The following is a 71,072-nucleotide window of genomic DNA, read 5'->3' on the forward strand; positions in this document are numbered from 1 at the left end:
ATGCAATTAGTTTTGGATGGATGAGCTGAAGTTAATGAAATGTAACTGAAAATAATACAACTATAAATCAGTAATTATGAACAATATGCACTGGAATAATCTGTGTGGTTCATTTAATCATTTTGGCTGAGTTCCGTCACTCTCGCCTCCTGAGCACCATTGGGCTTTCCTCTGTAGACTTTGCATGTTCTCCCTGTGTTCTCTCATTTGTTTCACCTGTCAATCCAAATCATGCAGAAGGTGAATCCTCCAGATAGGTCTCCCTAACTAAGATCCTGGCTCAGATCTGGAGATTGGTCAGGATTTGACATGCCTTGTAGTTCACAACAAATTCATTGCTGGCAAAATGAATAACTTAAATAACTTTATTTGCTGAAACTCAAGGTATTATGCTGGAGAATTAGGACACACAAGTCAATGGGATGATGGGAAGTGATTGAGTAGTACTATGTTTGGGCTAATATTGAAGTGCAATGTATCGTTGAAGTAAATATAGACCAGGGGCGTCAAACTCAAATTCACAGATGGCCAAAATTAAAAACTGACTAAGTCACGGACAAAACTAAATATTTATTGAAAAATTTTAACAACATCTGCATGTTTTTAGAAGGGGTGGATTAAATTTGAATGAGGCGACAGTGAGCACAAAAGGGGCGGGGGTCGGCGCCAACACATTTGCAAAGTATTCTGGAATTTGTAGTATTGAAACCAAATCATAAAGCAGAATATTCTCTCATATACAGTATTGTTAAAAAAATATGAATCTATAATGAATCATAGAAGTTCATAGTTCAACCTTCTGCAGCTCAAATCTCATTGTGCTGTTCCATCTGTCATGTACTGAACAATGAGTCATTATAGTAGTTATTGTGACAGTTCACAATGTTCTGCTGAGCATACCTCTCACATGCCCCAATGAATGTTTGCTTTTTTTTTTTTTTTTTTTTTTTTGACGTCATAAACAGTTCAGCCTGAAGGGTGTCTTGTGTTCAGCCGCTAAGCCTGAATTCTCCACAGGCTCGTGCTGATGTTTTTTTCCATGAGCTGAAGGGAACATCTACACAGGTTTACCTGAGCTTACAGACCCCTACCTGGCTCCTTCTCTCCCAGAGCAGAGAACAAAGGAGCGGTAATCCTCATTACATGGCACGCTGAAGATTGAGCACAGATGTGAGGCCGTTCAGCCGCAGCCCAAACCCCTTTTACTGTCTTATAAATTCATCCACGGCCACTTGTTTGATGTTAGCGCTGCGCACGTCATAGCATTAAAGTATAAGTACAGTTGTTTGAAGTAGCATTGTGATAATCCCAATATTAATGCCTCTGGTCAACACTAGTTCAGTATGCAGAAGGCTAAACAATATTTAATAAAACTCTTTTTTCCCTTTTTGTCTTTAATAAAATTGCGACGGGGCCTTCAGGATCAGCCCCAGGACGTACTTATACATTAAAGCTGCTTGATCGTGTGTTAAACGGCTCATTTTACGATTTTATTTTATTTTTTAATCTATGTTGTTTCCTTATAACAAACATACCTGGAGTTGTTTTTTGTTTTATTCACACATATTTAACCTACAGACCCTGCATGTTCAGGCTAAAAACACTCCACGTTCCACGTTGTGATGTCGTCATGTGGTAATACAGGAAGTGCTCCACTGTGTTTTTATACTCTATACACCTTCACTAGAATCATTTGGATGATTTCAGCCACAGAATTGCCAATCTCTACCGAGCTAAAGGTAAAAGGTTAACTTGAAAACTGCTTTTTCATGACATCACAAGGTGGAACAGAGCATCTTGAGCTTTGGAGATGTAGACACACTAATAATCCAGGATAACATGTGTGAATGAAACAAAACACAACTCAAGGTGTGTTTTTGAGGAAGTAACAGCAGTATAACATGACTTAAAGCTCATAAGAGTCGATTTTGTGTAATATTAGACCTTTAAAATAGTTTATGTTTTGCTAAGATGGGAGTTGGATCTCAAAACATTCCTCCCCCAGCTGGTATGACCTATATGTCTTTCTTTTACGAAGCAGCTCCTCGGTAATTTTAAAGTCCATACACTTTCAGCGGACTGATCATTTCAATGCTCAGGTTGCAACAGCTAATCAACTTCAGTGCCATCTTATTTTTAGCTCAGTTGCAATTTATTTTTCGATTCTAGTAAGTTTTTCCTTTCTCTAATACATACGTATTGTAAAAGCAGCTCAGATGAATTAAAATGAGTGTGCTGTCTGCATCTAATTATAGACCTTTTATCCAGCTGAAATCTTAGTTTTTCCATGATGGCCTCTGAAAGTTGTGAAAAGTGCTTATAAACTCATCACAGTGAATAATTATAATGCTACAGAAATGTGTTATATGCAAGTGAGGAATAGCCAACGCCTGGGCAGCTTGAACTGTTTAAATAAATTGATTCTGTTTTTCATATTTAAGACAGTAAAAATCAAATAGACTTCAACACCTTTAAAAGCTCTGCCTTTTAAAATAAAATCTAGAGGGAAAATATCAAGACCACATAATCACTATTTCCAATGTATTTAAAATTATGTTGAATGTATTTACAATTATCCATAAAAAAACAGATGATGTGTTCAATGTGAGAGGAAGTCTGGACAGAAGCGGATATGTTGTTGTTGTTGATTATAGGGTTCCCTGTGCAACGCTCCGGCACAATACACCTTTGTGCACTTTTACATATGGAAAATGACTTAATGGCACAGCAGCTCTTTCTGGGGTGGTCCTCCCTCATTAGAGCCCCACGAAGATTCTACACGCTCCCACAAACCTCACGGACAGAAGCTATAGGCCACAGCATTGCATTACACCAGGACAACAACAGCACTGGGAGCTGTTGTAAATGACTTGGTTGTTTACTCAGCTGTGGAGACTGACAGCGTCATGGGTGCATTGTATAAACAGACAATATAGCTAAAAGCGCTATTACGGTCCTATATTATGCAAAATTGAGTCTTGTGAACGCATGTTATATTGTTGTTACCTCCTCAAAAACACACCTGGACATGTGTTTTGTTTCATTCACACATCTCCAAAGCTCCAAATGCTCCGTTCTTGTGATGTCATGAAGAGGTAGTTTTCACAGCTACTTTTTACCTTTAGTTCAGTAGAGATCGGCAATTCTAGGTCTGAAATCATCTGAATGTTTCTAGTGAAGCACTTCCAGGATTACCACGTGACAGTGTTTTTTGTTTGAGAGAAGAACTCAGCCTTAACATGCAGGGTTTGTGTGTTAAACATGTGTGAATGAAACAAAACACAACTCCAGGTCTGTTTGTCATGAGGAAACAACATCATAACATAGATAGTGTAATATGGGCCTTTTAATAACGTTACATAAATCACATATTTCTCCTTGGGTTATGCTCCCTTGTTTCTCCTTGATTTCAGATTTATATAACTTTTTATGTACAAATTTATAGGTGCTATTCCTTCAAGGTAAAGATTGTCAATGATGATAGGCCTGTAGGCTATTTACGAGAATGAACAAAACACGTAGTGCAGGTGTAATTATTTCCTGAGCAGGAAAGTGACATCCAAACTATGTGGTGCAGTTTTACCTGTATATATAGACTCCATGGAGAGAGGTTTGGCCTTGGATGGGTGTCAGAGATAAATCATGTTTTTGTGCAAATGCTTTCTTTCTTTCTTTCTTTCTTTATCTTTCTTTATACAGGGGAACCAAATGAAAGCACTTGGGCGCTTTTTTCCATGGGTGCCCGGTTTATAATGCATTACAAGCAGAAAAATAAATAAAACAACAATTATATAAGTCCATATAAAACATTCAAAAACAGATGCAGATGTGTGTATAAAAGTTTGTTACCAGATTATTTAATCGCGATTGTGTCACCAGTGTATTCAGTTTTGATTTTCCTTGGGGCATATTCCATTTGTGTGGAGTAAAACAGCTAAAAGCCTCTTTCGCATTTCAGTTCTGGTGCGGCTGGTCCTTAGCCTTATGCAGTCAAGTGATCTGGTGTTAAATATTCCAGTATCAATGACTAACAAACAGGTGAGGTATTCTGGCAGTTTTTGAAGTCGTCCCTTATAGATACATTTCTAACAGACAGTGATGGTCAAGCCACTTTTTCATAGAGAAACAATGGTGGGTTTAAAACCATCACCAATAAAATGATTGTTTTGATGTTACATAATTACGATATGTCTTTTAACGGATACATTTTCTATACGTTTTATCAAGCTCTCAATCTGCCCTGCGTTTTTGCTTGTTTTTGGTTCCTCCTGCACACACCTGCCACTCATCATCAATCAAGCTACACCTGTGAGAACAAAAGGATGGAGGATCTGACACTCCAGATCGTCCTTGTATCCACCATGGTACTATTCTGCTTGGCTCTATCTAGGGTTTTATTTATGATCTCAGTGTTTGGCTTGTTCTTTCTCATTCTTCGCCAGATCCCGCTCCCTGGAATCACTCTGCACCTCTGCCTCTGACCCAGCTCTCCACAACCGGTACAAACACCTCAGCCTCAGATTCAGCTCACCTCAACTGGTACAAACACCCCAGCCTCTGACCCTGCGACCCACGAACTGTTCCAAGACGACTGCATATGGCACTGCTCTCAACTGTCAGCTGTCTACCTTCATTCACATTTCCGTGTCTGTAAATAGATTTTGTTCTAACTTTTACCCGAGTCTGAATCTCTGGTCCCCCATCAGTCATTACGACACATTTTTATATTTATAAATGTTAATGTGTTAACGTTAATTCAGAACAATTTGCCTACTTAGCCCATTTTCTGCTCATTGTTAGTTTCAAACAACTCATTCTTGCAATAATTAAAGAAGCAGCCATTAACATTGTGTTCATGCAGATGCCATTCATAGTTTTCTGTTTCAACGGCCTGAATAAAAATTATAATTTAGCCACCACACCTAGCCAGAGACAAGAAAGCTAGGTTTGTAAGTATGGCTACGGTTTAGGCTAACTCTGGGTATATAAAACAGCTATATTCTTCTGGTTAGGTGAGGCCTATGGTTAGGTTAGGCAATGAAAACACTTTTTACCATGGCTTTGGGAGAGGCTAAGGTTGACGGCAACAGAAGGAGTCCTAGCTTGAAATTAAAATCGAACTTTAGCAGGGTATTTTGGTAAGGGAGCTGAATTAAAGGGCTAGTATGTACACCGACCTAGCCACAGTTCTTACAGTTGGCATTGTAATGATAGAAAAGTCACTAGACTTCCTGTGTTTGCCCTGGTTTTAGTTTGCAAAGGAAGACGTATTTTTCTTATTTGTAAAGCTATATTTTGTTTGTCACAAGATTCGTATTGTAAATGAGCTGTTTCCTCCGATCATCGCTTGACGTTTTCTTGGGTATGTCAGCAGCGTGTGTGTCCCTGAATTGGCACAGTTTGGGAATATGCATGGTTTTACTTGAGTGCTGCTGTATTTTGAACTTGGATGAAAACTGGATTAGAGAGCCCTTTGATTATAATTTCCCACTGGAATATTTTTGCTCAAACAACACGGCTCATTGACAGAATTGCAGTCCTTTTCCTGTATTTGTAGCCTCTTATTTTCTGGGTCCTGGTGAGGCAGTTGACATAGTCAGCACAGCCAAGGCCAGTAGTCGTTACTCTTGACATAAATTGCTTTTAAATGTGATTTATTGTACATTTTGTACATATTTAAAGGGCCTATACTCGGTCATGACATTTGACAGGCATTTGTTTTGCTACTTACACATATATTGGATAAGCAGCTCTTGAAGTTGCTATTGGTCCGCTGTGTTCTGTCTGCCTCTTATATAAAGTATTTTCTTGTCCGAGAATCAGGAAGTGTGTAGTTAGCATTCTAGTTCACATCAAAATCAAACAAAGTAATTAAAAAACAGTCTCACATGCCCTTCCACCTCACCACCAACAACTACCCAACCCCACACAATCATACAACACAGACACATGCACAGTCTCACCTACATGCTCACACAGACACACTCACACACTAAAATATATAAGGCTAGGTACAGATAAATGAGTACAGGCGAACCAACTGAGGAAGAATTGTCAGAAGAGCAATCTCTGTGTATGTTGAGTATTTGGTGTGATAATTGTACCTTCATACTGGTTCCAGGGTAAGTTGTGAGTCCTCGTTGTTGTTAACATTACCGTGATGGCAAATTCCGCCTCTGAAAGTTGTGAAACATCCTTAAAAACACATTACGGTAAAAAATTTAAATGGACAGAATTCATAAGGTAAGTAAAAAATTACTTTGGACCACTACAAACTATTTAAAATTAACTAGTTCAATAGTAAAACCCAAATGTGAAATTTGTCAACTGGACAAAAGGTTGTAGCAGTGAAGACATTTGGCTGCTCATCCAAGCCGCTTCTTCAGTTCTGCTCAGATTACTAGTGGACACTATATCTGTCTGAAAAGGAGGGGCTAACTACACTGAAACGGAAAACAGTTATTGTTTACAGGTTCTGTTCGTAGGCTAGGTCTATTGAGCTACACTAAGTGTGCACTGTGCCTGACTCATTCTTAGCATATTCATTCAGCTCCTTTCACAACTATTAGCATCCTGGACAGCCCTATTGTTTTCTTTTGTTTCCTTTGTTTGCTTTGGGACTGAGGATGGAGTTATAGATGGAGGAAAGATTATGTCTTAGGCCCACATTCCTGTTCAAGGAAGGATTATCTTTCCTAACAAAAATTGGTTCTTTATCTCCCCTCTCAGACCATTTCTTTTCTCTGGCTAAGATCTGTACCTCACTGTCTTCAAAAGAGTGGTTAGTACAGGGGTCAGCTACCACTAACACGCAAAGAGCCATTTGAAAAAGAAAACACTTGGAGTAGCAAATACTTTTGGACATCTAAAATGAAGATAACACTGTTTTTTTTTTACCTTTACACTTTGTATAAACAACTATAGTGTGTTGCTTGTGAAATCCATGAAGTGATACAGAGAAAATTACATTTTATTTATGTAGTGAACTCATTTTGAACATTTTGAACTCTTAAAAAAAAACAAAAAAAAAAGTTGAAAGGAAATATTTGCAAAATATCTGCATATATATTTATTTTACCTGCTCAATGACACTTCTGCTCCTGAACCTCTGCACAGCATCTGCAAATCAGGACTATGAAGTCACTTTCATCTTTATGCTGGACTGTAGCTGTCGTCTGTGAGGCGTGAGCAGTGTTTGTTTTTAACATATTTCACGGTGGAGAATAGCTGCTCACAAAAGCATGTGGATTTGAAGATTGACAGGACTGCAAATGCATTTGTTCATGTTTATGTCGGGGATGGCATCCCATGTTTCAAACACGAGTTTGTCTGATTTTGGAAGGTTCTCAATATCACTCCATCTGGCATTCTGAACAAGAGTGGCTGGGCAACATTTTCAAGATCTTCTGTGAAGCGTTTGAATTTGGACACGCATCTTTGTCAGTTATACCAGCCAGCTCCAGATCAGATTGACTTACATCTGCAATGCTTTTTGGGCGGTGTTTTAGCGGGTATATACCGGCTTCCGCAAGTGTGACACTTATTTTGAGTGACAAAAAAATAATAAAATATCATTTTATTTTAACATTTTAAGATCACAATAAAATTCCAATTTAGAGCTACAATTTAAAAAAAAATAACTAAAATACACTTTAATTAACTTATTCTTTATTTCCTCAAGCACACAGAGCTGCAGTATAAGGATGAAAGAGCAGCATGCGGAGCCGGAGCCACGGGTTGCCGACCTCTGGGTTAGTAACATTGAGGTGGAGATGTGCAGCAGACTGGGGTCCAGAGGAGCTCTCACGATGGTGTTGGTACATTCTCTTATGGAGTGGCTGTTCTCCAGTGAAACGCTCACTGCACTCTTCACTACACTGAATGGAGTAGACCACATTACTTTGTTTATGTCTCAGGGTTTTGTCCTTTGGGTGAACCCGTTTCTGTATTTCTAGGTTTGAAATAGATTGTAATTTCATACTGTCTGAAATTTTTTTTGAAGTTTTTCAGACACACCAGCTGTGTAAGGAATAGTTACAGCTTTCTGGATTCAGATTCCCTGTTGTCCTGTTTTTTAGCTCTCTTAGATCTATTGAAGGCCCATTTTGGATATCCACAAACAGAAAGGGCTTTCTCCACGTGTTGTTCCTCCTTCACTTTTTCCCTGTGTGTTTGTAGGCACCACTTGAGCTCTGTGTTGTAGAGAGTACGGATAACTCCAAGTTTGTGCTGCAGTGGACTCCTAAAATCTTTTATCCAGTTGACAGATTTTACATTTGGCTTTTACTATGGATCAGACCTGGACGATTGAGGGATTACACAGACATTGACTACTTCTGTTTTTCACAGTTTGAGATTCACAAAAAATCAACTACAGCAACTTTGAGCTTTGATGTGTGAATTCGATATATTCAAAAAATATTAGGTTTCTATATTTCACAATTCAGTGAATCTTGTTTGTGCTTTCCTGGGCATGCATTTTATTACCCTAGCTGTAACGTAAAACTCATAAAGGTGCAAGTTAACCAACCACAATGCACATTTACACTCCATATGCAGACTCCTTACATTACACTGGGTTCACACTGGTAGACCCCACACAGTCTAAGCGTCGTAGCAAAATGTGGTGACTATGTGCCAGCCCACATTGTAAAACTGGCCTCAGTTTAAACTAATTGTACGATGTAAAATTCTGACGCTGTGATTTGGTCACAGTCTATGCAAAAACAAGGCACAGGTTAAGAAAATGGGCCTCCGTTCCTTGGAGTTTTGATTTGTTAAAGGCACTAACTGATTTCTTCTGTCTTAAAAATGTGAAACCCAAAAATAGTTGAATGGTTTATAGTGGTCCAAAGATATCCACTTAGCTTATGCATATTTATTCACAGCGATGAGTTTATAAATTTATATTGCACTACTTTCAATGGAGTTTTGCTATCACGGCAAAGCTAAAAACAACTAGCATGCTAACGATAAACTGTCACATTTTTATGCAGCGCTTTTCCACCTTTAAGGCACTCGAAGCGGTTTACATCAAGGAACCACTCACCCATTCACACACACATTCATACACCAGTGTGCACAGACTCTGGGGGGTGAGGAGGGGGGTTAAGTGTCTTGCCCAAGGACACAACAACAGCATTTATCTGTGGGAGCTGGAATAATACTACCAACCTTTGAGTCAGTGGATCTGACCACTCATACAATGATCCCCCAACCTGCGGATCAGTGGAAAAACCCTCTACCAATCGAGCTTCTGTCACCCAAAACAAATCTCTTGAATCTAATCACTTCCTGATTCTTGGACAATCCACAGCTGACATATTTTGAACTCAAGAACTACTTATACAACATATCTGTACTGAGGTAAGTTGTTCCAGTTGCTCCATAACTTAAATTTCGTATTCAAATGTGTATATTTATGAAATACATTAAACATTTCTATTAGTGTATGAACTTCGAACACATGAAGAAAGAATACACCATTTTCAGTGTTGTCAAAAGGATAAAAAACTCGACACCTGTCTCAATCTCCTTTTTCCTTTCGTTTTTAGGGTTATACATGGTGATTATATAGCATGATTATATTATGTAAACTTTGCTGGGGTGCGCTCCTGCCAATGATTCCAATGCAAAATCTAGAAAAGACAGCGAGGGAAAATACACGTATGTGGTTGTGATTATCTCCTTACACAGAAACTCAGTTGTTAAAGCCATTTTGTCTATGAAGAGAGTATCTGCAGAGACTGAGCAAGCCACAACAAATATAATCTGGATGCACCCTCGTTTTTAATCTTTCCCAGATTTACAGAGGTGGTTACATCCCTTTTCATTAGGATTTCCACTTATCTAAAGCCTGCCACACACTACATGAAAATTTGCCAGATTTAGGCCCCGATTTGCTTCTCCCTGACTTCGGGGAGGTGTGGCCCGACTTTAGATCCTCATTTGCCCTCCTCATGTGTCAGTGCGACTCTGAGCTGCTCTGTCATATCATAACCATGAAACATCAGCACCACTGCACCAGCTAATCCAACAGAGGGTCAGGGGCAGAGGGAGTGATGGACACAGAAGCACAGCATACAAACTCAGGAAATAGCAAAAATAATTTAATAACAACTTTATTGCTCACCTCTTGTAAAGTTGTTCAACTGCAGCATTCTTGTTCATAGTATCCATTAGATAATTATTTGGCAAATAATGACACCCAGTACACAAAACAGAGTTATTAATCCAGTCTGAAGCATTCTTTAAAAGCAAAAAGGCGAGGGGGGCTTCTCACGTCCATTTGTTTACATCCAGATTAGCAATACACTTTCTGTGGAATTTATCGCCAGCCTTCTGTGCATTAAAAGCATTTATCTGAACTATTGCACCATATTTCATAAATAACACTCTTTTGACTTGCATCTAAACTAAAAGTGCAGTGCTCTCATCTTTTGAACCCTTTAGACCATTTTCATATTTATCAAAGAGACCAGTGGAAATATAAAATATAGGTTAAAATGTCCAAATCAAATACTATTCTCCACATATGTCATAAATTAAAACTCATTAGCAGAAAAAACATAATGTCTCTTTTAGTTCACCAATGTGTTTATTTCATATTCCTAGATCCACGCCTATAATCTAGAGACCAATTCTTGGGAGGAGATTGTAACTAAACCTCATGACAAATAGGTATTTAAATTTATTTGTACTTATTATGTTTTTATTTACTTTTATTAATTATGATTAATTACCACTTTATTTAATTACATGTATTTATTTTTATGTTTATTTCTTTTATATTTATTTTTCTTTACTTTTTTACTCTATTTGAAAACGTGTACATTTTGACAGGATACCCAGCTCCAAGGAGATGTCATAGCTGTGTGCAAATACAAAATAGTGAGTAGTTTTATTATTTTTATGTAATTATTTGTTTTCTGTTGTTTAAATGTCCCATATTATGCAAAATTGACTCTTGTGAGCTTTAAGTCGTGTTAGAATGTTGTTATCTTCTCAAAAACAGACCTGGAGTTGTGTTTTGTTTCATCCTGCCTATTCTCTGCTTGGGCCTTAAATTGGATGCAATGAGATTATTTACAGGCTGATTTTGACCTAGAGTGTCTCATAACGCTGCTCTGAAAAGATAAATAACACATAACACAACTGGATCTCTTGTGTAATAAGTTAGTTCTCCAAGTAACAAAATTCAGTACTTCTTCCACCACTGGACATAGTTTATTTGGCAACCACGGCAAGTTTATTTGTACAGCTCATACACAAAGTAATTCAAAGTGCTTTACAGATTAAGAAATAAAATCATAATACAACAAATCAAAACATAAGTAATTATAATAACATGAACATTAAAAGAGAAGATTGTAGAATAAAAACCTTTCAGTCATATGCACAGCTAAATAGAGCTGTTTTAAACCATTGTCAAAGTAGAGGCCCGTTTCTCATCTTCAGGAAGATTGTTCCAGGTTTTAGCTGCAGAAAACTGAAACACTGATTCACCATGTTTAGTCCTGACTCTGAGGACTTCAGCCAATCATGGTGCTGGTGAACCTCATGCCATGAACCAACACGTAGCCAACCACGGTGCCGGCGACTATTGGGGAGTGTAGAGCGGAATGCACCAACCCAGCCACAGACAGGACAATTCATTCAAACAAACAAATATATATATATAACACAATATTTTAGGAATAATCTTTACATTGTGTTATCTTGACATGCTTGTGCCTTTAGATTAGCTCACAAGAGTCAGTTTTGTGTAATGTAGGACCTTTAAAGGGGACTGTGCGAGTACTTACCTTGAAAATAGTCACACTTTCCATCCATAAATATATAGTTGCACAGAATGACACTAAAAATGCTTGCCCATAGAAGGATGTCGCTGAACAAAAGCACAAATCCTACCTCCTAGATTAAAACAAAAAAATATTTATAACCAAGCAATCAATAGTGATCGAGCCAGTAAATGTTAAAAATCAAAATATATAAGTGTGTGATGAACTTACATAAAAAGCATTGAAGAGGATGAGCAGTGGAATCTGAATCATACAAACCTACACCACGATACAGCTGCCCACTTCAACACTGGAAAAGACACAGTTAAATGTGATGGATCAGAGGAGGTTTAAAATACATCAACCATCTCTGTCTCTTTTGCTCTGTCTCTTTCTCTCTCCCTTTATTTACACAGTTGAACCCAGTCAGATCACTTGGTCTCTCTTTTTCATGGGGCCCCGTTCAAAATACATTACAAGTAGAAAAACAAACAAGTTCATATAAAACTTTAAAAACAGGAGCAGGTGTGTGTATAAAAGTTTGTTAACAGATTATTAAACTGTGACTGTTTTTTCTTGGAGTGTGTCGTATGTCCTCACTCACATCACTCACCATTTACAATCTCAGGCAGCTCAGGGACTATGGCCAACAGTGTGACGCCAATAAAAGTCTGTGGAAAAGAGAATTTAAAAATCAAACACAGGAAATAATGCGTCAAAGTCACTGTACATACAAGTGAAAGGGCTACAGATTTTTTTGAAGTACTGTAATTCAGTTTCAGTGTAAACTGAATTTTCAGTTACAGGTTTAAAATGTCTGAGAGACATGTTTGAACTCTATATGTTTTGAGTGAGTGTTGGTGGTGGGTCAGAGGGGCCAACGACAGATTGGGAGTCTTGCTTCAGTCAGTTCACCCCAGGGCATCAGTGACCATCTACTCAGGTTCTGTCGTAACGGGTGAGTGTAGCGGACCAAAGGATGCAGACTCGGGGAATATTTACAGGATTTATTGTAGGAATAGGACAAGTACAAACAGAGGGTGATCCGCAGGTGAGCAGGAACACAGGGACACAGGGACACAGGCACGATAGGAAAACAGGAACAGGCAGACCAGACGGGCATAGGGCAGAGCGGGCAGGAGACATCCAGGGCCGGAGCATGACAAGAACAAGTGAGGACGACACAGGCAGGATGAGCACAAACAGACGATCTCGCACTGTGTCTTCCCCCATCTCCTCTTATCCATGGCAGGTGTGGTGATTAGCCACCTGGAGAGCAGGTGCGCGCGGGAGGAGCCGAGAGCTCCGCCCAGCTCCAGGTACAAGCAGGTGAGGGAGGGGGAAGAGCACACAGGGAGGAAAACCAGGAGCGGACAGTGCGGATCATGACAGGTTCCTAAAGTACATTTTCCATTCATTTTTCCTACAGACTTTTGGAAAAACTGAAATATTAATTGTTCAAAGACATCGCTGAGGCTAACCAGCTACACGACTATACGAGTGAAAGGTTTTTATTCTGCGCTTTTCTCTTTTAATGCCAATTTTATGATTATTATTTGTGATTATTTAGGTGTTGATTTGTTGTATTGTGATTTTGAGGTGACAGTAGCTGATAGAGGATTTGTTCACTGATCTGAGAGTTGGCAGTTTAAATCCCGCTCTCGACATAAACATCATTGAGCGGACAGATCCACTGACCCACAGGTTGACGGTGCAAGTCTTGCCCAAGGAGCTATAAAGTCTCACAGTGAGTTGTTTTACTGTAGATTGGAAACAGCCGGGGTGCTCTCACAACTTTTAGCTTGTGGTGTGCAGTCTCTTCACTGTCATATTCAACTAGAGCCTTTGCACTCAGAGATTTAAAATCTCATCCAACACAAAAATCATTTAAACCATAGACACAGACACAAAAATCATTTAAAAATCATTTAAAACGGGAAAATCCTGTAGTGTTTGGTGGGCTTTAGACATCATTTTACTGGAACATACTATACACTGTGAATAAAAGGTGTTATCTGTTGCCTAGACGCTGGTGAAGAGGAGGAGATGTCATGGTTTTGCTGCTGCAGCAGAGAGGGCTATGGCTGGGAGACATTTCCAAAATATAGTCCACTTTGTACCTTTTAGAATTTTCTATTTAGTGCCATAATAATGAATTAAGTATAGACTGTATAAAGAAGTGGACTAAGTGAGTGTGATGTCACCCATAGAGTTCAGCTCCAGTCAAATGAAGCTCATCAAGGCTAAAGCAGTTATAGGGGCCAATTTGGAGCCAAGTTGCATATTAGGAAGAAGGCACCTGATTAACAACATATGACATTAATGTTCATATGTTGCGTTTCGGACACAATAGCAAAATAAAAACACCAGGATCGTATAGAGCGGGTCAATATGAACATTTTAAGACCAAAATGTCTGATAGCAGCATTTACGGTGTTAGGGGCAACAATTTTCCAATGTAAAGTGAACTGAAGCCAGAGCGAATGGAGCCGAAAGTGTGCCCAGGCTCACTTCTAATTGGAACGTAGGGGCTCGCAGGTTAGCTATGTCCATTTATATATAGAGCCTATGGAATTCCTTCCAGTTAACACACTAACACATATTTTTCCACTTTAACTACCTAACCGATACAAAATATGCACATTTGGCAGTATAGTAAAATAGTTGGTCATATTTTAATGAACTAGCTAAGGATAACACCTTATTTATCCTTAGTAAAGTATGAACAAAGACGTAATTCATGACAAGTTTATGAGTTAGTAGCTACTTAATGAATAGCCTAACACTAATTCTTAAAAAATATATATTTGTTAATTATGAAGAAGGTCTTTTTCAGGTTTGGTTAAGACTATTAAAGCTACCATTTGTAATTAGATTGGCTGTTGGATTCTCAGATAACACCACTTGACGTTATCTGTCTGCTAGCTTTGACAGAGGAAGACCAGAGAGCACAGGTGAAGGAGGGTAAAAATGACACAGCTGCCATTTACCGGTCACAAAAAATCAAATAAACTTACAGATGGTAGCTTTAAATATGTAGTTATTATACTGTGTTTGTAGTTATCTCCCCATGACACTTCCTCAAAAGTAACAAGGTGTACCAAAACAGCTTCTGATTTAGAACTTTTTACCATTTTCCCTGAATACTTCTCACCCTGAAAGTTCTAATTTAATATAAAATTGCTAGTGCCGTGCCCTTGATCATGACTTTGCTACAAGACACCTAACCTCACTTGTGTCATGAGGTGCTTAGGGCTCTAGAGCTGTACCTCCAGGATAGTAAACGGTGTTGAAAACCTGAAGCCCCCTCACAGCACGGGAGGGGGGAATCTCCACGGCAACCATGCTACATAACATTTTTTTTTGTTTCTTTTTACGACGCAGGCAGCCGACCAGGAAGAGGAGATCTGCTAACTGCCACTGCTCCCCCAAACATGTATTTACTCTAGTGAGGAACTCATTAAACGTGGCAGGCTCCTTTTGGCCCGGAGGTATACGTAATTTGTCTTGACATTCCAAAGAGCATACGCAGGCGGAGGGGAGCCCCATGTGCACAACAGGCGGGCAGACAGGTCAAGTCCCAGCTGCCCAAACTGAAAATATCCAGCTGACCAACGGCGTTCCCTAACATTCCATGAAAACCATCTAGAAAACCAAAGCTAATCTTCGACACTTTCGTCATGTCAACAAATGGCGTAATGTTTGACGTCACATGGCTCGGGTTTCTAACTAAAATCTATAGGATGTGTGTTTACGACAATGGCATCATCCTAAACGGGGATTAGTGAGAAGTTTATGCACAGACTGTACGTGTCTTTAAGGAGTAAAAGCGATTACTCAAATGCAGAGCTCAGCAGCCGCCATGTGTAGGCTGTAATTAAGAGTTTTAAAGGGAAACCGCTCGATGACACATTTATTCACGATGACAGACGCTTCGTGTCTTTGAGGCCGACGTATTAATCATTTAATCTGCAGAACTGAAAATTGCCTCATTATCTTGAAAAGTGGGCAATTTGGCCACCAATGAAACCATAGTGCTTGTAAAACGATAAGGGTGTTCAAACATATTCAGATGTGGTTGTTTTGTTGTTTTGTTTATGGACAGCTAGGCCTGTCACCGGAATTACTATATCGACTTATTGTTCAATACCTGACCGAATATTTGCAGGGGTCAGTATTTATTGAGGGTACTTTTTCTTTGCACTAGAGGGAACATTTTGGTTATTTTTCTGTATTACAATGAGATTCAAGCTGTAAAAGTTTGAATTATGAACTGATTGTAGATTCAAACTGACTACTGAAGTGTTGCAGCTGACATTTTTAACACTAATGTACATTTCTAATACTTTTGGGGGATATTTCTGCTTTCTGATTTGGTTTCAATATTATCATTTATCGTTTCTATTAACTTCAACAATACCTCGCACTTCAAAATGTGTTATTGTGAATCGCAAATCATTATTGCAGTGGTAAGCTCAGTTGTTAGAGCAGGATCTACTCTAGACTAAATTTGTCCACAAACTAGTGAGGCTGATGCACTGTTAGCATGTTAGTTGCTGTTAACATTACCGTGACAGCAAAAATCCACTATAAATTTTTAAAAGTGCGACAGTGAGTGGTATGTTTGGACCACTACAAACAGTTAAGATGATGTTCTATTAAGTTTTTATTTTTCACAGTTTAAGACTAAATCAGGCTACAGCGCTTTAATAATCCAGTGGTTCAGACCCTGCTCAGGTCTGACACCATCGCTTGGTACATCCATGCCGAACACATTATGGTCTTAGTCCTATTGTATACTTCGCTAGTCTTTAGATTTTAGGGTTCAGTCACAGTAGGATATAGAAAAAAAATATTGTAAATTTAAAAAAGTTTGAAACCAAATTCTTACCAACAATATTAAGTAACAATGTATTAATCTATATTAAGCTCTAGCTCAAAGACCAGAGCATTTATTTGAACTTGAAGATGCACGCTCCAGCATATTTCAAAACTAACTACATCACTACTAACAACATCAACAATTTATTAAAGTTTAAGAAGACTTATAATTGTATTCCTTAAAATCACCTTGGGCTACGGAAGATTAGATTATGTTAGGACACATCAAAATAAGAGTAATATGCCACTTTTCTGCATGTCTCCATTGGAATGCTTCACAGTGTGGCGTAAAATTGTTGTTTGGGGGCGATAGTAGTTTGCTGGAGTGCTTCTCCACTGACCCGAAGGTTGGCAGTTCGACTCTTTCCACATAAAGAGGTAGAGCGGATCCACTGACCCACAGGTTGACTCTGTGATTTGAGCTCCACAGATGAATGCTGTTGCTGTTGGTAAGACACTTAACCCTCCTTGTCCCAGTGTCTGCGTACACTGGTGTATGAATATGAATGTGGATGTGTGAGTAGTTCCTTGATGTAAAGCACGTTGAGAGCCTGAAAGGTAGAAACGCACAATTTAAAAATGTCCATAGAGACCGAGAGGTTACACTTCCAGTCCACCCTGCTCAAAGTAACAATGCAGAATAAGAGATTTTGGGCTATACAAAAACAGCCATAATGAAGTAAAAGCTGGAGATAACTGTAATGCTATATTGTGGAACATTTCAGGCACAGCAATATCAAAACATGCTACCCCACCAAAAAAGTTCCATAGTGCATCTTTAAGGTACTTTGAGTTTCTGTACATTTCTGCTGGTGTGATTTGAATGAGTAGTGGTAGTGGCTCATCACTGTCACCTAGTGGCCACTGTACACACATGATCAGAGGTGGAAGAAGATGCTCAGTATGTATTTTACACAAACATAACAACCACTACTTCATTCAGATACTTTTCACAAATGCACTGCTTGATTTTGCACTTAACACATGGATAAAAAATGGTTGAGTTCAGCCAATAAAGTCAGGACAACTTTCAATAGTTTCAAGGTATTTCTTTAGCCTTTCCCCTTGTTTCATGTAGGTGTGAGTGCTTTGCCTTATGCAGTATGGCATTAAACTTATCTATCATGCAAGTATTAAATTAGAGGTGTTTTTATTGCTAAAAATTATGTTTTTTTTTATAGAGCTAAAGGTTCTATATTATGCACTATACTGCCAATACAATGAATTTAAAGGTGATGTCTTAGATTGGTATAAAACCAGTAATTAACAACTTTATCTCACTCTTAGAGCATAATATTACAAATTCCATGCATTATGTCAATGTGACTTTTGTTACTCTTCTACAATGTTTTATACATTTTCATTAATTTTCTTTCTGATTAGATGAAAAGTTTATTAGATGAACATATATAATGTTGTGCTGCTGTGTGGCTTTACTGCAGTTGTAATCATGGAGGTGCAGACTTAACTGAAGTAAGAGCTGCTCTCTATATCCTACTGTCATTAAGTTTGAAGTTTAGTGAAACAGCTAACTCAGATAAGATCACTCAAACTTTAAAATAATAAACAAACTAGTTAAACACTTGAGGTCAGTGCTGGAGCAGCACTTTGTTTGGACAAACTTCCTATAAACATGACATTTACAATTATATAAAAGTCATTTTGTTCAAATATTTGGGTTTATTGGTCAGTGTTAACTTATTGGTCAAACCCCAAAAAACTGAGCCTGAACACAGAAAGTAGAAAAGCTGTAGTGTAAAAAAAAAGGACCAGAGGCATCCCTCTGCTGCTGATATGATAAAAATGACACAACAGACAACATACATGAGGTAATGTTTATTGCAACAGTGGCATGAGTGCATTAAAGTGCATGTATACAGGGAAATGTCCATAATAATACCACAGTAATTTAGTTATCTTATACATTTCAGTGTCCTGTTACAGCATCCATCCAGAATATTTCACTGTCAAAGAGCAACAAAAGCAGGAAACAGGCATCATTTGGTTGGAAGAAACATGCCATATTCATAATAAAAGGAAAGAACACTGGTAAAGGTAAAGATTAGCTGTAAGTTTACAAATGCACAGTAGCCGACATCGTAGGCCGGGCGAACTGTAAACACCATGTATGTGTATTTAAATAAAGCTGTCAATAAGCCATCTAATCGTCAAATCAAATGCACTTTTTAAAAATAAAAATAAACTCCATGCAATAGCTGTTAGATTTCAATCTCAGCCTATTCTTAAACTAATGCTGATTAGGTTTAATTTTAAAACAAGCTAAATGAGACCAACATAACATCAGTAAAGGCCAAGGAACAGGTTACAAATGATTGTCGTAATGATATTTCCAATCCTAAAATATATGATCAAATGCCTCCGTAGGCTGTTTTACAATGTTTTGATCTAACTGCAGCAATCTGTCAAGATGCTAGTCACCTGTTCACTTTGGCATATAATTTTGACACGCTAAGTGCAGCTAATTTGAAAACCAAAGTCAAATCAAGGGAAAACATTTTTCCTTTAAAAAGTTGACAAGTTGCAGGTATGAATTTTCAAGTCTCACTAAATATTGGTTCCTCTCTTCTGTGGTGTTTAAGTAAAGCTCTGTAGCAGAACTAGCTCATTTTTCAGACATAACATCAGTGTCTGGTAAGAGTGACAGTTGTGCACCAGGCTGATACTGGTTAAGCTGTAAAATGTCCCTATAGTGTATTAAATCTGCTTCCCAAATCCCCAAATCCTACTGCACATGTCGGTAGATGACCTCATCCCCACAAACTGTCCCTCTGCGCTTCAGCTTTGGATAACCTTCATTGCTTTATAATGGAGATGCCACTGATGCAAATTCCACATTGGAATTGACTTTTCTTTTAGTCACAATGCACTGACGACCGCAATGACAACCATCTCCAACTGTGTGACCTCACTGATGCTGACAGGCTGATAAATTCACATCAACATAGAGGCATATGCAGCCCTAAAGAGAACATTTCCATTCTACAGCTAATGCCAACCCAAACACAAGTATTGTTTTTGCTTTGGTGTTTTTTAAAACCACATTTAAGTGATTACCATTCCCAGAGAAAGAACATGGAAGAAAAGGACACAGTCTCTGCTGTTGTACTGTTATGTTTCCAGCTCAGGACATAATAATAGCAGAGGATTATTCTAGACCATCTTAATGTTTTGAGCAGGTTATTGTGGGGGAAAATCCACCAAAATCCACCAAGCCTTTGAAAATGTTTTAGTGTTTTAGTCCAGTTGATAAAAGGAAAAAAGGCTTGGTTGTTGTTTTTTTCTTTTTGGCATCAACAAAACATATGACACAGTTGTGCTCTTTGTTCTGTGAATGTTGAAAAAGAAAAAAGTAACAAAATATTTATTAATTATTGCACCTATTCTTACCTTAAATTTCAACCCCATCCTTGACATGTTCTAATTATATTATTACTAATTAGGCCTATGTATCACTTTTCTTTTACATGTTATTTCCTTGTGTAGAATGTTCCTTAATATGGCAATCAATTTATCTATCTCCATGGAGACAAACAGATGACACCACCAGGCCAAGTTACAGGTTATATCTGTGGAGAGGTCACCCTGCTCACAGACAGAATGCATGTATGTTTGAGAAATAAAAATGCTCTAAGTGAAAAAATGCAAGATATATTAATTTAATGCCATACTGTGGAACATTCCTGGGCAAAAGAATAAAATCATCATGGAGATAAGAAGGTGCTGTTTAGAAATTTTCAGAAGGCATTAAAATTTTTAATATTTGTCTTTTCTGGAAACATAACATTTACACTCATTTGCCGTGTGAGACCGTGCTGGGAGAACATAAGTGAACTGCATGCATTTCAGAGGGTGCCAGCACAGAGATGGGATTCAGTCAATGTCGTGGACCTCGTACTTTGGAGCGATGATGATGCCGGTGGTGATGGTGTTGGCGGTCTACTTCCACAGAGGTAGGGGGCACTGGATCCTCAAAGCCAGAGTTCGGCATGTGCAAAGCTGTGTGTTTTTTCCTCTTGGATGAGTGATTTTTGGTTCGTTGCGGTGGAGAGGTGTGAGTATTGGTTTGGAGCGGCGGAGAGGACTGAGGAGGAGCGGGACAAATGTTGGACAGCTCCGTAGCAGGGTGGGTCTGCACGCTGAGGCGGATGTCCGAGCAGGTGTGCCGTGACTGAGGTTTTCCCTGAGGACATGAGCTGGACAGGAGCGGAGAGCGCGCCGCCGACTCCAGAAGACCTTTAGTGCCCTGTGTGCACTGGAACAGAGGAGACGTGTGGTGAGAGAAGATACAAAAGGTGGAGGGAAGGCCAGCAGATGGTTAACACAAATACTGATCAAATCAAAAGGGTTTGATGTCAGAGATATCTATGCATATTCATTTACACATAGATGAGGAGGCCTTATCATAATATAATTGTGAATGAAAACAAAGCTGATTCAAAAAGAAATCTGATCACTTCTACACTTGGAGGATCAGGAGCCATTGCTACATTTGCATTTCAGGAAGAAATGGAATATTCCATGCAAATAATAAAAAAAAAACTAAAATTGTGGAATATAGATGACTACATGTTTCTGGCAACATGTTTTCCACACTTCACTAATTGTCATTTTTCACTGAAGTTACTGAAGTTTAGTCACCCAGACAAGTTCATGAATAATAGATTTGAAAAAGTAAAGTCTTAGAATACACTGGGAAGAGAGAATTTTGTACATTGTCCTCAGGGCTTAAATCTGAAAAAAAAAAAAAAAATCCATTATTGTTTTAAAGTACAAAAGAGTATGGTCTGTTATATCTGTTAATTTACAGCCATATTATCAACCACAAAGAGACAGCATAAATATTTGTTGTGTACTGACTAAAGTGTTGTGATTTTGTGGCGATCAGTGACATGAAAACTGCTTCTGGTAGAGTAAGTGGCAGATAACAAAACACAAACAAGCTACTCTGACAAATTTGCAGTGTGGACACTTTGTGCATCCATGCTGTGTTACATGATGCACTGTGCCACGCTGAGCTAAGAATAAAGCCATGCAGAGGAGCAGCCAAGAGGAGCAGAGGAGACAGTGAGTCTGCACACTGCATCCCTCACTGGAACCCGGGCTTACCACACTCACGGCTTTTGTTTTTTCCTGCTCTAAATGCAGCTAATCAGGCCGTGCAGACCGCAGCAAAGTCGAGACACTTCTCCTCCTGGTGTCAGCGAAGGACACAGGCACAGAGACAGACCACAGACAGAAGAGCAGGTTAGGACTGGCTGCACCCGCACACTATACAAGACGCCTGGGACAGAGCTCTTCCAATTCTGACATGGCTTGAATACAAAATAAACTTCAGCGAATGACGGACAAAAATTAGAATGGGATGAATGTTGATGTATTGAACACATTACAGTATGAGCACGGACAATATGGAAATGGTAAGTAAACCAAATAGGACAAGAATACAGTTATTTTCAAATGATTGTACTGTAATGATCTAATATTTTGTGTTGAGTTGACACTTTATTGTTCTTGTATCTATTTATGTGTTGCTGTAGCTGCTTTTTTATGTGACACTTGGTTGCTATGCCGACACGTTGATGAGGACGTTCTATTGGTCACGGGTCTGTTTTGGAGACTGGCTCTAGTGAGTTGAGACGGCTGTTGTTTGGCTCTTGTTTTGGCGTGGGTTTCAACCTACAGTAGCCCTTGTGTTCAGAATATAAACAGCCAAAAGAAATTCAGAGTGTTTCCTTACACCAAAATGCTGCAGTTGCTTTTACAGTTTTTGTTTTTCCACCTAAGGAATCAGCACTACAACTCAATCTTCTAGGGTATAAATATGTTTTTCCTATTACGAGCACCACATTGATAGAATATTGTCTTTATTGTGTAAATGGTACGGACATTTTTTACACCCTATGAATAAGAAACAATACACACACTCTCCTGTAAGTAGACTCAACATTGTCCATGCACTTGATATGTTTTGCTATATGGATGCATGACCTAAATATGTGGATCAATCAGTACTATTGACATGTCCATGCATTCAGCAGAGAGAAAAAGCATGCAGGAAGACCAATGTAGATGCAGGGACAGTTTGTACAGAGCAGGCAAAGGTCAGACAGGGGTCATACAGCAGGATGGAGGGGCAGGCGGGGATGCTTTCCTACCATATTTATCTCATTCTTAGTGGTCAGCACGGGCAGCTCTATGTCCCCACCATCTCCTGTCTGCACACATTCGTCTTCAGGCAGGAAACCTCGTCTGTCAATCAAACTGGGGCAACACAACATCATTAGTGACAGGCAGTTGTCCTTTAAATCAGACAGAGACAAAGGCAGGTATTGATACGTCTCTAAGGCTGGGGTCCTTTTTCACTGACTCCAAAAGCACTCAGGTATGAAGGGATTACGCCTACACAATATATTACATTTTAACTGAAATCACATTTTTACCAAAACATAACTGCTGTAATCATTTAGGTAATAGAACGCCCTTTGCAAAGAACGAAATATTGTGTCGTTTAATAGAAAAAAATATGGTTATATCTGTAGTTCAGACCTCTACAAACATGAAACAACACTGAAAATCCTGGGGTTCTTGTATTAGTTTATCAGTTCATATTTCACTCTTCTCCGAAAAGTTAATGTTCCTGGAGTTGTTTACAATGTGCAATGTGAATCCTACTTTTTTAACATAAATCACAAATTTAACAACAGTTTTAATACTTAAAGAAGACATGTTGTGTCTGTGCTATGTAGTTATAATCACCTGTGGATCATTATGTTATAATATTGGCATTTTAAATTGCAATATTGATCTAAAACAACTTAATAAAAGAAACTGACCCTGATGTCTAACATAACTGTCATCACAGCTCCTCCCATGGGTATCTGCACATCACACGAGTGAATAATGTCTGTGAGACGCTCTATCATCAATTAAGAAAATAAAATTGGAGAAAAGGGGGTTGACCTGAGCAATGATGTCTTGAATAAAGGAGAATAAAGATTGCTCAAACATGCATGAATCACACTAAATACAACTTTAAATGGGTAAATGAGAAGGGGAAACAACTATAACATGGTAAAAAAAATACAAATTTAAGCTGATTTTGCAAAATAGGTTTGCTTTAAAATTTACTCAAATACTATATTTGTAAATATTGAGTACTTCTCTAAGGCTGGGTTTATTCTTAACTCACTTTGAAAACTGATAAATTATTTGTTTACCATCTGTGTTATGTAAGTGGGGTGTACCTGGGGGGCATAGGTCCACAAAGGATGGAGCAGCAGTTTTTACAGATGTTTCTGTGGCTGTATGGGTTTGTCACCGGCTCCCCTCCACTCTTCCCCGACCACGAGCCTTTAATCTGGGTAAAAATAAATAAAAATGTATTAAAGGGTATCAGCAAAATCAGTAAATCTCAAAATATCTTGCAGAACTCACATCTTCATTGGTGGTCCGGTTGGAAGCTACAAGGTATGTATGGAAGCCCGAGAGGCCCACAATGGACCAAACAGAGAAAAAACACACAACCAGTTCCACTGCAGTGAAAGGCACAGTAAAGGAAATCAACAGTAGGATCAATGTGATAAGACATAAAGCTTAAAGACAGCACTACTACTGAAGCTGATGAAGAGCTTGTCATAAAGGATATCTGCCCGGACTCTCTTGAAGTGCAAATACAAGTCCTTTGCCGCCCTGAGCCCCTGGAGGAAATTCAAAGAAGAATGAAATCATATTATTATACAAACATCAAAAATCATAACCATAATTTTGAAGTGGGAACCATGCACAAAACTATTTATTTCTGTTACAATGCTTTTCTTGCTTTCAAGTGTCATAATGTAAATGCTGTACATATTTTCAGTGTTAGTCCACCAATGCACAGAACTACACTCTTATTGCATTAAGTTATGATGGAATTGTACTGAAATCAGTCTAGAAAATACAAACTGAACAGTCTCAGTGATCTTATTTAGGTCGAACAGATTGATTGACTAGATTGAAACAGTCGAGTAATCATCTGATATTTTGGGTTTAGTTCAAAGTCGCCACCAAAAAAAAAAGGTCACACACTCTAATATTTGTTTTTTCCGCCTTTAGCTTTAATTACGTCACACATTCGCTGTGGCATTGTTTCGATTTCACTTCTGTAATGTCACAAGATTTATTTTCATCTAGTGTTGCATTAATTTTTCACCAAGATGTTGCATTGATGCCGGTCGAGTCTGACCGTTGCACAAAGCTTCTCCAGCACATCCCAAAGATTCTCAATGGGGTTAAGGTCTGGACTCTGTGGTGGACAATCCATGTGTGAAAATGATGTCTCATGCTCCTGAACCACTCTGTCACTATTTGACCCTGATGAATCCTGGCATTGTCATGTTCGAATATGTCCGTGACATCAGGGAAGAACAAATCCATTGATGGAATAACCTGGTCATTCAGTATATTCTGGTGTCAGCTGACCTCATTCTTTGAGCACAGACTGTTGCTGAACCTAGACCTGACCAACTGCAGGAGGCTTGTACCTATTTGCTTAGTTAAATCCAGGTGGCAACTTTTTTTGGCCAGGCAGTGTATTTTAACTATAGGGCTGGCAACGTTATCACAATATAAAGGACAAAATTTGCAATAACAGTGTAAATGACAATAGACCTAAGACTGCTTCTACTCCTCATGTCTTTTCTCTTTCACTATCATCCCCATATTACCAGAAATATGATATAGCCCAGCCCAAATTTGAACTGAATTAATAATGTAATAATCAACACCAAATTCAATTAAAATTATAATAAAAAAATATATATATATATATATCAATAAGAGCTGTTTGATATCGATTCACGAATTACTCACCTGGTAAAAAGTGAAAGGGGACACGCTTATGTGAATATGTAACAGCTATTTTAATCTCTGGATTCAACCACGCTAGCCAAGGTAACGGGATCCCAAAATATATGAAACAATAACGTACTGAGAGCGAGATGTGTGGTCACGCAGCCAAAAATAAAGGCTGTGTGGAAGGACAGAGACACGATGAAGAAGTAGAAGAATCTGTAGTTGCGTTTTCCCACACAGTTCCCCACCCACGGGCAGTGATGGTCGAAGCGCTCTGTGGACAAAAAGACAAACTTAGCAGATAACTTCTTTAAAAACAGTCTGTACTTTTGGAAATTATGCTCCATCATAATATTAGACTTTAGTGTTACGTTTATTGTGAGAAGGTGATGCAAGACTGTTCACAATTATTCATAACGTGACCCAAAAATGGTGAAATATTGAGTTCACTTACTGTCCAATTTGATATAAAAAGCTAGATAAAAACAATACATGGCAATTAGGTTTACGTTTCAGGAGTATCTTTCAGCTGGAATGACTTAATCAATCAACTTTTGTATTTCACATTCCAGTAGAACACCAGGATATGATGTTTAACAAACAATTACAACAATAAAAGGGAACATGGTGATCTAAATATGTCATGTGTTAGCAGTTAATACCCCGTCAATGTTTAATATCCCCTCTTTTATATATTTATGAGGAACAAACTGTAACTTTCCCCTGTACAGTCCAGATTGGTCACATGGTCACATTTTTCTATAGCGCTTTTCCATCTTCCAGGGACTCAAAGTCACACACATTCACACACACTCACACGCCAGCACGCACAGACACTGGGGGCGAGGCGGCTTAACTGTCTTGTCCAAGGACACAACGACAGCATTCATGTGTGGGAGCTGGAGTCGCACCGCCAACCCGTGGGTCTCTGGATTTGACCACTCTACAAATTATTTTTATGTCGAGAGCGGAATTCAAATCGCCAACCTTCGGATCAGTGGACAAACACTCTACCAACTGAGTTACTCTCGCCCCCGTTGTTGTTGGCAATGAGGAAGAAATGTGACTAACATTGTTAACGTGCATGAATGAAACTCAATTTTTCCCAGTTAGTTTTAGATTCATAATATGGTTAAAAGCTAAAATAGTGCCTTGTTAGTGTAGTAAGTTCTCCCTAACAACACACCGCACCCTCTGGCGTTTAGACAGTAGTAATGTCCGTGCTAAATGTAACCCTATGGAGTCGTGATTCATTATTTAAGCTGTATAAATGTCATGGGTGCCAGAGCAGAGGCAGGAGCTGGCTCACCCACACAGTTGTCACACACTCTGCAGTGAGAGGTGCGAGGCGGCCGGAACATCTTACACGTGGGGCAGTACTTAAGCTTGACCACTTGCCCGTTGATCTCCACCTCCCGAGTGCGCGGCGGGGACTGGTAGCCACCGTTTCTGGACTCATCTGAGAGGAAGGGAAACAGTATTAGTGTGATTTATGCAAAGAGAAGCAGCGTTACTCACAGGTTTACACTGAGACGAAGGTGGCACAACAGGGTGTTTATAGTGAAATTGTAAAATGTAGCCAGTTTTTATTTTTTTCTGTACAAACAACTGAACAATGATCACAAAAAATCTAACTTGTTCTTGATGAATACTTGATGAACCTACCCCAATCTTAATCAGTGAGACTTTATATGTATCTGGTCTTTACAAAACAGATTTTAATCTGACATTTTTGCCTTCTGAAGAAAAAATCAATCTGCCTAGGCTTATGAAAATAATGATTGTATTACACCTTTTTTTTTTAAATTAATCACAATTTTGTAGTAATAAATTTGCACCTATTTTTCCTAGCAACGGCAGCTCCCTAAATTTCTGACAAGTTGACTTTTTACTAACATCAAAACATTGTGCTTTTCATCTTTAACGCTGTGTAATTTTTATGAAAATGCACTTTAAACTTCTTGAAAAATGGCGAGACAAAAGACAGCTCATTAGGCGCTGCTGTGGTAAATGCGCTTTTTCTGGCAGTACCTTCAAAACGTACAAGATAGAAGTGATGGTACTTCATATTACTGCAGTCTAAACTTAGGATGGGAGTGGGTGTCTCATAAAATAAAATGTTCAAGAATCCAAAGTTTGACAGGGCTGTTGTTTAGTGGGTTGAATGTGGGCTGAGACTGTTCTCATTTTGTGCCTCTCGGAATACAATAGAAGAAGGCTATTGTCCACTGTAACTCTTTATTCCTCCCCTGGAACAATCTTTAATAAAGTTCACATACAGTTTGACGGCCAAAGCAATTAGTGACTGGGTGTAGTGACCAAGTATAAGTTTGCTGGCTACAATATCTGCACATAATCAGGCATTTTTCTGACCTATACCCACCTCACACTGCATCTATAATATACAAATGTGTCTCATCTCAAATTTAGTTAAACTATTACAATTCCGTTCCTGATTATTTTGTTGTTTGTGTGGTTTGTTTGTGATTTATAATTATTTTTAACTGAAAAACAAGGAACCTGTACAATAACAATTTAAAGGTGTTTTAATGAACAATCTGTTGATGTTTTAATTCCTAGTTTGTGGTTTTAACTCCAGTAATACTTTAACTTTGACTCTGAATGTAAATACTGGTGTATCTATGTCACAATAAGAGGTCCTAAATCTTTTTCAGACATGAATGCTGCTAATATGTGCAATTGTGTAACATTTTACAGATGAAATTACTTAATAACAATAACAATATTTTTTGTATTTAATCAGTGGAAAAGTATAATAGATTTCTGTAAAATGTATGTTTCTGTCCTATTCGCCTTTAGTGTCTAATCTTAATAAACAATTTACCCCAATATTACGATATAACAGTGTGCGGTATCATGTGTTTCGATAAAAATCAGTATGTCAGTTTCTTTGGGTGAGGTCAGACGAAAAGCCTTGGACACTCAGTTTTCCAGGAAATTAAAAAGGTAACACAATGCTCTTTAAAGTTCTACAATGGTCAGTTTCTTAGTATGACATAAAAGCTTTACAATGCTGGATATTAGCGTCAAACTGATAAACTGTACCGATTTGCTTCTCGATGTCCGCAGCCTCGTCCGGTGTGGCTCGGGGTAGGATTCCTGGATCAGTCAAGGTTGTCTGCAGAAGTGTGATGAGGACGAAGACAAAAAGCACCCCTCCGATAACTGGGACACACATGGTCAGATGTTGGACCAAGAAGGGGCAGCTGCAATACACACATAAAATAGGAATACTGTTTAAGCACTGGATGATACGCAGTTACAGCTTTAACAGTGGAAACTAAAGATACCCAGAAAGACACTTTAATTACCATCCACTTCTGTAATTGTGACGAGTCCCTGGAGGTAGCACACTTTTATAGGCTATGTATGATGAGATTGTGAAGAATATGTTTAGGAAAGGACTAATTTAAATGGTACAGCTAACAGTAAAGAGTCTCATTTAGATAAAGCGGATGGTGTAGGGACAAAGCTATTAGTTAAATATGCACTACTAGTCAAACGTTTGAACATCTCATTCAGTGTTTTTGTCTTTATATTTACTACTTTCTACGTTGTTTATACACATGGAAGACATCAAATATATGAGACACTATGCATTATGTAACAAAGGGGGAAAAAGATGAATAACTCAACTAAATATATAGATTTGTTTTAGATATGTTATATTAAAATCTTCAAAGCATCCATCCTTTACTTTGTGGATAGTGATGCAAACCCTTGGTGCGCCAGGGTCAAGAAAAGTGCAAACCAGGGTTCAAAGCAAAGAGTTTTGAGTTCACCTGAATATACTTTATGTTTGCTACATCCAAAAAACAGATTATAAACAGATTTTGATGCGCATATGAACAAGACCACTGAACAGATATAATAAAATCTTACTCAAACACAAAGAAAAGTCCACTGGTGACGAGGATCAGCCCTAGAGTGAGGGGTAAGACTCCACTTTTCCGGGCCAGGATGATGCGTCCATCGCAGAAGAAGCGGTTCCTCCCGGGGAACACCTGCCACTTCCTGCGGGCTTTCCTCCTCTGCTCCTGGGGCTGCCTCTCCTCCTGGTCTCCTCCGCGCGGGGCTGGAGGATGGCTCGGAGCGGGCATGGGAAGTGTCTTTGGGTCTATTTGCTGATAATCGTTTTTCATGTCGTTTTTTCCTCCTCCTGTCACGTGCTTTGGTGTGTTTGTCCCCGCGGCAACATTACGCACAGTCGTGTTTATGAGGGATTAGAGGAGCAAATGTCGCAACTCCATAGAGACAACGCGCTAATGCTGGACAACAGTCATTTAAACACAAACAGTATCCCATGATCAGGAGCATCTTCTAAAACTGGGGTTTCTGTGGGTTTCCATGCACACTTCCTCTCAGGCAAGTCGCGCGTAAAAACAACGTCGGTATCGTTTTATCCGAGGCGTCAAATTGTCCAGATGCGCACGGCTGAAGCATCCTTACCGTGGAGAGCTCAGATGTGCAATCCGAGGGCGTTTTGTATAATTTGCAGTGTGAACTCGTGGTATGTTGTTATAAGCATTCAAACTGTCATTTTGCCAACGTTATCTGGAAGTTTCTATTGTCACAAACTAGAGCTGCGCGTCCACATCTGCCCTGTATCCGTCAGCATCATCTGTGCTCAGCATCCCACACAGGACACAGAGAGGTGGAGCACATGAAGCTGTTCCGCTGCCCTTTCACAATACACTTTCTGTATGGACATTGATACTGAGTTGGTCATTTTAAAATCACGTGTCCTGAAGAGGCTGGTTATGGCGGAAAATGAGTCACATCAATATAGAATCAGCCTAGGGAAGAAAGCACCAAAAAGACACGTGTATGGAAATGGATTAATGAATACATAAATAAATACACAAATAAATAAATACATTAATAAATAAATAAATATGGTTCCTTTATAAAACAAGAGGTACAGTCTTAGTAAAATCCTCCACGCCCCCTAGTGGTGTTCAAAAATTGTGCTATTAGCGAGTGTAGCCAGGACCAAAGGCAAGTTGAATATTTGTGATTTTTGTAAATATGCTCAGAGAAGCCTACCTTTTCATATTTTTACGCATACACATATACCTAGGTCTAAAATATCAAAAAGAAAATGACATTTGCTTTGCTCTAGTAAACCCAGACAACCCGTAAAAATGATATTAGAACACATTAGGCCTATTAATATTTGTTTGTCCAGTTTCTTATGGAACCATTTGTGGATACACTTAAGTAGCCCCACAGTACTTAAGAAAACACCTCAAATACCACAGGCATGGGCTTTAAGGACAAAAATGGATTGTTGATCAGTAAGAGCAGTGTTTCACATTAATGCAGGAGACTATGGTGCCGCCTAAAAACTGGACTTGGCTTTATATTGTCATAACACACTTAGACTTTGTTGCTCTTTTTATTATCATAAACTAATAACAGACTATACTAGTTTTGTACTCCGCAAATGAGATGGAATTGTTCAAATAAAAATAATATGTGCCATATTATGGGTGGGGTGGGGGGACACAGTGTTTCACAGTGTGTGTAAACCCCAGTTGAAAGTTTATCTGAACAAAATGCTCCAAATTCTCCATGACACACAACGCACTGGTCCCTCACGCACAGCAGCCTATACTCTCATAAAAATACGACTTTATTCTCGTAGCGCCCGCATTTTTAATTTTTTATTTTATTTAAGTGACCCTTATACTCCGTCGTGTGATACAAATAAAATATATAAGTATAAAGTTTTATTTTGAAACGCGTGTCTGTGCATTCCAGCGGAAGTACACCGTCTCCACTACCTGTGCGCGTCTCCACCTTGACGCGCAGGTAGCACGGTTTTAGGACAAAAACTTTGGTCAAAGTGTCATTTCGCACAGAGACTTCTCACAAAGGCAAAGATGGATTAAAATAAGCCTGTGTCATCCTGAAGAGCAGTGTGTCTGCGGTGAGGGCCAGCTGTTCGACGGTGAGTCACGTTTAGAAATGTGTAGGTCCTCAAATGGAGGAAGAGTAACAATGACATGTCGCCATGAAAGTGAAAATAAGTCAGATCATAAGGGCTGGTCACTCTAAAGGTGTCAGATATCACAGGTGAGTGGACTAAGTGTCAGTGACGCGGTCTAACTGCAGGAGAGCAGTTTTCTCCTTGACATTTCTTGTCTTTGACCAACACCAGCGCAGTGGAAGAACAAGTAGCGCACTGTAAACACACGCCATGACGTCACTGTGCACCAGCAGCTTATTTTCATAAAGGCTCTTAAAAGTTTACCAGCAGAGTTATACGTTCATATTGGCCATTGAACTATGGCTTATATCGCTGAACACTCGTTTTATTTAAAAATGTGCAACTGAGTTTTAAATGGGAGAACCAGCTGGGCTGCTTTTCATGCCACCTGCAGATAGCTGTTTCATGTCTTATGTTTGTTTACCAGAGAGGTGCCCTCAGGATGTAGCAAGTCAATTCTGGTTTTGGAAAAAAAAAAAAAAAAAAAGAGAGAGAGAGAGAGAGAGAAAGAGAGTGACCACCGAGAAAAGTTTCATAAAATAAAACAAAATGTGACATAAAGTATAAAGTAAATGATCTAGAATGTACAAGGACTATCAAATGCACAAATGTGTTTCAGACAAGTCTTGTCAAGTCCCTGTTTGTTGTGTTTTGGCAGAGCCATGTCAGTGGGCAGTGCTGGTGGTGGTGTGAGGTACTCTGGGTCAGGTGTCTCCAGGCATGGCATCAGCCGCAGCAGCAGCCAGAGGTCATCCTACGAGGAGCGCTGCGTGGACCCAGTCGAAACTTTACCTTACACCCAAGAACCTAAGTCCACACATAAGGCCGACCCGAGGGACGCCAATGGCAACAAGTGTGAGACTATTGGCTTCATCCCTGGTGCAGCCGAGCCCACCTCCACGTCACCAAGCTGCAACCCCTGTGCTTCACCCCAACGCTGCCGCAGTGTCTTTTGCACAGTCCTGACTTGTGGCCTGTACCGGTTCTGCCAGAATTCCTCCCTCGCTCCCTGCCTTGCGCCCAATGAGAGCTCCCCAGATGAGCCAGAGAAAATAAGTCTCAGAAATGCCAAGACAAAAGATAATACAGAGGAGGATGGGAAGGACTGGCTGAACGATGTGCACATTGCTGGAGTCAGAGTAGAAAAGTCCATTGAGTACTCTGATGAGCCTATAACCCTGTCCTCTGGTGTGTCCTCCCCTGGAGTGGTCACTAGCTCGTCTCTGCATCAGTCCATGGTATTTGATGACTGGGAGGAGGAGGATATAGAGGATGTGGATACTCTCTTCACAAAGAAGCTTCTGGAGCTGTACTCAGAGTATCAGATAGAGGAGCTGGCTCGCTGCACCACGGACTCTGTGTTTCGAAGGAAGACCAAAGACATCAACCAGCTCATCAACTCCCTGGCCGAGGAGCACCAGATGGATGAGCAGGAGGTAGAGTGCCGCCTGGTGAGGGGCATCATCCGCATCAGCACCCGCAAGAGCAAAAAGAAGCCCCACATCTCCAAAAGGGAGAGGACCCTGTCTGACAGCGGCCACGAGACCATGAAGGAGAGCGGGTCCACCTCATTCAGCAACAACAGTGAGTAGCATTTTATTTACCATTTATACTAGACTTATTATTTCTCATATAAACTTTGGGATTGTATCGTCACACGTCATGGAGTTTTCAGTTAGCCTAATGTTAAACCATTTACGATAATACAAAACTTGGCAGTCATTCAAAAGTATTCTGACTCTTAAGTGTGATAAATGTATTTACCAGTAGTGACCCAGCAGCTTATCAGGTTGTTACATGCCTCTTTTTACTTTTACTCTTTTGTTTTATATTGTTTTGGTTAATGCATTTCTATGGACATTTTGCACTGCTGCTACAAAGATGGTAAATTTGATCTCGAGCTTTATAGGAAAAGGCTTTATGTGTCTCACAGCTTGGTGGTCTTAGTTTTGTCTTTTTTACTACAATCTTGATGACTCTAGTCACAGTTCTGGTAAAAAAAAAAAAAACAACTAAAAAAAACCCATTTTATTTATTATTTATATATTGTGATGTGGAGTAACACTGTAAATCACTTGTTTCTTTCAGATGACTACAAATCCAGCCTGAACATTCAAATATCTGAACAGACCCCATCCGATAAGTATGCCCGGCAGATGTGGAGGAACAGTGAAGGTGAGAATTGTTTAAATTATGCAAAAACATGAACATGTGCAATGTGCAGATGTTGTAGCCTGCGTAGCTAAATCACTCATGTCAATGTAATAAACATCCAAAAAGCACTGCTTTAAAGTAGACCTATTCTGCAAAAACGTGACTTTTCAGAGCTTTTAACCATGTTATAGTTGTTTCCCCTTACCATTTCCCCTTTCGAAGTTGTATTTGGAGAGATTTGTGCATGTTTGAACAGTCTTTAATCACTTATTTTCAAAACGTTGTATTGCCGATCAACCCCACCGGCACACGCCCGATGCTCTGTACTTTGTTGTCCAGTTGTATTTACTTAATCAGTGATACATGTAGGATTTGGCAGCATTGCATAGTCATTTTTGGAAAAAAAAATCCGCTGCTCGCTAGCATGATCGGCCGCTATCCATTCAGACTACTCTCTCTGCCCAATTAATAGATTTAATGCTAATCGACAATACACAAACTTACAGTTTTTGAATCCTTATGAGACAGTGGCTGAATAATTCAAATAAAACTAAATTTAAAAAAAACAATTTCAATGTAAAAATTTGTAACTTCGATTGTCGGTCTGGAGCTTTGTTAGTCCGGTAAAAGGCCCAAGGTTTCTTCTACACTTGATATTGTTTACATCCCAGTGCACAACAGTAATCCACAGTCTCTGAAACTCACGGCCGATGTGGTTAGTTTCTATGGGAATTCTACACCACTGCCAGTATGGGGTTTGGAAGTGCAAGCAGGGATTGATGACAACTGCAGGAGCTCTATACCATTTACTGCATATTTAATGGTAGAGTGGACACTTTGTTTATGCAGACAGGTTTTCCTTATATTTGCATCCATAATCTGAATTTTCATGTGTCTTCAACTTCGTATGTCTGCTTCAAATGCTACATCTACTTTAGTTATGTCCCCTTTTCAAACATTTAACTTTCTGACTTTTTGATATAATAAGGCAGTTAACATTGCTACGAGCATATGTGTAGTTCTTGTGTTTAAGTTAAAATCGCTCTCCTTTTAAAATGTGCCTTACAGGATAATGGTTATAATTTAGTTTGAAATTTCCTGTAAGTGGTACACTTGTGACAATATAGAGGATTGTTTTGTTTGAACAAAACAGACATGGAGGAAAATCAGCACATCCAGAGATCATGGACAGAGGGGACACTTATTACAAACTGTCCATGTGTCCATGCGTCCATGCGTCCATGCGTGCCTGTGTGCCTGTGTGCATGTGTGCCTGCGTGCCTGTGTGCCTGCGTGCATGTGTGCATGTGTGCATGTGTCCATGTGTCCATGTGTCCATGCGTCCATGTGTCCATGTGTCCATGTGTGCATGTGTGCATGTGTCCATGTGTCCATGTGTGCATGTGTGCAGTGGAGATGTTTGCTATTTGCTTTGTCATCTGTGAAAGTTTGTATGTGTTTGTTTGTATGTTTATTATGCATTATATTCACTAGGCCTGTCACGCTAATTGCTGTATCGACTTATCGTTCAATATAGTTGGGACAATAATTTTTGGGGGTACATGTATCATGAGATTTGAAAAAATAAGGTATGACTCATTATAAATTCAAACAAACTTCTAGCGTTACTATTTTGTTTCATTTGTTCTTATTTATTTATTCATATTTTATCAATAGTTTTTAAGCAATATTTCACATTTACAGTAGTTTTTTGGGGGTTAGGGTTATTGTTTCAGTGACATAAATTAGGCTCAATATTATCATTTATCATGTGTATTTTCTTCTCTTCAAAATGCTATTGTTGCCTAGTATTCACTGTTCTGATCTGTGTGCTCCTTGTGCTGCTGCCTCTTGGGTGCATTTGTTGATATTAGGCCAAATAAGACTTATATTTGTCAAAACACAGTTTGCTGCTTGTTTGAGTTGGGTGGTTTGCAGTTATTTTGTCTAGAAACCTAACTTTCCTAATTTGAAACTTGATGAAACCAAGAGGTCTCTGCAGCTCTCCACTGTATCAAAGTGGCACACTATGCAACTTTACTGTAGGTTATAGCCACTGTAGGCTCGTCTTTTCGCTTCATGTTTGGGCTCTGTCTTGCCTGTTGTCTGTGCATGAACAAACGTGTGTCACTTCCTGAATTTGGCCCAAAAGTCTGAACGTTTGCGCTCACACTGCACAGGACCAGACCTTACTCCGGACTGAGACCAACACTTTTTCCCGTTTTAGGAAAATCTGAATGTCCGGAGCAAAGGTCGCACATGTGAAAGTACCCTGGATAAACCTGGATAAATAAAGGTTAAATCAGTTTATTTGTGTCATCACAGGTCAGTCATCTGTTTCTCCAACGTCCTTTTCGCCGTCCACTACAGAGACGTCTTCAGGTGTCCACTCTGCTGTGAGGACATGAGGCCACACTACTGCAGGATGCTGCGCCTGGTCTCCATGGTAACATGATGGAGAGAGGACATTGAACTATGGGAGGAATGTGAAGTACTTGGACAAACTCAGGGCCTAGTGTGTAGAAGTTCATGTGTGGTGCAACTGTGTAGATTTGAAGGATAGAATTTGATGCGTCTTTTTATGGCCGTCCTCCTCTTTTACTGAAGGAACCAAAAACTACATTTTATCATGTCACTGCTTTTGTATTAAGTCAAACAATGAACCAATTATGTGCCTCTAGTGCTTCTTTTTTATTCAGCTACACTTATAAAATATGTTGTATATTTATAATTTATAAAATGTGTATTTGCTTTTAAATTAAATACTTGCGTAATTTAAATGTAATGAGTAGTAAGGTGGTCAAATGCCAAAACTGCAATAGCGATATCACCAGATTTTTAATGTTCAATTGTAGGGCTATCAAATTATTTTAGACACAAAACACAAATAAAAACAATTAATTCATCAGACTTTTGTAGATTATCTAAGGTCAGACATAAGAGATGCACACTTGTTTACTATGGCAGACTGAAGTTAGACTGGTGCCAAAAATGCAAATGCCCTGTTTTTTTTTTTTTTTGCCTTGTTTGTGCTAAATAAAACCATTAGATAGTTTCACTCAAAAAATGTGATTTTTCAAAAACTGCTGCATCGTTGTGCTGTTGTGCATTTGTTGCAATAGAGAAGCTTATACTTTATTAATCAAATGTAAGGATACTTGATTGTATGGATGCCTTATTGTGTCTTTTTCAATAAGTGAGAAATGCAAATATGGCTATAATATTATGCCTTCAGTTTGTTACCCATGTTGAAGTTGAAATGAATATTGTTTCTCATTTCTTTTGTTCTGTGCCTCATGTGGAAATTTGTCCAACTGCAACATGTACTTATTTTTCATTAGCCTTATCATTATTTCCGTATAACTAAGTCCTTTAGTAATTTCTAAGGTTGATATGTGTGTTAAAGAAATGCTGCTAATGCTTGTAATAAATCATTATGAAACTGGTTATTTTGGTTGAAACATTTATTTTGCCATTATTATTTTGTCCAGACTAGAGTTAAGAACCTAACAAGCTTTAACTCACAGTATGTATGAGTTAGGGATCTAAAAATAATGTGAAAGAGTGACTTCACGAATGATGGTCGTTGTACTTGCTCACACTGGTTACAAAAAATAACACTAAAAATAGTAGTGCTTTGGCTACTGAGTCAAAGAAAGGTTATGTAAAATGCTTATTAGAAGTTACATTCAAAGTACTTAGCCTCCAAATATAATGTAGTCTAATGGTCCAAAATAGGTTTTACTGTATGTATGTGTGTGGTGTATATATATATATAATTTTATTTTCAGATATCATCCTCCATGGATGGTCTCATCCTTTTTTCAAGGTGGGTTCTGCACAGTATTTTCGCTGTTCCTAGTACTGCACTTTTCTGGACTGAGATGTCTGATGTAGCCACTCCTCCAGTTTGGGGGTCACTGCCCGAGTGCTCCGATGACCACAGGCACATCTGATGCCTTCACCTTCCAGGCCTTCTCCAGCTCTTCTTTGAGCCCCTGGTATTTCTCTACTTTATCATGTATCATTGGTATTGCAATGTCCACCACAGTGCATGATACAGTCCTGTTCACTTATGGGAAAAACACTGTAAAATGGGCATGAGATTAACAGGGGAATTGCAAACGATTGTGGCTGGGCTGCAGAATTCTTGTCTCACATTAAATCTAGAAAAGACAGTTGCAATGTATTTAACAAACAGGCATACATATTCAGATTACACAGATATCTATATTAATGACAAAAAAAGGAAAAACATTTTACTTACTTAGGTGTTACTCTTGACTCAAACTTGACCTTTAAGAATCATGTAAAAAAAACTCCCTAAAACTTTAGGTACATATGATGGTCTCTTACAGTTGAGGCATCGCACATGTATTTAAATTCTATGATTTTGTCACAATTTCTGTACAGCATAACAAGCTGGTCACAGGCTTGCAAAACAGTCTTAAAGCCTCTTGAATCGATGTATAAATGCACACTAAAGATTCATGACAAGGAACCCATACAGTTTCACCACTGTCATATCCTCTCCAAATATGGTTTTCTAAACTTTGATAACTTGCAAATATATGTGAACATCTGTCTACTATTTAAAGTTATTCATGGTGTTGCTAGTCCTCCCCTAAGAAGGTTTGTCTCAGCTCAGAAAAAACAACTTGAGTCACTAGGGCGCCCTCTAGAGGAGAGTGCAGAAGTCTAAAATGTAGGACCTCTTTCACTAAATCCGCTTTCTCTATTGTTGCTATGAGTCAGTGGAACAGTTAAAGCCAAATGAGATTATAACATGCACAAGTTTTCAAAAGTTTGTACATGTGACAAAGAAATGGCTAATATCAAAGCAAGTTTGCACCCATTAGTGAATGTGTATGAAAGAAAGAGTATTTGTATATCTGAAACTGAGTGATTGTGTATGTGTGGTATTTGAGGGGCGAGATGTGTTCTATTAGATGTATGTACCATATGTTTACAGGTCTTTCATCCACCTACACCAAACTGTTACTCTTATTTAACATCAGCCTGTCCAGGGACAACAGGTGGAAATAAGCATTTCTACTATAACCTAGCACCATACAGCTTTCCTGTATTTTTTAAGGTCAGTGTATTGCTGTGCACTGTCCCTGTCCAAGTAAAAGCATACCACACCAACGACTTTGCTTTGTTGTTTAGCCACCACCACAATGTCTAGTTGGTCCATCACCAACTGCCAGTCTGTATCTGAAGTCTCACAGGGTCTTGGCTCGTTCATTCTCCACTACCTTTGGAGGTGTTTCCCACCTTGACCTTGAGGTTTCCAGTCCATACTCTGCACAGATGTTTCTGTACACTATGCCCGCTACTTGGTTATGCCGCTCCATGTTTGCTTTCCCTGCAGCATCTTACACCCTGCAGTCATGTGCTGGATTGTCTCAGGGGCCTCTTTGCACAGCCTACACCTTGGGTCCTGTCTGGTGTGTTCCTCTATTGCTCTGGTGGTCAAGGTCTGCTCCTGTGCACCAGGATGAGTGCCTCTGTGCTGTCCTTCAGTCCAGTTTTCTAAAGCCATTGGTTAGATTTCTTGATATCAGCCACTTCATTTATGTTCTGGTGGTACATTCCGTGCAGGGGCTTGTCCTCCCATGATGGTTCCTCCAGCACCTCTTCCTCTGTGCTCCACTGTCTGAGACATTCTCTGAGCACATCATCTGTTGGGGCCTTGTCCTTGATGTACTTATGGATCTGGGATGTTTCATCCTGGACTGTGACTCTCACACTCTCTCGCCTCCTTTCTTACGACTCACATACAGTCTCAGAGTGCTGGATTTGGGCTTATGATCAGCTTATGATTCCTGCTGGGTATCAGATTACTGGCAGGGCGTAGCTGTTTCTTGCCTGGGTCTTGTTCTTGCCATTGAGCTGACTCCTGAGGACTTGCCTTACTCGTCTGAGGTATTTGTTGTTGGAAGGAAAGATTAATTCCTTACTTCACTCAATATTCAACAAATCTTTACTCTTATTCTATTAAATAATAAAGAATAAAAAAAAATGTACATAAGGTAAGTGCACAGACCGGTTTGAATCTGTCCCGTTTCAAGATGGCGGCCGCACTGAGGCGCAAACATGTGTCACGTGACTCATTTTACACCTAAACAGAAACTGAAACAGCTCGACAAGCATCACTCTCTGAGCTCGAGGCGTCCACTCGTTTGACCCATCATTACTGTTAATAAAGGTGCGTTTTATTGAAACATGTTTTATTGTAGACCTGCTCCATTACTTGTATTTATGTGAGTTTGTATTTTAAAGCTGTAGACTCCGGCACACTGCTGCCCTCCATGTTAACGACTCGAATATTTGTTGTAAGTTAAGAGTTCTCGTTTCTGTGTTTTTCAATACTGTATTTTTTCAGATGGACAAGATTTACAATTTGCTTGAGAGGCACAGGCTTGAATCCTACTACAGCCCATTTCAGACGTTAGGGGTAAAAGATGAGCAAGACTTTTGTGACAGTGTCACTGATGAAGACTTGAGCAGCCTTGGTAAGTACAGAAACTTTCTTACATTTCCAGTAGCCTGTTTGTTAACTATATACATTGTGAGCAGGGTTGACCCATGTGGAGAAGAATCGTTTCAAAGAGATGCAGAGGTTCATTGGGACACTCCGAGCTCCTGCACCAGGGACATCTTCATCAGTGCAGTCCAAGAAAGCTTTCTCTCTGAAGTACACTTACCCCAAATGTCCAGGGCTTAAAATGATCACAGGTGAGAAATGAGCTCTGTTACTTTTTATAGTTTAACTGAACAAGGTAAGCAGGGTTGTGTTATTATTTACACTAGACACAGATATACTACCACTGGTATCTATATTTTACTACACCGGTTTTCTCTTTATCTCACAGATATGGATCCTGCTCAGAACACAGTGGAAGATCTGATGCTGAGGATCGGACATGCAGAGAACATTGTTTCTTCTAATGGAGTTTGTCTCTACACAGAGGATGGAATGCCCCTGACTGATGACCCCTTCTTTAACACATGTGAGAAGACTTGCAGATATAAAGACAATGGATGATATTGCAATTATTGTTTTGAAGACATGCAAAAATTACAATATTGAGTAATTAGTTCATAATCCTAATATTTAAGTAACTATTGTTATTGTCAGATAGGAGTGCTTGTTTACCTGCATTACATATTTCAGCTACTTCCTCATGAGCACCAGGTGATGGTGTTGTGACAAGTCCTTTCTGACATTGCTTAACCAGTTTAAAACTGAAGACTGAATGGGCTTTTTTTTACAGTATAATTTTTTAAAATTTAAAATGACTGCAATAAGAAAGAAAAAATAGTAGCTGTACAGTTTTTTTTACAATTCTAGTAATTCTTGTAATATAGTCTGAATGTAGTGATTGAAGGAAAAAATAAATAAATTATGTGGCCCACCCCTAAAAGTGAGCACAAGTGTTTCTAAGGATTAACACTGATGGCCTTTGAGATTCCTCTTACTATGTTTGATCACTCACAGGGTCATTGCAGGACAGACATATCATGGACGGAGACATCATCTATGCCATATTTACTCCCAAAGAGAATCTGCTGACAGCAGCAGATAGCACGACAGACCCTGTGTCGCTGTCAGGAAATGATACTGTCCGCTGCCATGTCATGCTAAGGGTACGTCTTGAGCAATGACATTTACTCATCATAATTGTTGTGTATATTTTACCCAATTACATTTCTGAATATGAATTAACATTTTCTTAAAGGCAGGAAACCAAATATTTAATTCTCTAATGCTGTGCATAAGATATCCAGAGATAAATTGGTATGACTTTTTCATTTTTTTTTACAGGGAGACTTTGAAGTTAACATTGATTGGGCAGTTGACACAGTTTCAGATGTTAAGAATAAGCTTAGTGCAATCAGTGGAATTCCTGAAAATGTTCTTCACTACAGGTGAATTCTTACTCTTATATAGCTATGAGCAATTATAATAAGCAATTCATTCATTTTAACTGTGAACTTTGATTACAGATGTGACACTAGCTCTGAGGATGCTCAACAACAGCTTTGGATGGAAGAGGGGACATCACTGAATTTCTCTCTTTCCTCTTTCACTGATCTTGAGAGAAATAAATTATTTACAGACATTACACCTTCAGTTCAGCAAACCAAAAAAGGAATCAGTGTTTTCCTAGCATCTCTTTATGTCATTGTAAATATCATAGTTTTAATTACTGCAAAGTGCTTACTTAAAAAAAAAAAAAAAAAAAAAAAAAATATATATATATATATATATATATATATATATATATATATTTTTTTTTTTTCTTCCTTTCTTCTAGGAAACAAAAACTTCTGTTATCCAACATAGCAACCTGATTGGCTTTATACGAAAAGTGACTGGATGCAGCCCTCTAGCTCAAAGTCTGTGGCAGCTTCTACAGAAGAATCAGATTTTATCCAGGACTCAAAAGGTAAATAATATAAACATGGGATCCACAAATTACAATTTAAGCTGTTTTACTGCCCTGGTCCCATTAAACACACATTAATTTAATTTAATTTCCCATAATTTCTTCCATATCCAACTAAACTACTAGACAACTATCCTGGGTTTGTTTTGTTTAGTCTTGGTATAGTTATAGTCCGCCTTTGTGTTTGTGTGGTATTTAACTTGTATAGTCAGTTATATAATTCAGTTAAATACATCCACAGTCATTACTTACCCGAGTCTCTACATGGTCCAGACAAAAGAGGCCTGAGGGGTGAGGTCCATGTGGAGGGGAGAACTGGTTTAATTTATTTATTTTTGTTTCCATATCTTTGTATTTTGGTTTCAATATTTAAGTGTTTAAAGTTGTATTTTAACACAGGGACTTAGGCCGTCGTAATTCAGCAGTTAGATTGGAATACTGCTAAAGTCAAAATCAACACCTGTGGAATCAGCAGTACTTACCTGGGGGAGGTCCTTCTGCTGGGAGTGTGTAAAAGCAGTCAGAGTTTGTGGCTTAGATTTAATTTAAGTGGCTTATTTTCAGTTTATTTGTGTGAACAGGTTGTGTTGTTTTCTTTAGTTACTTTGCATTTCAACTGGAGTTAAACTCAGCCGGGTAAATTACACGTTTTTATAAGTCTGCCTCCTACTTTGACCACATCGAGCCGTTTTCTTAGCATACTGTACATAACTAAATGTCAAATGCACACTTGTGCTGTTTTTGTCATTTGTCTATTTTTTTTGCAACCCAAGTGTCATGATAATGTGAAGAAAATGAGGCTTAATGTCTTCTGAAGGAATTCTTCACTTTCCAATCACATCTTGAAAGCACGGTATGTGGTACCTGTGTTTAAATTAAACAGGTATGTTTCCTGTTTTTGTAGATCGCAGTGATTGAAGGCTTCTACACCCTATTTCGGGAGATACTGCCAAAACCTGGATCTACTGATGGACACAGGATCATAGAGGACCAAGAAGTTTTTGAGAATTCACTTTTCTGCTGGTCATATATTATGTCAGAAGCCAAGGTCTAACACTGTAAATATTATTGAAGCAAAGGGTTCATGTTATTTAACTTTATTCATTATATTTGTTTTATAGAAAGGCAGCCCCCACCATGAAAATTATGCTCCAATTTCACTATTTTCCGAGAATGGCAAGCGTTTCTGTGAACCAGTCACTGTACCTGGGCTGCCAGGCCCCATGGAGAGGGCAGATGTGCTGCAAAAAATCAGAGGTAGAATTTGCTTTAAATTGAGATGTTTTATAGTTTATGTACCTGAAGGAAGACATCTGTATCAGGCATCTGTGCTCAGATGTGTTCCTCTGCCACTCTTTTCAGATGGTGAAACTATCCCACTCTGCACTGAGAAGGTGTTGAGTCCTACATCACTGAAGAGACGCACAGATATTGAGAAAATCCTGCTCAGCGTTCATCCATTCCTGAGAACATATCACAAGTGCATTTCACACAATGATGTCCCTGGACAGAAGTATGTTACATTTTGTTGTAATTATTCATTATGTTACATATTTTCTGCACATACATTAGATTATGATATATTGAAGGAATACAGCAGACGGTTGAAATACGACATTTTGTGAATTGTTGCTCATTTTCTTTGAGAACGGTGCTAATCTTTGGTCACTGAGAAGGATAATGTATGAATATATAGATATGTAATTTAAAATCACCTGCAGTGACTAAACCATCAAAATCTGCATATATATATATATATATATATATATATATATATATATATATATATATATATATATATATGAGAGAGAGATATTGTTTTTTTCTGTTTCATTTAAGCTTTCAGTTGGAAACAATGAAGACCCTTGAAGTTATGACTGAGGAAATGAAAGCTTTCCCCTCGCTCTATGTGACTCCTCCACTGCTGCTGAAGAATCTGGGACAGTACGATACATGCTTGGTTTACCTTAGTGAAGGTAAGTGCTTTGTTAGCGCTACATGACTGATATAGCAGAGGCAAAGGTAGAGTGCACTAACATAAATTAGAGAATACGAAAGTAAGGTCATTCAAATTTCTTGAAATTCTTTACAAGGCACAAGCAAAGCAGTTTTCCTTTTAACACTCTTGCATATGTTTAACTAAGAGAGTACATTCGAATAGATAGAAATCAGTAGCAACACAATAGAAGGTATTTTTTAAGTTTAAGAAAAACACCAGTCTCAAAGTCTGCAAAGGTGGCCATGTGTGGTGAAGGTGAGGTGCAGGAGGTGCTGGGATCCATGATGGACAAATTTGTTGAGAGCTCTCCTCTCTTGACACTTCTTTGTCGGGCTTCCTCACCAGCAGACCCCACCATAAATGCAAAGTACTGAATTATTGGCTGCACTTATTTTATATATTTTTCCCTTATCTAGCCAGTATTGTAATACCCAGCCAATAATGTAACAGTGTTACTTTATCGGAAAGGTGTTATTACATTATTGTCTAACCCCAACGTATTACATTTTTGACCAGTTATTGCATTATCTGCTTATTACATTTAAAATTAGGCAAAGTTATCACGTTTTTGTATAATATTACGTTATTGGACAGTATTATGTTATCGGTTGCTACAGTGCCTGGAAACATTGAGCTCATTTGTTGTTTGATGTGCTGTTGTGTGTTGTTTTAATTTCATTTGCAGATAACCTTGGTGTTTACTTGCATAAAGGCAAGTCAAGGCCTGAACAAATACATGTGTATGATTGTCTGTCTGGAGAAACGCAAACTGTTGATGTAGATGTTTTGGCTGCGCGGTGAGTAAGCGCAAAAGCATCGTCATTGATTTAGTGATTGTATCCACATTTTCAGCAATAAAATGCAATGTTGAAATAATGTCTTTGCCTGGTGTGTTATTCTGTGCAGGACTGGAGATTACAGAAAGAACCAACCTGTAACCACAACCAGAACCCCAAAAGAAGCTATTCTGGTACTGTGAAGAATTTAATCATTCATCAGTGAATCAGTGGTTAAAGAGCCTTCAGTTATTGTTGTATCTTTGGGCAAGACGGTTTACCTTCATTGCATATGTATAATGTGGAGTGAGTGATTGGTGATGAGGGGCAGACTGGACCAACACATACTTACTCTTATTTAAACATTAGTAGTAAAAAAGTTAAGTCACTTCACAATTGTGAGCATTATTTATTCACTCCACACTTAGTGGTGGTGAACTTCTATCATAGTCATAGCTGCCCTGGGCTGGACAGCTGGAAACAAGACTTCTAATTGGCACCGCTCAGTACGAGCAAAGTGAGTGTCTCAGAAATGCCAAATGTCACAACACTTCAGGTGGACAAGCACTCGAGCTACTCTCGAATGGTGACATAGTAATTGTATATTGTCTATATGAAAAATGTCGTAATCTAAAATGTGCTCTTTTTAATTGAAAGTGTAGAATATGTTGGGGACAAACAAACTTTCAAAAGGAGTTGTTTATATGTACCTTATACAGAGTTTAACCAAGTATTGATTGACTGGCCAAGAATATTCACCAAATTTCCGTTAAGTATTGGTAATACTAGTCTTCTGTGACAGGTTCTAGTAGATACGAGCTCATCTATGAATGAGAAGTGCTATGGAAGTGTGGATATAGAGAAGATCCATGTTGTCAAAGAACTCTTCAATAACTTTGCCAATCGGAGCATGGCATATGATTTCCATCACATCATCAGTCTTGTGAAGTTTGACTCTACAGTTAAAACTCTTCAGACCTTCACAGAAACACTTGAAACATTCAAGGTAATTGGTCAATGTCTTGTCTTTTATAAATCATACTGTTTTCCAGAATTTTGACATAATTCTTGTTCTTGTGTGATTTATGTGTTTTTTTTTGCGTTTTTTATTAGCAGATATAGCGACAAAGTTTTAGTGCTAATGTTAAATTACACCCCTGAACATCTTTTAGCCGCCTGTTGATTATTTGGCTTTTTGACTTCCATTTAACCTGGGACAAGTGGTCAGGCCTGTTCTCTGGAAAAATTCTCTGAAAAATCAAGGGTGTACACGGAGTTACTTATGCATGTAAACGTAGGGCGTGTTATTTGTCTTTTCAGGACAGTGTGCAAAATCTTGAAGCAAATGGAGGCACAGCGCTTTATGACGCTCTTGAACTTGGGAGACGCAAGTTAAAAAAAGTCAAGACAGAATTCCCAAACTGTGTTCTGCGTGTTCTGTGCATCACAGACGGGAATGATTCTAGGTAATGAACTTAAATTGTAACAAATGTAAGTTAATATCATTTGCTGATGATGATAATCAGTACAGAATGTGCTTTGATATTCTTAATTGTTGAAGATTAGAAAATATTTGTTTTATGCCATATTTTGTAAACAGTTCCACCATTGAACCAGATGATGTTGCTATCAATCTGATAAAATCTGGCATCATTATGGATTCAGTTCTTCTTGGAACAGTAGAGAACAATATGCTCCATGGGATCAGCATTGCCTCTGGTTGGTCAAAGTGTTTTCATGTAAAAGTAAAGGCTTTGTAAATGAGACTTGTATTAATGTTAAAGGTGGCTGCTGTTTTAAACCTGAGACGAGCAAAGACGGTTTAAAACTGTTTGAAGCAGAAACCATTTTGTCTTTAGCAATGCGAAAACCCAAAAACAAAGCAGACCCGTCTTCTGTTACCAAGGTAATAAAAAAATGAATGAGGAAAACTATTTCTCATATAATGTAAATTAATAAAGGTTTTGTTGTAGGGTTTTTTAACTGGACTATTCGCAGTTCATGGATATGATGACCTCCCAGAAGCTGTCTTACCCACTGAGATCTCCAGTAAAGTGACTGCACCAGAAGCGTAAGACTATTCAAAAAGTTAAAAATAATTTATCTAATGTACTGGACCAAACAACTTAAACACATTAAACTTGCTCTAATTTCACTCAGTGCTTTGAAAAAGAAAATCCGTGAGGCCAAAGATGGACGTTTCATGGAGAGGGACAGGCGGATCTTGGAGGAGTTGAAGAGTCTACACTGTCAGCCACATCCTTTCTTTCAAATCTACCCATCAGAAACTGACTTTAGTAAGTCAAGATTTAGCATGTATACACATGTATGTGTTGCACTTCTTCACTGATCATGTAACTAATTCACAAACAGCGTTTTGGAGAGTTCTCATGGAAGGCCCTCCGGATACACCTTATGAGAGTGGAGTGTTCGAGCTCTTCTGTCAGTTTGGTCCTGAATACCCAGTGAAACCACCGACAGTCCGCTTCATCACTTTTGTATCCTGAAAATAGACTTGTAATATTACACATAGTTGTCCATCTCTACTTGTATGTTTTATGTTTATATTTGTTTGTTTATATCTGTTTCAAATCACTTTCTTAACATGAACAAAGATATATCACTGCAATATCAACAATGTGGGCCGAATTTGCCACAACATATTTGATCGTGGATACAACGCACACATCACAATGAGAGAGATCTTAAATGCTGTGTATGGACTGTTGATGGATCCAGAGCCTCAAGATCCACTGGACAGGTAGGGTGTAAATCATTAGTAACATCAATATTCTATTAAAAAAATGTATGTAAATGTAATTACAGTTTTTCTCATTTGCTTTGGCACAATTTTTTTTATCAGAACAAAGTATTTAAATGAATTCCTCAGAACAATTCATACTGAAGCAACTGAGGAAAACTGTAATATAAATGTAATATTAAAATGAAATGTATGTAAGCCTGTTTACTAAAAGTAAAAAAAAAAGTGCAGCATTTTGGCCGAGGAGTACCTGACAAGCCGCAGCAAGTATGACGAAGAAGCCAAAAAGCACACTGAAAAGAGTGCAGGGCAAACACTGGATGAAATGGAAAAGGTACAGATAATATTCGCCGCATGAAAAGGAGTAATAAGAGCTACTGCTTGACACTGTTCACAATGTTATCATATAGATGTAAAATTAGTAAGTAGTACTTTGAATAACATTTTTCATGTATATTTTTTACTTTTACTTTAGTACAAATTTTGCAGCAGTACTAGTAGAAATTGAGTATTATTCTATCCATGTAATTAACTTTTACATGAGTACACATTTCCGGTACTATTTCCACCACTGGTAGTGTATGATGTTTTTTTTCTGACCACAGAAATTGGTTGAAACTGTGAAGCCTTTACCCGAAAAACTCACCTGTCCTCTCACCAAGAAACTCTATGTTGATCCTGTGATAACAATATATAAAGATATTTATGAACGAAAAGCAATTGAAAAACATCTTAAACAGTAAGTGCCTTATTAATTTATTTTTATAAAGCTGTATGTAGCCAACACTTACTATTCCTTTCTGGCTTCAGATCGGAATATGATCCATTTGCCGATCGTCAGAAGCCACTGACAATGTTGGACTGGAAACCCTGTCCTCACATGAGAGCCATGGTAACTGAATATCGGAACAGTCAAATTTTGTAAACTACATTGTAGAAGCAAAGATTGCGTATTTTGTTTTCTTGTTTTTTAGTTGTATTCATTCTTAACATAAATGTCATCTTAATACCTTGTCTCTAAGATTACAGAGCTAGTTTGTTCCTTATTTTTTATAGACTCTTTGCAGCTTCCAGACACAGTTTTCTTATAGTCACAATAGCCCACTCTGTATTCTGATATTTTGGTTTGTTTAGCCACACATTATTGTATTCCATAAGAAGGCTTTTATCTTAGCCTGTAGACACGTATAAAAAATATCCATGCATTTGAATGTGATTTCAGTCCCATATGTTGCCATGGACACTGAATATTAAAATTAAACAGTTGGATTTTTTTAATGAATAGATTATGTAATGCATTTCGTTGTATTGCCATGTTCTGATATTAAAAAGGTTAAAACAACATCCGTTTATGATAACAATTCTGGTTTAAAAAAAAAAAAAAAAAAAACACGTTAAAAACACACGTTTTCTATTGGTCTACTCAAAAGAGGCGGAGCGTGTTTCCCGGAAGTGAGTAACGTGACTGGTAACCAACGACTACTCATCTCCGATATCATAAACTTGTGTCTCCATTATTCATTATTTTCATCTAAGAGCGTATTAAAACATAATCTTATAAAACATGGGAGACGATGAAGAAAAGTATGACGGGATGCTGCTTGTCATGGCCCAGCAACACGAGGGAGGAGTGCACGAGGTAATGTTAAATGTGATGCTAACATGCTAAAGCGGGGTGGCTAACATGTTTGCTAATACTTTAACATAAATGGGCTAACTTGTGTGTACATGTGCATTGAATGATGGATGAGAAATGAGGCAAAACTAATAGAATCATTTAGCTAAGCCCAAGTAAGTCTTCTCTACTGATTAACAGATGAAGAAATTTCTAGAATGTTCTGGTTCATTATACTGTAACACACTCATGTACAAAATCTCACTGGTTTGCTTTCCTGTCTTTATTGTCATACAGCTAGTAAACACATTTTTCAGCTTCCTTCGACGTAAAACTGATTTCTTTACTGGTGGTGAAGAAGGAGCACCAGAGAAGGTATGTTCATTCCCATGTGCACCATAAGACACGCCCTTTATTGTATGTGGTTAAACCTTTTGTATTGTTTAGCTGGTCAAAGATGCATTTGATCGTCACAGCAAGTTAGCAATAAAAGCTCATAAAGAAAAGCTGAAGAAACAGGAGATGGAAAAGAAGGAAAAGGCGGCAAGAGCTGCCAAACTGAAAGCTGAGGAGGAGAGTAAAAAGAAGAAAGAGGATGGACCTAAAATTCAGGAGCTGACGGAGGAAGAGGCAGAGAAGCTTCAGTCTGAACTGGACAAGGTATCTACTAAACACATCTGTGGCTGTTATGTTTTAAAGTGGTTTATAATCTGTGCATGTTTCTTTTTATGTTTTAGAAGAAAAAGGAGGAGGAGAGGATGCAAGCTGGAGTTGAGGCAAAAACATCAGATAAACCTGAGAAAGAAAAAGGGGTGTGTGTGAAACTAGAAAACAGAATGTGTCAATCATTTTTTATTTTAGCTGAATACATTTCTGATTAGAGGTGGGAGATTTATATAAAACATATTGCAATTGTTGTTTTGAAAATTATATATCAAGTATATTGTCTAAAACAACCTAAAAAAAAGACAGAAATATCAAGTGTTATTGCCCAAAAGAACAAAGAAAAACCCTAAAAGAACCATCTACAATTGTATTTCTGTCTCTTTTTATGGATAAGTTTCTGGTCCATTCACATTGTTAGACATTTGTTAAAATGTCTGAATATTGTTGAGATAATGCAAAAATCCTGATCATAAGAAAGATTTGTGTTGGTAATAAAACCTTGTTCTTTTATTTTATTGTCAGTCTGACTCAGAAGGAGAAGAGGATGAGAAAGATAAAGATAAACTGAAACCTAATTCAGGAAATGGAGCAGACCTTCCCAACTACAAGTGGACACAGTCTCTGTCGGAAGTGGACGTAAGTGGCTGTCACATACACATCCTATAAACCATTCACCTTAATCTGGAATCTAAATTTTGTTTGTTTTAACAACTTGTTCTCCAAAGATATCCATTCCTTTTGATGTGAAGTTCCGCATCAAGGGCCGTGACGTGGTTGTAGATATTCAGCGGCGCAACCTTAAGGTGGGACTGAAAGGACACCCGCCTATTATCGAAGGGCAGTTGTACAATGAGGTGAAGGTGGAAGAAAGCTCCTGGCTTCTTGATGACGGGAAAATAATTTGTGTGCATTTGGAAAAGGTAAATTTCAGTGTCATTGGGAGCCTTTTGATTACAATTTAGAGTTTGACAGTTAATGTGTGTCTGCTGATTTCAGATAAATACAATGGAGTGGTGGAACAAGTTGGTAACTACAGACCCAGAAATAAACACCAAGAAAATCTGTCCTGAAAATTCCAAGGTACATGGTCCAAGTTTATAACAGTTTTATCACTGGCACTTTTTTGTGGTAGGATATATTAGGCTCAAGTTGTTAGAAGCGAGCACGTGTAACTGAAGTGAATTTCAGAACATTTTCAAATTGTTAAAATCTAAAAATAATAATCATAATCTGTTTTAAATGGCACAATATTGTAGCTTGTTGCATTACATTTCTTATTGGTGTTACAAACTAGATATTGTGATAGACGGTGGTGATGAGTTTCTTTTTTGACGTGTTGTCTTTGGTCCTTGCCCAGTTGTCAGACTTGGATGGAGAGACGCGTGGCATGGTAGAGAAAATGATGTACGACCAACGGCAGAAATCAATGGGGCTGCCCACATCTGAAGAACAGAAGAAACAAGACATCCTTAAAAAGCAAGTTCTCCCGTTACTTTTCGTTGTGAGTAACAGTTATTTTTATTTTACTAACTAATGTGTTGTATTTGTTTTGTGCAGATTTATGGCGCAGCACCCTGAGATGGATTTCTCTAAAGCCAAATTCAGCTGAGGTTCACTGTTCTGCTGCTTAGATATCAAAGAATCAATTCAAAGCAACATTTAGGCTTAGCTCCTTCATGCAAATTTCTTTTGTTGACTAACTGTCTTGAGTAGTTTAATATTTCATTATTGTTGTCAGTCTGAGAACTGTGATAACATGTTCTTTTGCATGTCTGTTAGATATTTGAAAAGATTTTTTAAATAAAAGAATATGAAATCAGTCACTGTGTTTGGAGAAAAAAAAGTTTGTAATAGATTTTAAGTCTTAAGTTATTTAAGTCATGCTTGGTAGACTCAAATTAGTATGTGCACATGTGTAAGGGATTGAGTTTGTGCACAAGGGGTCACTATTTCCTTTTAAGTGAAAATGGTTCCTGATTTAAAAGCACATCAGAACAGCAAATGCACCTTTTTCAAATACTCCAATGGAAAAGATAACCATATTTTATTTCCTTTGTAGTGAATTTGAAATATCTTACTTACTCTTATTTGTTTTTGATGGTCAGATTTCTGCAGGACTTCTCTCCACTTTAGTGTTAAGATGTTGGGTGAATGTTGAAGACAATGATCATATTTCTACCAATGAGCCGAAGGGGCTGTTTCTCACTGAGACCACACTGATATCATGGGCCTCTGCTAAATGCTCCCTCAGTGCAGAGCAGTTTGCTAACAAGGCTTTTGGTCTGGTGTGAGTGTCCACATCTAACTTGACCGGCCTGTCAGGCTGGTGAGAGGCTGTCAGCGTCACCATGCAGACCAGGCCCGACAAGCATTAGCTTCTGCAGACTAGTGAGTGCTGCTAATGTGTGAAATGGCTCATGTAGTTCAAAAACACTGTTCACTCCTCATCCTCCTGTCTTCATCAGGGCACTAGTGATTTTTATACATGCGTTTGTACTCAAGCTGCGTGTCAAAAAGGTTGTCATAATTCAAGTATTTATTTTTTAAACCATTTTTTTCTTTCCTGAATAGCATCTGTAGGCCTTCCTTGTAGGTTTAATCATCAAAATTTGTTGGACAATGGAGACTGTAATTTAATAAGTAGGCTACATATTGATGTTTAATCAGAATGAGAGAATCATCCCAAATAAATGATCTGATCCTAATCCCAGCTAAACGAAGAGACTACATTCTCCCTTCAAAAAGTATACTGTTATTATTTCACTTTTGACTAATTCTAACTCAAAAAGAGGATGTAAAGACAGGCTTAAGCTTACTACAATATCTACGGTGAGTTTTTATCAAATGTCTAAACGTAGTACGTTTTCTATTATTATTTTTAGGAAATTTTAAGAGCTTTTAAAAAAATAAATAATATACTGTCCCAAATGTAGCTATCATCTGAATTCATCCATTAGAAAGATCATTGTGGATCTAGTGATTATTATATGTACATTATCATTGTTTAAAATGTGATTTTTGTTCACTTTTTCAAATTGTTAAAAGCCACAGATAAACTACTTGGATATGAGAGCAGTGCTTGTGTGGCTGGTGTTTGCAGATGGGTGGGGCCGCTCTATGACTGAGGCTGAGGGCATGAAGAAGGCACAGTCTGCTCAGCTGACAGCTATGTCTCACCCAGGTACCAGAATGTCTTCATTAACATCAGAGGCAGCTTTGACAAACACTCCTCCCCTTCACACGGCTCACTGGCTGCTCCAACCTCCAGACTGGACCCTTGGTTTTCTGGCACAGGATGGATCGTATGCCATATTTGACCCTCAAGTAAAATTATAAACTTCACCAAAATAAAAAAATAAAAACTATAAAAACCTGGCACAATTTTTAGTATTTATTTATTTTTTGGGGTTGCAGTAGCTTAGTTGGTGTAGTGTTTGTCCAATGAGCTGAAGGCTGGCGGTTCAAATCCAGCTCTTGACATAAACATCAGTGGTAGAGCGGACAGATCCACCCTCTGAATGTGTCCTTGGGCAAGACATTTAACCCACGTCGCCCCAGTGTCTGTGTACACTGCTGTGTGAATGTGTGGGTGAATGTGTGAGTGGTTCCTTGATGTAAAGCGCTTTGAGTGTCTTGAAGGTGGAAAAGCGCTATATAAAAATGTGACCATTTACCATGACCAGTTTTATTAAATCATGTTAGCTATGCTTTAATGAAATGATTAATCTAACTAAACCTTTCATATACAAAATTCAAAGCTACTATATTAATGTATTTTTTGTCACAATTACTCCCTAACCTCTACATCTGTTGTTTGACAGTGGTCAGTCTTCCACACCTGGGTGCCGGGCACACTCTGCAAAGCATATTTGAGACACACACTTCTAGGGAGGAGCGGAGGCACAAGAGTAAAGCCCAAATCCAAACTATCAATTAGCCAGGATCAACACAGGCTGCAGGTTCGGGCGCACTCAACACACCACACCAGCCACAGAGGACAAAGGATGGAGTTTAGATAGAACAGATGACCCAGGATCCTTCAGAATTAGTTTACCACTGTGGACTGTGCAAAGACTACAGGCAAATATCCTCCTGTAGAAGTTTAGAGAGCCCCATTAAACAGGACCACGCACAGATGAGGGACACAAGGCTTGGCCACTTTCATTTATATTTAGAAGTTTGGTGAATTCACTAAAGAGAGTTTCTAATTTATTTTTATAATATCCAGTCATCACTCTTATGTCTAACACAGTGCTGTAATGCAGTTGTATGTATTAAATAAGATATAGTATAAACTACATGAATCACAAATATTGAAGCACATTTACAGTATGTTTTTTATGTTATGTAGAAATGTACTTAAATACATTGTAATAGCTTAGGTGCGTGATGTTTTAATAAACAAAAAAAGCATAGGCTTGCACTGTGTTACAATACAATACAACTACTGAATATAAATACTTTTTAATGTCTGTCTGTATATAGTTCATTACAAACCTTCACATCGTCAATAAATAAAATTAGCCTATAAGTTTTATTTCTGTAAAAATAGTAGCCCAATTTTTATTGTTAACTATTGTTTATGACATAATAATAATAAAAAATAAATAATAATAATAATAATTTAAAAAATATAATAATAATAATAATAATAATAATAATAATAATAATAATAATAATAATGGTAACACTCAAATCTATAAATATAATAAAAACAAAAAAAAACCTTCTTATCTTAAGGCGGTAGTTACATGCGTGTGAGGACTCACATATACTTGTTGTTAACAATGTAATGCTGACTGGATCAAATTAAAGTGGCATATGAGTTTTCAGGACACTCCTCAAAGACCCAATATATGAAGTCTTATGTATTATTCATCATGTGGCACTGCCCAAGCTCTGGTTTTAGTTTAGGTTAAAAATCTATAATCCCTGGTTAGGCATATTTATTTGGTTTAGTTTTTAAGCAACATATCTGTCATTAGCCACTAGAGGGCGTAAATTAGACAATGTCCTTGATTTTTTTGTTATTGTAGAGGCACTTTTGCTGTGTTTGTTTCAGATGATAATACAACATTCTATTGACCAATTATAGGTGATTAAATATAGACGTGGGAAGCTAAAGCAAATATTGTTAAAATGCAGCTGTTTGTAGCATGTTTTATCTTGTCATTAATAGAAATGAACAAGTTCAAATTTGTAAAATTTCCTTTTACATATAAAGTCCACTTTTATCAGTAGGGAAAACTGTCTTTGGGTGAAAACCAATAACTAGATGTCGACGGTTGTTTGTCGAATTTAAGTTTTACCACAATGTCTCTGTAGTATATGAAATATATGTATCTACCTCTAAGTATTTTATTTCATTTTTAAGCATATCTTGTTTTAACTTTATGCATGCCCTTTTTTGTACTTATTCAGTGTTTTTATGTTGCACTTTATCACCAAAGCGAGTTCCTAGTTTGTGAGCTGTGTTCACTGACAATGGCAATAAAAAGTCTTCTGATTCTTGTGATTCTGATATAATACAAACACAAACACAACCTCTTGTATCATAGATTAAAATGGAGCACAGTTGTTCCATTTATAAATCCTGAATCTAAAGTTGATGGCTTTATGCTTTATAAATTGTCTGAGAAAGAGCATAATAAATATCCGTTTCCTTCATCATTGTGCTGTTATAGCCTGTATGTTTGTAAAATTAACATTAGGTGTAAAAAAAAAAAAAAAAAAAAAAAGTCAAATAAAGAAAATGTCGTCCTTGTTCCCACTTGGACAAAGAGACCTGCTGTACTTTGTTGCAGTTGAGGATTCCCACTTTGAGCTCTGCAGTGAAGTGGAGTTTGGCCCTGTGCTCAGTGCTTTCGGGCCCTGGCAGCTCCGGGTCACATTGCTGCTTCATTACTGTTTGCCCGTGGCCCCGTGACCCCTCAGCCTTCATTTACACCTGGGTGAGGAGCACTCCATCACTGCCCTGCCGGACCCAACAACATCACACCACTGACATCACCACCGCCCACCCAATCAGCTCCGACTGTGCATGAGAATAACTTTACCGTACCACTTAAATAACATCAAACAGTTTAAATTATGCCATTGAATAAAAACAATGTTGTGTTTTTGTTTTAAATGCCCTAAAATAAATTGAAAGTTGCACTGTAAATGTATATAAAATTTAAATAACTTGGTAGTTTTTAAGTATAATTTGTGTATGATAAGTGTAGATTATTTTTGATTCAAATTCATGTTAGTTTAAGAACTCAAATAATGTTCCTCAGTGTGCACTAAGACTCTGGTATGGGGTGGCAGCGCAGTCATTTTGTAGTAAGAATAAACACCCTAAGAATAATTAAAGTTAAAATATACTGATCCTTAAAACGCTTTTAAAAAACAAATTATAATCTAAAATGTTTGGTAAATAGATGCGTACATGAAATACTCTACATGCTTCAGTTTATTTTATTAAATGAAGTTAACTTTATCAATTTTGGTTTGTTCTGGTGTATTAAAGTCGTTGTTGAGTACATGTTAACCGTATCTCACACAACAGCGCAGACTGTTGCAAAATGGTGCCACACTAATCGAGCAAATGCAACCTCCAGGAGCTGTTTCATCTCTATTTTGTTTCGATATAAAACCATTCACTTTCCACATTTATGAATACTGATTTGGAGGATTTTTATCAGAGGATTTTACTCTACAAAGATTCATTGTGTCAGACAGCAGGGAATATTCAAGAACTGAAATGGAAACAAAGTTCAGAAATGAAACATTTTAATTTATTATTAAATGACATAAATAACAAATAGATATATGTACATGTGTTGTGCAATGTTGTCCTGACAGCTCTGCCAGGATCCAGGCGGCACTTCAGTAGTATTTTGAGAGGCATTTGCACGATATAAAGGCATTTACATAATACAATGTTAAGACGTTAAGTTACTCTATATACACACATATACATGGAATGTTAGAAAAGCAACAAGCTCAAAAATTGTTCAAACAAGCACATTTGTAACAGACATTTGTACAGTAAGAGCAAAGCAGACCTAAAGGTGGAATGAAACACATGATTGTCAAAGCACAGATTCCCTATGAGTCCTTCTATTATAATCCTCCACATTTTCAGTCTCTGGCCCTTTAGTAGCTCTGAGCCACAGGGGCCCAGGTTGCAGCCAGTCGAGCAATGGAACTTTCAAACTGTGCCTCTCCAACACCCACCTCGCCCAGGCTGGGGTCATACATGGACGAAGGCGAGGAGACGGGCAGCGACGAGCTCAGGCTTGTGTATGAGGAGCCCCTCAGGAACTGGGAGGTCAGGCCGCCTGGTATAGAGCCTGACGCAGAGCCAGAGGAGGTGAGGGTGGTGCCGGCCACTGACCACAGACTGGGATACTGACTGTGGGACGAAAAAGGAACAGTTTAGCTAAATATTCACATTTCTGAACTGTGATCATTAGGGCTTGATCCTGTTTGGAGATGAGACTCACCTTGAGTTAGTTGTAGAGTTGGTGGTGTGGGACAGAGTGCCCATGCCTGACGAGTTGGGGATTTGAAGAGCAGACCAGCTGTCATGAGTAGGAAGACTTCCTGAGGTGTTGTCCATGTAATTGTCTTTAAAAAGACACACAATGTTAAAACCATGACTGTGAAAACCTTTCAAAAGAGTTTTATACAAGACAGTGAGACTTACTTGTGCTGGGCGTGCGATGGGAGTAGTGGCTGGGGTATGGGGCGGCTCGGTGGTTCCTCAGAGTGGAGTAACGCTCGCAGTAAGAGCCAGAGGAGTGTCCTGCTGGGCTGCTGAACTGAGGTGGGCTGCTGCTGGGGCAGATCGGAGCCTGGCCAGGCAGAAACCAGCCACCAACTGTGAGGGTCAAGAAATAAAATGGTTACACATGAACCTTTTTTTAATTAATTTCAAAGCATTGTAATTACAAAGAACCTACGTTGAGAGTAGCCAGACTGCTGGTTGTCAGTGCTGTGATCTGGAACCTCTTTGTGGTCGCTCCTTTCTTTGGCATCCAGGAAAGCTTTGGCAAAAGGATTGTGCTTGATCTTAAGAGCAGTGATCTGCCATGAAAGTATATATATATATAAATGATTTAAAAATATGAATTTAATGTACAGGTATTAAAACTTAATTCAATTTAGAAGGGTTATCGTATTACTTCTTCATTTTGATAAGCAGTGACAGCAATAAACTGTGTCTCTGGAAAAGACTGGCTGCTTATCATCTTCTGAATGCCTCCAACTTTCACAATGTGAATCCTCGGCTCATACTTGTGCAGAGAGTTCAGCATGATCTGCAAAAAAAGGAAAACAGAATCAAAATCATCACCAATATTTATCCTTCACACTGTTCTATAGGACAGGCCTGTGTGTAATGTGTCCTACCTGTCCCCCGCCGTTCAGTTTGTTGGACAGTTTGACTTTGCTGAAGGACACGGGGGCTTTCATCCAGTGCGCTCCGAAGTTGGGTGAGTCTGGGTGGATGTACACGCAGCTGGGGCTCTGGGGCTCCGGTTTTCCACCCGGGACCCACTCTCCGTTCACGTACTTCCAGCGGTTGTTGTCCGCGGCCACGAAGTCCAGCAGCACAGAGTACATGGCGTTAGGGTCCAGGCCCGTGACACTGGCCCTCAGCACGGGAAACATTCTCCTGGAAGCAAATGTCTGCGTTTAAAAACCTTTTCTGTGTTTGTGTCTCTAGATTAAACCATGCAGCATACTTTTATGTGTTTGAAATAAGTTAGCACGTTGTGCTTTGTGTGCGCTTTTGTTCCATGAGGCCACAAAGGGCTTCTCTAAATGAATAAAAAATAGCTCGTTACCTTCCCGTTTTGGTGACTATCATCTCGTTGGTTAATTCTTTAAACTTTGACCACAGTTCTGAGTCCTCCAGGCTCAGTTTGATGTCTCTCTCGGACGCGTCTCCCTTCTCGCTGCCCTTCTGAAACTCGCTCTCCACGGCGCTCAGCAGATGCTCCAGGCGCTGGTCCGGGTTGGAGGAAGTCATGGTTATTTCCGACAAGTTTCAAGTAAGTGTCCAACAGGGAGGTAAGGCCCGACTGATTCTGGCCCTAGGAGCCGAGGCCGCGGCATTTAAGGGCCCCAGGGACCTCATGGGGAGTATGGGCGGGGTTTGTGGCGCACACCTCGCCTTTATGACGGGCCTCCAACAGGGCGCATCACCACTCCAGCCTGACATGTTCTTAAATACATCTGACATATACAGGAAATTATTTGTGACATCACTGGTGAAGGATGACTATTGTCTACTCTTTTTTTGTTTGTTTGTTTGTTTGTTTGTTTGTTTTTTGTTTTGTTTTTGCCTCACCACCTAAGCACACCCAAATTCAAGGTGTGTGATCAATCCAAAACTGTCTTGTTGCACAAAGTAGGCTTAGATTTCACCTATGCAAACATACAAACTCAAAGACACTTTCACCAAACCTCAGTTAAATTCTTAAAGTGCCAGAATGTGTTCCTGCAGTGACTTGTGTGTTGAGATGTTTGGTGTTTACATTATGGCAGTGTGAGTCTGATTTCCTACACATTCAAAGCTGTGTGTTCTAACAAAGAAAGGGAAGCGGGGAAGAGGGGTCTTGTCTTTGAACTCAGTTGTATATTTGCAAATAGAACTAATCTTTTTGTTGTCTCAAATCCACATGGGCCCCGGCTTGTGTTTACTGAGCAGCAGCCATTAGGAGAGAGGACTGTTCCTGTTGTGCCAAAGAGCGGACGGCCCACAAGTGATGCCTGCGTTTGCATAATGGGACAGCCTCTGGGGCCTGCTGAGGTTAGGACTCACTCAGGGACTACTCTGTATTCTGCTTTTAATTTTCTTTTCTTGAAAACATTGTATCAGTGGTGAGATCTTTATGAAAGTAACAACTGACTGATTCGGTAGGACAGACACCTAATACACATGCTGTTTCCTGCTTCATCCTGATCTCAGCTTGTTGAATTTTCCTCATTTCCATGTGTCTGACTTTAAAATTTTAATCACCGCATGACAGTGGCACATTGGACACTGATTTTAAATATTATTTTGCTTTATCTGTTTCTATTATTAGTCTTTTTCATAGGGATCAGAGTTTGTTCATGCAGCCTACAATTTTCTGAAGACTGACTGAATACATTTGTTTTTCACAGAAGACAAAGATACAGAAATACAGCAAAACAAACCACAAAAAGCTTTAGACAACAAACTAGTGCTGCTGCTTTTCTGCTTTCTACTAATGAAAATGCAGCAATACAGGGCTGCAACATTAAACGTGAACAAATGAATATCACAGTTTCACTTGACACAGTTAGTGCACAATCACGACAGTTGCAATTTTGAAGTATCATAATTTTAGAGATGTGTTAACATGTTCTGAAAAATACAGTACTTGTCAGAAAAATCACAATTAGATATTTTCCCCAAATCATAGCTCTGCCTCTGTCTCTACTTCTGTCTCTGCGTCTGTCTCTCCTCCTGTCTCTTCTCCTGTCTCTGTCTCTGTCTCTGCTTCTGTCTCTGTCTCTTTCTCTGCTCCTGTCTCTCCTCCCGTCTCTGCTCCTGTCTCTGCTCCTCTCTCTGCCCCATCTCTGTCTCTGCCCCTGTCTCCGCGTCTCTCTCTGTCCTTGTCTCTGCTCCGTCTCTGTCTCTGCTCCTCTCTCTGCCCCGTCTCTGTCTCTGCCCCTGTCTCCGCTTCTCTCTCTGTCCTTGTCTCTGCTCCGTCTCTGTCTCCGCTCCTCTCTCTGCTCCTGTCTCTCTCTCTGCTTCTGTCCCTGCCTCTGTCTCTGCCCCTGTCTCTGTCTCTGCTCCTGTCTCTGCCTCTCTGTCCCTGCCTTGTCTCTGTCTCTGCTCCTGTCTCTCCTCCTGTCTCTGCCTCTCCATCTCTGTCTCTGCTCCTGTCTCTGCTTCTGTCTCTGCGTCTGTCTCTCCTCTTGTCTCTTCTCCTGTCTCTGTCTCTCCTCCTGTCTCTCCTCCTGTCTCTGCTTCTGTCCCTGTCTCTGTCTCTGCTCCTGTCTCTGCTCCTGTCTCTGCCTCTCTGTCACTGTCTCTCCGTCTCTGCTCTTGAGTTGGACTTGGAGCTGAGTGAGGTCTGCGGAGCGCGACTCCACTTTACTGCACCACTTCCTCCAGTTCCACAGAGGCCATAAATGTAAAGGGGATCTCTCACACCTTTCTATGCCATATCATTCAGCAGCCTCTTCCTCTCCAGCCTGCGTCTGTCTGTGAGAGAGAGTTTTATATTGGAGGCAGAGAGTGTTAAAGACGCATACAGGACATACCCCCATTAAACAGGCCTTAGGCTCTACTCACGCGGCATACATCACTACAAACTGCCTTCTGTGTAAAGGTTGCAATGATGGAGCGTCTCTGGAGAAGCAGAACTGTTTATAATGAGAGGCAGGTTGAATGTTATACAATTTAACATATTACAACTGGCTTTAGACTTTTATATGGAATGTCCCTTACAATCTCTTAAGTGTCATCTGTTTTTGACATTTAAATTGTATAAACGTAAAAATCAGTTGAAGTATCTGAGTGGTAAAAGTTTCAATAGATCAATGTTAAATACAGAATATCTTTTATAAATGTGGGTTGTTTTGTGCATCTTCAGGTTAGCTCACTTCTGGCATTAACCAGAGTCTGACTGACAGCAGCATCTGAGGTAAAGCCATGTCTCCATTCCACAGTGAGCGAACGTCTGCGTAGAAGGTGCAGTCTGCCTGAAGATCCCGCTGAGGTTTCCCACAGCACCTCGGCTCCTCCGGCCTCAGACCGGTCCGGTAAGCACAGGGTTAAGCTGCGTAGCCTCTGCTCTGACTTGGGCACACACTCACCTAGGTGAGAAATATTACAGAGGGCTGGTGCTTCACAAAGGGACAGTTATAAGCAGCCATATTTTCCAGTGGGCTGGAGTGGCCTAAATCAGTAAACATAAGGAATCGGATGAGTCAAGCCTGGGAAGAAAAAACACTCACTAAACGTACCGTAACACTCTGGCTTTATCTCTGATTTATGACTGAGGCTGGTAACAGAACCAAGCAACACTAGCTGTTGTGGCCTTGTCTTTAACTTTACATACACCTCTATAAAGTAAAATGTTGTCTTAATGACATGATGTATACTGTATTTATTCACTGCTCAGTGATTAATGATATATCTTTGATTGTTTACGCCGTTACATGAATGCTTTAAACCCAGTAATTCACTAAACAACACTATTCACCACTAAAAGGTGTAAATAAACTCTAAATCCCTCAGCCCTGGGCCCTGTCCCTGGGCCCTGTCCCCGTGCCCTGTCCCTGTGAAGCCTCACAGCTCGTCCTCCAGATGTGGATTGAGGCCTGGCCTTCGTCTGTCACTTTTGCATTTCCACTTCAAGTTCAGGAAATCTAAACTTTCCTCTTCTAATCACCCTCCCGTTGAAAAGGATAAAAAGAATTAGTGGGGACAGTAATTGCCCCTTGGCCCCCGCCTGGGCTCTCTCTGTAGATGTAGGACCTTTAGCATGCTAATGGCAGGGCTCTATGGAGACAGAGTACTGCGTAGCATCAGATAGTTATGGCATCAACACACACAACTAATACTTTATTTCAGGGAGGCCCAAAGTGAGGACTGCAGGCTAAATCGAGGTTTCAAGAGGTTTAGCTTGGTCCGCAAGTTTCTATTTAATCAATTTGATACTGAATATACAAAACACAGCCAGATCTCTCAAATGGCACAGCAATAAACCTGTAGCAGCCTGCAGATTAAAACATTTTAGGCACACATTATTTACAATACAAACACAATAAAATAAAATGCATAAATATTATGAAAACAGATTAAACAGCTATTCCAAACACACAGTGAATACAACACAAGGTATATTGTGCAAATATACGTTCCCTCAAAGGGTTAATAATAGTTAATGCAAATTATATTTTTGTTTGCAACTAGACAGAATTTTTATGAAATTACTTCTCATATTTTATATTTTTATAATCTTTACTATGTTTTAGGATGATCAATCACCATCAGTCCAGGGACTACAGATGAAAAACAGCCTGTCTGGCTAATTCTGGTGCATTTACAGAAATCTTAATTAATGTACATTGTCCCTGTCAAATAAACTACATAAATAAAAATAAATAAATAAAATAATGCGACAGGCAGACTTTTCACTTCTGATTTAATTTTAATAATAGTGACAAACGTTCTTGGTTCAGTGGCACATTTCAAATGCAGCGGGTCATTATATATATCTGTAAAGTATACTCTATGTGCATCATATACATGTGTATGATCTGGCCTCTGTAGTGAAGACCTCTGCGCTCCATACACATAGACTGTGATCTATATCACATAGAGCACAGGAATCATTTATTGATGTCATTTGACAGACACTAGTGAAGCTATGTTCTTCTGTATTTTCCTCCTTGCAGCGTTGTTTTTCCCTGTTTCTTACTTTTTTCCTGTGCAGTGGGTGCGGGTCGATGTAAATATGAGCAGCTGAGGTCAGCAGACACTAGTGTGTGAGAAAACACAGTTAAATCTGCTCTGTGCAGCCCCCAGCTGTGTGCACACACACACACACACACAGAGTGAGATCACTGGAGCCAGTCTGAGGTGAGGAGCCATGCTCTGGCTCTGAGCTCAGGGGACATTAGTAAATATTAGCTGATATTAATCATGACCTTGATACATGGTAACTGAGCCCCGCCGTCTACTCTAGAGCACTTTCAGAACTGTCTATAGTTGGTGTCCATTGTAGTGGAGGGCAGAGTAGCCAGGGGCAGATCAAAAGAGCGAAGGCTATTTTCCACTGACAAACAGTAAGTGTCAAAGAAGACAGAGGGTTAATGATAGCTGTAGCTCTGACATTATTTACCCAGAGTCAGAGGTGTGTGACTTCTGAGCTCCACACTCTCCCTCTCTATAAATGCACAATTAAAATTAGAGCTTCACTCAAAACCGCGTCACTTTTCTATGAATTACCAATGAGTTCTCACCTAAAGCTGGCAGATATGAATGATGATCAAACAAGGGAACATGGTGAAATGTCAGTCGTCAGGAACAAATATTACAAAGTGACACGGACTATGCAAAGATGTAGAGGTTTGAGTGTGATACCTGCTGCTTTCAGCTGCATGTGCTAACACTGACAGTTTTATCAAACTTGTATGTCACATTAAATGGTCTAAATATTCTGATCATTGAAATATATGTAAATACTGAATTCTGTATAATTATGACAGCCTATAAATTTGGAAAATCTAATGAATTTCAAATTATTTATTTATTTTTGTATTCATTTTTATGTTAGCATTTACATTTTGGTACATTATAGTTGGATGTGTTAGGACTTAGTGACGAGGTTGATAATGCACAGTAAATCATGGTAATTAATGATATAGAACCATATTTTAATGCAACTTCTCTCATCTGTGTAATGTACAGATGTAACAGAAATCAGCCTCACCACACAATGTTGTTTTTCTGATTCTGTATCAGGGCTTATGCAGTTTGGGGGCATTATAACTGCTTCAGTGAATCAGTCAAACTTTATTTGTAAAGCACCTTTCCTACATGTGTTGTTATAGCACAAAGTGCTCCCACATGTGCGTGGACTGGGTTATGAATGTGTTTTACTTTTTATTCAAGGTTAATATTTTATATAACTCATGAGACTCTTAATTTACTTTTTCCTTGTCTGTGATGATATTGTTACATCACACATTTCCTGGTACATGTCAGGAGGTGCCTGTCCATTCCAGTTCCTCAGCTAATGCCTGCAGACTGGAAATCATCGCTCTGGAGCCCAGTGCAGTGTGGGGGCCTTTGCACCATAAACCAGAGGGAATAAAAAAAGGGGGCTGGTCTGCCTTTACTGCCTTCCCACGCCAGGCCACCACCAGCAACTGACTGGAAAGTGCTACCTGGGATAGAGCAGACAGCCAATCTGAATGATGCTCAGCTGCCCAGGTGTACAAACAGCAAACACTGGGCCACTTCAAAGGCTCTCATTAAAAGACAATAGAGACAGTCCACAATCACTGACAGGCCCATTAGCAGACCGCCCAGAGGACTGCCCCCTACTGACCAGGCCCTGTAGGTTTCTGGTTGTTCCCTTTAGGCGTGATAACGTCATATCTGATGATACTAATAAATAACAATATAATACATTTAATCATATAATATTGTATAGATAAAGACATATAACTGAACTCATCAGCTTTTCATTTCATGAACAAATTTGATTCTAATTTAGTCAGATGGTCTGCAGCTTTTAAAAATCACTACCAAATCCCTCAGCTGGTGAACAAGGAATTACATTTTACATTTTTCAGAGGATATCACACTGTCATTTTTTATTTCTCACAGCTACTACAGACGGGTTAATCTTTCTCTAATAACAATGCCACTTATAAGTGGAAAGTGGACTTGCCTCAAAAAAGAGAAGCTCACTGAGGAAGTGCTGTTTGTCCCTCTGTCCTGTTGTTTGTCTGCATTAGCCAGACTAAAAGCTGAGGACGTCATGACTGTTCTGACACAAAGCCACAGCCATGTAAACTCTTCGCTGCGGTGGGTGCTGCTAGACGCCAACAGCCTGGGAAAAACCTATGCGGACTTACAGACTGCTCAGCCTCAGCTTTGAAGGGGCACCCTCTTTGTAGTTGGCCTGGAGATGGCTTGTTAGTCAGTAAAAGTGAGGGCTAAATGGCTCCCTAACAGGAAGCAGTTTACACGGTGACGCTCAACCTGCCTGCGGCCCCATTGTCCTCAGCCCCATGTCCCACTTCATTACCATTTCCATAAGAAAGGAACAGTAATTGCCCCTTTTCTTCTGCTGGCCCTTCATCTTGGAGTGACTTTTTTTAACCCCCCTTTTCCTTCTACTGATTCCCTCGTTGGATCTGCGCTTCGTCTGTGAGAAATCCACACACTCCAACTATTACATTTGCATCTTTTATACTTGTCATCACTGATATGTCCACCAAGATGAGCTTTTTTTCTAGATGATCTTATTCTGAGGCCCTCTTATGTGCCCTCATTTACATTGGCTTCAAAGTGTTTCAAGTGTTGTGAGACCCTGGTGAAGGCATTGAACTAAGATCCTGTAAATGTAGTTTTTTTTTGTTTTTTGTTTTATTTTTTTATCTGACACCATTCAGTTGTACTCATATTTTTACACTTAACATAAAAACGAAAATCAAACAGGAATTTCTGGATGACAAAAATGCTTGCTTATCTCTGTCTATACCTCCTTTGTTATTATATCACCAACAATTTGATATATATTTCTTAACTGTGAAAATGAAGAACTGACATACAGGACATATTTGTTAGATGCCTGTGGGAAAATCTCAAATGTGTCGAGGTCCGCGTGGAATCAGCACTCTCACACCGCGGCCCGTCTTTGCCCTGTTTGACCAGGCTTTGAACTCTGAGGTGCTAAAAGTAAAATGCATGGATATATTCGGAGGGAACGAGCAGTGATTAATTACGGCTGTGTCGATACATACAAGAACACAAACATGCCATTTCACAGGCACAGCAAGAGGCATCCCTGTATCCTGCTGAGTATTTCCACTTCCTCAGATAGAGCAGTGTCTGGTTTAAAGCTCGCACAACTCTAGAAAAAACCCTCAGACTGAAAGATCAAACTGTAATGAAAGTAAATTAAATTGAAGCACCGGTAAATTAGGTCATGTGTAATGTAAACAGTGTTGTTTATAATACATAAATGTGTAAAGTTTTAGCAGTTTATTATAATTATTGGAAAGTTTGTATGTTATAGGTAAAGTTGATAATCCAACATGTATAAATGTGTAAATACAATTATGTATTTATGTAGATTTTAGTTGATATGATTCTGCTTAGTCTTGTTTAATGCTCATTCATCTCGTTGCCCTTACTTCTGTAGCTTCACAGAATACTGAACCTTTTATTTATTATTATTTAGTTTATTTATGTTTGGTTAAATAGTTCAGTTATTTACATTATTTGCAGCATATAAACAAGAAATTTACCAAAAAAGGGAATAGGCTTTTCTGCTGATCCATGTTGGTATATAATGTATTTATCAAATCCAAATCCAGCTTCATTGTCATATTTGTAGTGTAGTTATTATGTTGTCTGAAGAAATAGGTAAACTGAATGCAACAATAGACAATTACACTTTGTATTTGTATGGCCTCTGGAATGTGCCTTATGGCCTAGTGTCTGGGTTTGGGACTGGCACATTGCTCCATAATGGAGGGTTATACCCAATATTAAACAATCAGGCAGTTGAGCCGTGTCCTGGCCCGTGTGGTTCCTGGTAGGAAGGCTGCAGGTAAAGCTCGTGTTAGGGCAGTGGGGAGGGCCAGGGGACACCCTCTGTGACTTCCACTGTTTTAATCTTGGCCCCATGTGGACCTTGACAAAAGAGCTAGCTCCCAATCCCCGTCTGTGCCTTTAAGGCTGGGGGAGCCAGCAAGACTGAGGACGCAGGCTGCAGGCTCACCTCAGCAGGCTCACCTCAGCAGGCCTCCTGTTTATTTGCTCTGGATATTGACAGGTACCGTTTCCCATCAGGTTGTGACAGCAGTAGACTCCAAAGAGTCCCACACTAAAGACAACTTTATATTGCTCTTTTTCTCAGCTATTTAATACAATAATTATAAAGTAGTTATGAATGTTGAATTGACAATCATTATATTCATGATATAATTTTACTTAAAATATAGACTAATATATGTTAAAAACACTAAAAACACAATTGGCTTCACAGGCCAATTATGGTTTTGTATTACCCTGGAATTGAGCATAATTTTTTATTTATTTAATTTTTTTAATATATAATTGTATTATGTTACAAAGTTTTGAAGGCTAATGGACTCCTTGTGGCACTGTAATACTTTTATGTAATACTTTTGTAATACTTTTACTCAAGTGGGAGCCGACCATCAGCTCCCTCATCAAGAAAGCCCAGCACAGGATGTTCTACCTGCGGCAGCTAAGGAAAGGCAAGCTGCCGGTCCAGATGATGGTGCAGTTTTACACGGCCATCATTGAGTCCATCCTCACCTCCTCCATCACTGTGTGGTTCGCTGGGGCCACTGCCAGGGACAGACAGAGACTGCAGCGCATTGTGCCTCTGCTGAGAAGGTGATTGGCTGCAGCCTTCCATCTCTACAGGACCTGTACGTCTCCAGGACTCAGGGGCGAGCAGGCCGTAGAGCAGCTGACACTTCTCACCCTGGACATGGACTATTTGAGCCACTTCCCTCTGGCAGGAGGCTACGGTCCATTGGGACCAGAACCTCTCACCATAAGAACAGTTTCTTCCCCTCTGCTGTTTGTCTCATGAACACTTTATAATATTTGCACAAAACTGGACACTTTATAATACCGGTCACTTTAATAAGTCATGTTTGCACTGTTGTTCTGATGCTGCTGTTGTATATATTTTCTACCTTTAAGTATTTTATTTGATTTTTTAAGCATATCTTTTTTAACTTCGTGCATGTCCTTATCTGTATTTGTATTTATTCAGTGTGTTTTATATCACCGAAGTAAGTTCCTAGTTTGTGAACTGTGTTCACAAACAATGGCAATAAAAGCATTCTGATTCTGATTCAGTATGTTACCAGGGTTATTGTTTGTGTCTTTTTATATTTCCAGCCACATGAAATTGAATACAAACCTTTTTTATGTTTTTGTGAGCAGATCCTTTTATTCAAAATTATCCATTGTTGTAACTTATATTTCCTTTCACCAACTCTGTCAAATTAACTTTCTGTTTTGTTGTTGGGGTTAGCAGCAACCGGTTTATTTATTTTCGTTTTAATAATTCTGATAAGTTGTGAGTCGTGCTCAGTGCTGACATCTTCTGGACACAAACTGCACCTTCTGTTTTGAATCCATCTTCAGCACTGTGACAGTAGAGTAATGTAGGGTAGAAGCTTCTTAATGTTTAAGTATGCAAGGTGTGCGTTAATATGGACACACACCAGTATTAAAAATGTCTGGTTGTAGTACGTCCATTTAACATCTTCACTTGTTTCAGCATCTGGTGTCACTCCTCTGTTGCCCGAAAGACACACAGCTGCTGACACTCTTTCATGGTTTGGTGACATTTTCATTGATCCTGCAGTGATTGTTGGCTAAATGGCCCCCCAGTATTTACTTCAGACAGGGGCCAAGAGGAAAACATCTGTACAAATCAGACATGGAGAAGTGTGTGTTGTGAATGTGTTGACAGGGTTAAGCAGACAAAGAGAGAGACCAAAATGAAAGACCTATTAGAGCACTGGAGCTTCTGTCAGTCTTGTCATCAATACTGTAGTGGGGGAAACAAGCAATGGTTACAGATCACGGCACACTATTTATATATTTATATTTATCTATCTCACTCTCTCTCTATCTATCTAACTATCTATCTGTGTGTGTGTGAGTTGGGTTGACTTCCTCACATACAAATAATATGAGCACCTTTACTATTTTAATTTGTGGATATGTTTAGTTTTTATTCAATTATTTCCTCTTTATATATTTTTAATTATTAGTTACATTTCCATCTATACATGTATTACAGTTTTGAATCCAGGTGCAGTTCCTCTTGTTTCAATAGCATTAGTTTTTGTAAATTATGCATGTTCACCCTCTAGTGGCCAGCTGAGATACTAACTCTCATTCAGTAACACACTACAGCATCACCTTCTTACATTATACCTGAATGAAATCATCCTTGGTGTGCTATGATCACTAAACATTGCTTGTTTCCCACACTACAGTATTGATGACAAGATGGGCAATAAATATGCCACCAATAACATTCTGAGGCATTGGGATAGCACACGCCTTTCGTTCCATTTTTCAGCTCTTTGCTTTGTTTCCATGAATGTTACTCTGCAAATCAAATTACAGGCACGAGCTTTGTGAAAGATTGATATAATGCAACAGCATACTGCGAAATGAGTACGGGATGTTTTATTCATGAGGGGGTTAGATAAACAATAAAATCTCTGCAGAAACGTGAACACCCGCTGAATAATAGATTTATGAAAACAGCAAACATATTATGTTGTTGTAAAATAGTTCATTCTTCGTGTTATCGCCCCAAAATGCACACGGTTTCCCAGTTTGAGAGTAATTTGAATTCTAGAGTCAGCAGCAGGCAGAAAGTAGGCCCTCTTTGAAGAGTCGGAGTTCAAAAGAAAAACATTTTCACCACATCTGATTAGGTTTTATGGAATATGGTTAAGAGTCTGCATTAATGTCCAACTTCATTTCCCTTAGTCTCACTGTTTGAATGGGACACTTTGATTTGCAGTTGTGCAGTAGTCACTTGTTCCAAACCTGGACAAACAGATGCATTAGCCGCCTAATTGCAGAGATTACCAATGAGATGCCATATGAGTTACCAGGGTGCCTTCTACAAATGAAAGCCCGGGTCAATTTGCATGGGAGGTAATTGAATCACCCTCACTGAGGAGGAGAGGGGGACTTGCTAGGCACTCTAACCCAGTTGGCTTCCACAAGAGTGTGGCGTGAAAAGGCATTTTCAAGCACTGTATACCAAGAGTTTGCTCTCATTCATGGAGAGTCCACTTCTCCCGGGCAGTTCCCATCCACTCCAGCGTTGTTGAATGAGTTGCGTTCTGGGCTCTTATGTTAAAATGACCAATTGGGCCTTCATCTGGAAACCCTGAGAGCAGGCACTGGAGGGCCAGAAATGACATTGTGGAAATGTAGAAAAAAAATGTCAACTTTACTGGTTGAGTCAGAAAAACTGATGTGTGTGTCTGCATGCAAACATTTTACCAGCCAATACATGGAAAAATCCAACTACAAACACTGTATCAACATTTTTAAAAATGGCAATACCATTACTGGAAGGAGCATTTTTGGTACAACATTATCTTAGTCGTTAGTAGTTTTTGATCACATTGCAAGGCCATTGTGAACAATGGTATAAAAGTGACTTATATTATTTATATTAAATAGCCTACACCAGGGTGAAATTGTTTTGGTTGACATTTAGATACAATTTCTTGTATGCTTCTACCCTGCAACATTCCTTATATTTTGCATGTCCAGAATGGAAAAGCTATTTCCTCAGTGTTTGCGTCAGGCTAAATGTCATCT

At 38.9% G+C, this 71,072-nt stretch overlaps 5 protein-coding genes across 5 annotated transcripts; 3 read left to right on the plus strand and 2 right to left on the minus strand.

Annotated features, from left to right (window-relative positions):
- Positions 1-18,482: 18,482 nt before the first annotated feature.
- On the minus strand, positions 18,483-30,229 carry LOC117378677 (palmitoyltransferase ZDHHC18-B-like). The gene is made up of 9 exons (XM_033975328.2): positions 29,418-30,229; positions 28,581-28,741; positions 26,824-26,973; positions 25,651-25,788; positions 24,328-24,379; positions 24,117-24,219; positions 23,927-24,039; positions 22,838-22,943; positions 18,483-20,934 (listed from the first exon to the last, which is right to left on the minus strand). Exons 1-9 carry the CDS (start codon positions 29,675-29,677, stop codon positions 20,557-20,559), a joined length of 1,461 nt encoding a protein of 486 aa, XP_033831219.1. The 5' UTR covers positions 29,678-30,229; the 3' UTR covers positions 18,483-20,556.
- A 1,052-nt stretch (positions 30,230-31,281) lies between these two features.
- On the plus strand, positions 31,282-37,129 carry kdf1b (keratinocyte differentiation factor 1b). Its single transcript, XM_033975075.2, has 4 exons — positions 31,282-31,488; positions 32,186-33,111; positions 33,616-33,702; positions 36,007-37,129. Exons 2-4 carry the CDS (start codon positions 32,190-32,192, stop codon positions 36,087-36,089), a joined length of 1,092 nt encoding a protein of 363 aa, XP_033830966.1. The 5' UTR covers positions 31,282-31,488; positions 32,186-32,189; the 3' UTR covers positions 36,090-37,129.
- Positions 37,130-39,736: 2,607 nt separating this feature from the next.
- On the plus strand, positions 39,737-48,955 carry LOC117378471 (uncharacterized). Its single transcript, XM_033975074.2, has 25 exons — positions 39,737-39,892; positions 40,070-40,199; positions 40,264-40,422; positions 40,560-40,697; positions 41,186-41,334; positions 41,513-41,616; positions 41,695-41,875; positions 42,006-42,137; positions 43,042-43,185; positions 43,259-43,394; positions 43,500-43,650; positions 43,977-44,113; positions 44,822-44,933; positions 45,043-45,106; positions 45,715-45,918; positions 46,233-46,378; positions 46,513-46,631; positions 46,697-46,818; positions 46,886-46,983; positions 47,073-47,209; positions 47,286-47,410; positions 47,528-47,673; positions 47,905-48,007; positions 48,279-48,412; positions 48,484-48,955. Exons 2-25 carry the CDS (start codon positions 40,070-40,072, stop codon positions 48,596-48,598), a joined length of 3,186 nt encoding a protein of 1,061 aa, XP_033830965.1. The 5' UTR covers positions 39,737-39,892; the 3' UTR covers positions 48,599-48,955.
- Positions 48,956-49,098: 143 nt separating this feature from the next.
- nudc (nudC nuclear distribution protein) lies at positions 49,099-51,774 on the plus strand. Its single transcript, XM_033975097.2, has 9 exons — positions 49,099-49,312; positions 49,586-49,663; positions 49,736-49,948; positions 50,026-50,100; positions 50,477-50,590; positions 50,680-50,874; positions 50,951-51,034; positions 51,312-51,430; positions 51,512-51,774. Exons 1-9 carry the CDS (start codon positions 49,238-49,240, stop codon positions 51,561-51,563), a joined length of 1,005 nt encoding a protein of 334 aa, XP_033830988.1. The 5' UTR covers positions 49,099-49,237; the 3' UTR covers positions 51,564-51,774.
- Positions 51,775-57,094: 5,320 nt separating this feature from the next.
- tbxta (T-box transcription factor Ta) lies at positions 57,095-58,995 on the minus strand. The gene is made up of 7 exons (XM_033975398.2): positions 58,789-58,995; positions 58,352-58,616; positions 58,126-58,260; positions 57,904-58,027; positions 57,648-57,821; positions 57,445-57,568; positions 57,095-57,353 (listed from the first exon to the last, which is right to left on the minus strand). The coding sequence occupies exons 1-7, from the start codon at positions 58,971-58,973 to the stop codon at positions 57,095-57,097; spliced, it is 1,266 nt and encodes a 421-aa protein (XP_033831289.1). The 5' UTR covers positions 58,974-58,995.
- Positions 58,996-71,072: the final 12,077 nt, after the last annotated feature.

The sequence above is a fragment of the Periophthalmus magnuspinnatus genome, chromosome 11 (assembly GCF_009829125.3).
Source record: "Periophthalmus magnuspinnatus isolate fPerMag1 chromosome 11, fPerMag1.2.pri, whole genome shotgun sequence".
In the NCBI taxonomy this organism is placed as follows: domain Eukaryota; kingdom Metazoa; phylum Chordata; class Actinopteri; order Gobiiformes; family Gobiidae; genus Periophthalmus; species Periophthalmus magnuspinnatus.

Excerpts from the sequence above, each read along its gene's own strand:
- LOC117378677 (XM_033975328.2), bottom strand. The coding sequence starts at position 29,677 with ATGAAAAACGATTATCAGCAAATAGACCCAAAGACACTTCCCATGCCC. Across the intron at positions 28,742-29,417 it reads GGACTTTTCTTTGTGTTTGA|CTGCCCCTTCTTGGTCCAAC; the intron begins GTAAGATTTTAT and ends TGTGTATTGCAG. Across the intron at positions 22,944-23,926 it reads TGTGGACCTATGCCCCCCAG|TTTGATTGACAGACGAGGTT; the intron begins GTACACCCCACT and ends GTGTTGCCCCAG.
- kdf1b (XM_033975075.2), top strand. The coding sequence starts at position 32,190 with ATGTCAGTGGGCAGTGCTGGTGGTGGTGTGAGGTACTCTGGGTCAGGT. Across the intron at positions 33,112-33,615 it reads CACCTCATTCAGCAACAACA|ATGACTACAAATCCAGCCTG; the intron begins GTGAGTAGCATT and ends TGTTTCTTTCAG. Across the intron at positions 33,703-36,006 it reads GATGTGGAGGAACAGTGAAG|GTCAGTCATCTGTTTCTCCA; the intron begins GTGAGAATTGTT and ends GTGTCATCACAG.
- LOC117378471 (XM_033975074.2), top strand. The coding sequence starts at position 40,070 with ATGGACAAGATTTACAATTTGCTTGAGAGGCACAGGCTTGAATCCTAC. Across the intron at positions 40,698-41,185 it reads TGACCCCTTCTTTAACACAT|GGTCATTGCAGGACAGACAT; the intron begins GTGAGAAGACTT and ends GATCACTCACAG. Across the intron at positions 46,984-47,072 it reads AAAGTGACTGCACCAGAAGC|TGCTTTGAAAAAGAAAATCC; the intron begins GTAAGACTATTC and ends AATTTCACTCAG.
- nudc (XM_033975097.2), top strand. The coding sequence starts at position 49,238 with ATGGGAGACGATGAAGAAAAGTATGACGGGATGCTGCTTGTCATGGCC. Across the intron at positions 49,313-49,585 it reads ACGAGGGAGGAGTGCACGAG|CTAGTAAACACATTTTTCAG; the intron begins GTAATGTTAAAT and ends ATTGTCATACAG. Across the intron at positions 50,591-50,679 it reads AGTCTCTGTCGGAAGTGGAC|ATATCCATTCCTTTTGATGT; the intron begins GTAAGTGGCTGT and ends TGTTCTCCAAAG.
- tbxta (XM_033975398.2), bottom strand. The coding sequence starts at position 58,973 with ATGACTTCCTCCAACCCGGACCAGCGCCTGGAGCATCTGCTGAGCGCC. Across the intron at positions 58,617-58,788 it reads ATAGTCACCAAAACGGGAAG|GAGAATGTTTCCCGTGCTGA; the intron begins GTAACGAGCTAT and ends ATTTGCTTCCAG. Across the intron at positions 57,569-57,647 it reads CCATCGCACGCCCAGCACAA|ACAATTACATGGACAACACC; the intron begins GTAAGTCTCACT and ends GTCTTTTTAAAG.